General features: G+C 38.8%; 2 protein-coding genes across 3 annotated transcripts; both read right to left on the bottom strand.

Moving 5' to 3' along the window:
• Nucleotides 1-3,904: 3,904 nt before the first annotated feature.
• On the bottom strand, nucleotides 3,905-41,546 carry LOC124158938. 2 transcript variants are annotated; one of them, XM_046534371.1, is made up of 13 exons: nucleotides 39,245-41,546; nucleotides 26,448-26,614; nucleotides 25,332-25,597; nucleotides 21,543-21,799; nucleotides 21,148-21,464; nucleotides 19,556-19,795; nucleotides 16,483-16,831; nucleotides 14,372-14,832; nucleotides 13,162-13,416; nucleotides 10,630-10,860; nucleotides 9,006-9,507; nucleotides 6,790-6,980; nucleotides 3,905-5,174 (listed from the first exon to the last, which is right to left on the bottom strand). In XM_046534371.1, the coding sequence occupies exons 1-13, from the start codon at nucleotides 39,489-39,491 to the stop codon at nucleotides 4,635-4,637; spliced, it is 4,023 nt and encodes a 1,340-aa protein (XP_046390327.1). In that variant the 5' UTR covers nucleotides 39,492-41,546; the 3' UTR covers nucleotides 3,905-4,634. The 2 variants fall into 2 exon arrangements, with proteins under 2 accessions (XP_046390327.1, XP_046390326.1); XM_046534370.1 differs by having other exon boundaries at nucleotides 14,372-14,835.
• A 3,308-nt stretch (nucleotides 41,547-44,854) lies between these two features.
• On the bottom strand, nucleotides 44,855-54,871 carry LOC124158939 (lipopolysaccharide-induced tumor necrosis factor-alpha factor homolog). The gene is made up of 6 exons (XM_046534373.1): nucleotides 54,027-54,871; nucleotides 47,970-48,038; nucleotides 47,826-47,879; nucleotides 47,674-47,733; nucleotides 47,179-47,311; nucleotides 44,855-45,488 (listed from the first exon to the last, which is right to left on the bottom strand). Exons 1-6 carry the CDS (start codon nucleotides 54,190-54,192, stop codon nucleotides 45,386-45,388), a joined length of 585 nt encoding a protein of 194 aa, XP_046390329.1. The 5' UTR covers nucleotides 54,193-54,871; the 3' UTR covers nucleotides 44,855-45,385.
• Between the last annotated feature and the right edge of the window lie 17,218 nt (nucleotides 54,872-72,089).

A 72,089-nucleotide genomic window follows, 5' to 3' on the forward strand; every position in this document is an offset into this window, starting at 1 on the left:
AGGATTCATGGTGAAAAAACGGTAACTAATTAAGAGGAAGCATCACTCCCGCTCGACTGGTGGTATGCTATCGTTTTCCTTTAGCATAACTTGACTAGAACTTCTTACCATTCAGAAATAAAAAAATTAAATTTTTCACAACTAAGACATGTTTATAGGGGTGTACTTTATATACTCTGACGTGTTCACATTTGCAGTTAAATTTTATAGTGAGTTATTCGTCAGGGAAAAATGCCAATCGGCCAATCTTAAGGGGACGCCCAGGAAAGATGACCGGTAGCCAGATTTTGATGCCGTTCTTCCCATAAAAAAATTAGTCAAAATACGGGCAGTTGTTATATGGTGTGAACTATGAATTTCATTTTTAGGTACCTTTCTTAAAATGATATACCGGTAGGTTTTTTTAATTTATTTTGGTTTAATCAAATTATCAAACTGTGGAGTACGAACCACAGGTTTCAATTTTGAATAGATCTGAATCATATATATGCCGTTTTCAAACCGAATCAAGTAGTAATGGTAGAACGAAGCAAAAACAAAGCACTGTTCCACAAATACGTTAATGATGTCTTCTAATTTCAACATCTTAGCGTCATTATTAAGGCAAACAGAAAGATCATATGCAATGATGAAAGATTTGGTGCTTTCCCGGCGAAACTTGCTGATTTCTCGAGAAGACTTCATCGCAGCATATGCAATATCGAGCCTTATATGTACAACAAAGGAAGTAGGGGAGGGGGAACACGGATTGAGGGAAGGGGATTAGTGGGATGGGGTCAAAGCTTAAAAATATATACAAGGCGCGAAATTGCATGCGATTTTTCTTATTGGCTTAATAATGACGCCTAGCTCTTGAAACCAGTCGAAATGATTAAATTACTGTGAAATTGCATCTTATTTTTGCTTTGTTCAGTGATAAATATAACTGCGTTCCACCAAGTAACGCCGTAATCAGAACAATAAAAAGTTATAGTACTATTTCACACGATTTATTCAATACGACCGGTTTCGTCGCAGAGGCGACATCATCAGGTATAGAAATCGTTATATTAACAGTTATTTTGTTGTTATTAACAGAAATCGTGTGAAAAAGTACCACAAATTTTTATTGTTCAGAATGGATTTTCACAAAGTAAAGCCAGAAACAATCGAATTTAACGCCGTAATCAGTTGATTTGCTTCGAATCAATTAGAACTGAAAATATTTATCATTGAATCTATTCGAATTTACAAAAACATACAGGGTGTATCAGGAGGAATCTGAAATACTTAAAGAGGTGGGTCGAGACACAATTTTAAGCATTTTTTGTCCATAAACATGGGATCGCCACTCTTTAGTTACTGAAAATGGAAGAGAGAGGATGCCTAAGTTTGAGGCTCGATGGCCAATTCTTCCGTTTCGAACATTTTAGTATAGAAGCATTCCGATCCAATCATGAATCGATTTTAACTATACCTTACGGAAGTCGATTCAATTCCCAACTTTATCAAAAATTACAATGCAGCTCTACATGCACATATGTACCGTTAAAACACAGTTCCATGCTTCATTTGTGAATGCGTTCCTTATTTCTTCCAGTCATATATTAACCCTTCCCTCCTGTCATGTATTTCAAAATACCTACCCTCGCTACTCAATACCAATTCCAAGTATCTATTATGTCCAGGGACGTGTTTAGATGAAAAGAGGCTCTTGGCTATTCCTCTAGAATCTTTTCTAATAACGAAAAAAGATCGGATGCTTTTCCGGCGTATGCTGGTAGTGAAGGCTATTCGAGTTCTCCACCGGGTAATCTCCTTCATGGCTGCCGACGTTTCGGGGTACGAGTCGTACTCCATCTTCAGGGCTGAGTGTCATTTTCTAATAACGTTAAAATGAGTTACATATTATCGATAACACGAATTTAACGGAACGTCGGGATATCAAAATCAATAGGGATGTGCGTTTGCCTATTCCAATTTACGCCAATCTACACTTCATTTATGCAAGAACAAACCAGAGGTCAATATTTTCCATAGCATGCAGTGAACCTAAGAAGTATACTTTATTGCAATCTATTATTTACGAACGAACCCAATGAGCCAAACCCGTCGATCTTAACCAAGACATTTTTATTCTCGTTTATTAGTAATATGCGTAGAATTTCTCCTTTTTCGGTGCAGTGTTTTTGTATTCAATGTTTTTATAAAAGTGTAATTTTAATTCTGCTGACCATTTGAATGTAGATCCCTTTTATCTCGAGAGACAATGTTGAAGCTTAATTAGCAGTAAGGTAGATTTCCGGCTTCCGTCTGCGTTGCCATTTTGATGGCGGCGTTTCCCCTACTGTGCTGTTTGTGTCCTCAGGCCTGACTTCAGCCTGAACCTACGGCACAGTAGATGAAACGTCGCCGTCAAAATGACAACGCGGACGGAACCCGGAAATCTACCCTACTTCGAACCTGAACGCCTCGAAAACTTACATCAGAAACTGAAGTCTGGTTAGTCTAGAGGAAAATCCGGCCCTCACAATGTCCATCACAAAAGCTTCCTCTCATCGCAAGCCATGTCAAGAACTTCTACGTTCCTTTTCCTTACCGTTCACTCCATCGTCCCTAAAACAACCGAGGGCTAATTCCATCCTCTTCTATTAGGGATGAAGTTTCCGCGCCATTCGTCGCGAATATAAGCCAACCCCTAACTGAGACCAGGGGCGCAGCTAGGAATTAAGGCTGGGGAGGGTTAGGTGAAACTAAACCAGGGTGTGTGGGGGGTATAGTATACCAGGATAAGTGGTAGGTAAGAAATTTATAAATTGCTGAATTTTAAGATAAATGGTTGAAAATGGTGAGTTTTACGGCTTTCTGATAGATATTTTATTAATCCTTACACTATTATATTAGTTATATCAATACAATTAAGTAAAATGGATTAAAATTAAAAATTTCTCTGAGCTCTGGGGGGGGGGGGGGTTATCCCCCAAAACCCCCCCTCGCTGCGCTACAGACTGAGAATAAATCTAAATAGCTATAACTATATAGTTCGAATTTCAACGGATAAATTTAAGCTTTTTCCAGCAAATCTGATATCTTCGCTAGAAATCATAAGAAACATGGCAGAGATAGTAAGAGGAGAGTTCATTGCAAATTAAAAAATAAGAATAAAACATTAAAGTTTTCAGTACATGACAAGGAATTTGAAATTCTATTTTTAAGCCATAATAGAAACGATTATCGATACAAAGATAATAACTACCTTTTGTCTCGAAAAATCGTGAGAAGCTAATTTTTAAAAAAATGTCAATTTAATTTTTGGTGTAGATCAATCAATATAATTACAGATAAATGCTATTTTGATCGTTTGAAAAAAAATCAATTTTATGCAAATGCTTTGCTTCCGTTGGGTCTAGGTGTGTTTTGCAGCTTAACTTTGATTACCAAATACATCCCATTGCTCGGCACTTCTCTCCATGCAAATGAGCACAAACAAGTCAAATTCCAAATAATATAACTTCCAAAACAATTTATAAATTATTTATTAAAAACAAACATGAAATTTCCATAGTCTTACATGCATTCTTTCAATGACTAATCATAAAATCATATACTCATCTGCAACATATTCCTGTTGTTGATATCTATATGGAAAGTTAAAATCTTTGAAGAATACTCGAAAATGTCATTAAATAAATGTCAGAGTGCACCATTTAGAACACATCGCTTCATTTCATTCACTTGAGGTCCACCAAGAGGAAGAGATAAAAATCCCCCTAGGTCTTGGCAGTGGTGTAACCAGGAATATGCTTTGGGGGAGATGAGATGGCCTGGGGCGGGAAAAATTTTGAGAAATGTCATGTCTGAATATGCATTTTACATCATTTTGGCACTAAAAATTTAAATTTAAGCAGATGTGGTAATAATATTTCAAAACTAGGCAATATTTTTAAATAACTTTTTTATCTCTCTGATGCTTTGGGGGGGATCTATCTCCTCATCCCCTCCCATAGTTACTCCACTGGGTCTGGGCACAGGAGGGCCCGCCCATACCCCAGGGATGATAGGGAAGCGTTGAGGAGTCCACATGCGTTCTCTCCGAGCAGGGCCTGGTTCGGCTCTGGGCGGTCCTGTCTACTCCAAAGACACATGTCCCCTCGATAATCCTTGTTATTTGGTTGCGTTGGTTTCACAGGGATTTGACAAAAAGGGCAAACTTCACCAAATAGAACAGATGGAAGTGGCGTGTGTTTTCGTGAAGATCTTATACTTCCAGCTCTGAAATTGGTCTCTTGTCGGCGAAATAGCGCCATCCGCACATCACTTGTCCTTGTTTACATCTTGGTCTGCTCTTTTGAGCTTACTCTCCCGGCATATTTGCCCATGTCTCTGCGTGTGTGTGAGTGTCAAGGCTTGTCGGTTACGAGACTCTTTGGTCCGTGCGGTCACTTGCTCCATCCCCGCAAACCAATACAATAAACCCGGGTCGGTACAAAAGGGACGAGTGTAACACGTTACGGATTTTTGGAGCATTTTTTATATTCTATTCCGTAATCGAGGCCGTAGACCTCAAATCCTTATCTTCTGAGGGCAGATAGAGATGCTGAGAAAAAATGGTTTAGGCGGATGCGGCAAGGGGATTAGCCGAACAATAATTTTTATCACAGTTTGGTCACCTTCTCCATGCTCGACATCCTACTGTTCGCATAAGGTCTGCAATCCGCATCGTCGACTTCCTCCCGTTCACTCACGGGATCACACGCAAGCACGGCAAAATTGCGCACGCCGTGTGCGAGACCAACCTCCCGCGTCCCCTTCACCTGGTGCTGTCCCATCGCACAGCGACAAAGATACCGCAAGCTACCTCTCGTATCCGCCATCCTGCCCGCTATGTCATCCAAATGCTGGTCTTGGATGTCGCTGGTCAGGCCACTGTTTTCCGACCCCCTCAGCGCACCACAGATGGCGCTAGTCACGGTCCCGAAACCATCCGAAACCTTTTCGTTCTCGTTCACATCCACAATTTGCCTCTCGGATTCACTCACTTTCGCCCTGTATTTACCGTACCCGATTCCACTCAAGCTCCCCATTTGTCTTTGAGGACGACAGCGACGACGAGACACTTTTGACACGCGGTGTATCGAGTCCAAAACCTGCTGACGCTCATCCTCGGGCAGCAAGGTGGATATCTCCTGTAATACCTTAAACAGAAAGATGTTTGTTAGCGGTTGTTTGACGAAAAATGGATGTGGCAGGAGAAATCTGTTGGTGGGGACCAGGGGCGCAGCTAGGAATTAAGGCTAGGGGGGGGTTTAAGGCGCAAAACACTGGGGTGTCTTAGGGTGTGGAATACCCCCCAGGGTAAGCGGAAGGTGCGGGGGCCCTCCCCTGGATAATTTTGCAGATAAATGGTTCAAAATGGTGAGTTTTATGGCCTTCTGAGGGATATTTTATTAATATTTACACTATTCTATAAGTAATATTAATCCAATAAAATGAAATGGATTAAACTTAAAAATTTCTCTGTGCTCTGGGGGGGAGTTTATCCCCCGAAAACCCCCCCTCGCTGCACCACTAGTGGGGATAGGGTGACGAAATGAAAAAATTAAGGAGAGGGGAAAGATAGGAGCGATTTACCAAGAAACGCTATATACAGGATGTGTGTTATGGAAGATGTGCGTTGCATGCTAAAGCATGGTAGTACCCAGCGAGGGGCTTGGGGGGGCAGCTTCCCCCCCTAGAAGCAAAATTGCAGAAGTTTTTAACGAAAATCAGAACTAGATTGGAACGAAAGTTTTCAACAAATTCTCTTTTAACCCATGAAAAATGATATTAGAATTAGGCATTTAACTAAAATATTTTATTCAAGCATTTAATTTTATAAATTTAGCGCAGTTATAATTTTCTTAAAATGTTGGTTTAATTCACCTTTTCCGTGCAAAAATGTAAGACTTGAACGACCATGGCTTTCCCCCCCCCCCCCTAAGTTTTAATCCTGGGTACTCCATTGTGCTAAAGAAAAAGATTCTCCGGGAAGAGAAGATGATAGGCATTTCCTATAAGCAAGGATAGGAATGAAAATAAGAAAATGGATAATAATGGGTAATTTTAAGGATTCTAGGATGGGGAAGAGAGAAAATAAGAGATTCGCACGGCATCGCTAAAAAGCCAGTAAGCTCAAAATACATACAGAATGAACACACCAAGATGATGTCAGACCATTAATTCTCAATAACAAAAATAGAGCCCCACTAAATAAATTGAGAGAGGCATATCCAAAAAGTTTCATCAAAAGATGAACCCCAGAAACGACATGATAGAGCATATTAGAGATGGCCAGTATATATGACAAAGCCAGAAAATTTTGGGGGTTATTTAATTTGGGGAATTCACTAGTAGCTTCAAAAATTTTTCCGTGAATGGGGGAAATATACCCCTTGACCTTCTGCTATCTACTCATGGCCTTATCCAATATTACACAAAAGTGTGAGGCATTGGTGAAAGATGGAGAATCAGGATGAAAACTGATTGAAGGCTGCGACTTTTGCAAACGACTTCCTCTAAGTCAAATTAAAATACTATACAAAATTGAAAAGAGAAAAAAGATTACAGGAAACAATAAGAGAGCGTTCCATCAAAGATCCATGAAAAATAGTACCTATACCAAGTGTTCGCAACTGCATTTTCACTAGTAGCCCCCATAAAGTATAAGCACTAGAATAACTTAATGTGCAATGGTGAGAAAAATTGGTCAATGAAAGGTTTCATGCAACCAAAAATTAATGAATAGTCTAAAAAAAATATTCAAATACTTACTGAGAATTTGTGCAGGGCAATCAGTGCAGATACTGGAGTTCCCATTCCTCTGTATTGCCCGGGGCGATGAGACATCGCAACTATTTTACTGATAGGATTGTTATCTCTAAGATAGCAATGCAATGGCCGGCTGACAGTTCTACATTTTGCATTGTGAGACTGACATCTCTGAAGACGTAAAGTCAGGAACTCTGTAGAATAAAAGGACAGAAGTAAATAAATTGATACCACTTCACAACAATCACCTAATTCCGCAAATAAAAGTTTAAAAAATAGCCCTTCAATAGCTTTCCTCATCAGGTAAAGTAAATATGCACATACTTAATATGTAGATGGGAGAGGACTAAAGGAATATTTCAGACAGTGGCGCCGACTCCATGGGGCCTGAGGGGGCCCGAGCCCCCTCAAAGGTTCGTTTGGGGGGGCCGAGCCCCCTCAATAATTCAAGAAAATAATTAAGTTATATTATACTTTGTTAAATCACAAAAATATATCAGTAATTATTTTGCCCATCTTTGACGATAGTTACCTTTTAAAATACATTCAGTAATGAGTTTAAATGAATATTTAATACGGTAGAAGGCAAGTTAGCTGAAAAATAGTGGTGTGAATCATGATAGTGTTTCGGTGCTGCGACACACTTTGAATTTAACCTCTTCCAGACCAGACCAGGAGCAAGACCTCCGATATGGGCCCCCCCAATATTTTTTATAAGTCGGCACCCCTGATTTCAGACTCACACAGGGATGCTGACTTGCAAAAAATATTGGGGGGCCCAAACCGGGGATCTTGCCGCGGGAAATTTTACAAGTACATAGTGAGTTTTAAGTTTTTTAAGCATTTTAAAGAGTCATATGATCAAAATTAGAATCCTGATGACTCTAATCTCGATATCTAGACACTCCTGGGAAAATCCACAAGCCTGACACATTTTTTCCTCACACCCAGAATTTTTGAGGGGGCTGGGGCCCCCTCAGGCCCCATGGAGTCGGCACCACTGGACTCGCACTTGATTATAAACACATAAGGTACTTGCTGCCAATGTAAATATGCCAAGATCATAAATGTGACAAGAGGGCAATGGATAGACACAGTGGCGTAGCTAGGGGGGGGGGGGGTCCATGGGGTCCGACCCTCTCCCTCCCCGAAATATAAAAACACAGTCACTTTGCTTCACAAAAGAAAACAAAATATTGAAAAATAATGAGTTTACAAAAGATTTCTTTAACAAATGAAGCTTTTTCAATAATTAAAAGTGTTAAAATTAGTTTACAACCCTCTACTTAGTACTCAGTTTTTCCCAAATTTTTCCCTCTGGTTTTGGACCCCCCCACCCAAACGAAATTCCTGGCTACGCCGCTGGATAAACAGGAATTTGAGCATCCACATTACCCAATCACCCAGGGATCAGGCACCAAATCCTGAATACCCCATAATGACCCCAGGACAGCACTGAGATATGTAGGAGCACCATAGGCGTATTAAGGGGGGACACGGGGGCACGTAACCCCCGCCCCAGGCGCTTTAAAAATAGGCAAGATTTTTAATGCGGTTATCATTATGTTCATTTTATTCTGTGTATTATGGAGCCTCAATAATTTAATTTAATGTTAATATTTTCCCATCCAAATAAAGAGAATATGTTCTACAGTAATTGTTATATTTTGTTTTTAATCTCAAATATGAAAATTTGTGAGCCCCCCCAGAAAAAAATTCCTGGATCCACCCCTGGGGAGCACTATGGTTATTCCTAGAGACTAGCAGTACTGTGTGATAGCTCCCAACTATTTACTAATGATAAGTCCCTTATGCACCATCAGCATATTTCATGATACTTCAATGAATATTTTTAAACAAAAAAATCCCCTTAATTTTCATCTTATTTTTTACTATGCATCGACGGATTGAAAACCACATTGCTCATTTTTATTGGTCAAACAAATAGAAGAGATAATCATGTTAAAATTGCAAAACTGGGACGAGTAGGAATTTAACACACGCTATGAATATATACTAACAACCTAAGCAGGGACACATACGGATCTCAAATATCGATCACAAGAGCCAGAATGCATTCATAAATTAATTAATTAACAAAAAATACCATAAAGACCAGAAATCCAGACACCCTTTGGTCCCAAGCTTTCCGAATTTAAGATCCTCAACTGTATTAGATATTAATGAAATTGAATATGTATGTACTCTTTAAAACATACCTTTGGCCTTTACTGCATTAGCTCTGCTTGGAAGAGTAGTTCCAACTCTTGTCCTGGGTAGTGACAATGAAGAACCACTGCTTATGTGATCTACGTAATTATTGTAAGAATTTTTGGATTTAGGTCCATTGAAAGACTGTCGAACTGACATTCCTGGTTTTGGAGCTAGCACAAGCTGGAGTAAACCACTAGAGGACATTGTTTTATCTGAATCCAGGATGGATTGAGCCCATTTCCATCCTTTGCTATGGGCATCATATACACCCTCATCAGGAAAGATTTGCCTTTCCTCCACAAGTCTGCACCACATTCCAAATGAATGAAGCTCTTGAGCGATCTCCTCCTCATGCTTCAAGTGTTCCTCCAGGTGGATGCAGTTTTCAAGAGATGAAGCAAACAACTGACTAAGGTATCTTGCCATATATCCACCACCAATGCTTGCATTTTCTTCAAGGCTAAACCATCGCTTGAGGGAGCGAGAATTTTGAGTCCAAGTGGAGTTCTAGAAAACAAATAAATGTTGTTAAACATATAAAACAGATATTATCAAAATAATTACATATTACTTGTCTTTTACATGGTAGTTCCACTTAAAACCCAGAAGATTCCTGGAGTGTGATAGGTTCCAGGGGCGCAGCCAGGAATTAAGGCTGGGGGGGAGGTTTACGTGCAGCTAATATGTACCGGGGTGTGTGGGGGTAGGGAATACCCACCAGGATAAGTGGTAGGTGCGAGATTAATATATTGCGGAATTTTAAGATAAATGGTTCAAAATGGTGAGTGTTACAGCTTTCTGAGGGATATTTTATTAACCCTTACACTAATCTATTAGTAATATCAATCCAATTCAGTAAATTGGATTAAACTTAAAAATTTCTATGAGCTCTGGGAGGGGGCTTTTATCCTCCAAACCCCCCCCCCCCTCACTGAACCACTGATAGGTTCATCATGAAAACCTTTAACATTCCCCAATATCAGGTTATGGATAGGTCAAAAATGTATGTGTAAATTAAAAAAAAATTAAATATGATTCCAAGCATAACAAGAGTTTATACTAATATGACCTCACTCTTACATAATATGTACTATATATATGATACATGCACATTCAAACTAATTAATAATCAGTTACCAAGGAACTAATTTTTTAACAGCTAAAGAACAGGTTGGAATGATAAAAATGATCACACTTAAGTAACGATAGCCTATTATGAAAAGCAGGGGTGCCCATTTCCCCATGGTGATGGCATGCTCCTTCCAAAAGCAACAATCCTGATTGTCTGCTATAACTTTTCAAACACCCCCCAAATTTATCATCCACCCCACAATACTTCTCAATTACCTATTAAGAGTATATAGATTTGTACACGTAGAAAGATAGAACAGTAGGTATAATTATGGGTAAAATTTGAGCAACCAACATGATTGATCGTGATCTTTTGGGTGATTTATTGATGAATGGGATCATATGCGGCTCAATTCTCACTCTCATGGAATTTTTCCTCACTGAAACTTGAGTATTTTTTTATTATTTATAACTAGTATAATTTGAAAACACTTTGAAAAAATCTGATTATTGATCTGCAGTCATTCTCTCAGATAAAAACAAAAAAAAAATACTTACCTCATCAAATCCATATCTGCGTCTCCTTGAGGACTGATGAAATTTTTCTTCCTCTTTTTTTGCTCTAATGAGCCACTTCATGAGATAATACACAAATGTGTTATCATCAGATAAGTCTGCTGAGAAAGTATCTCGATCATGGATCATAGCATTCACTGTTTTATTAATTATCATTCTTTTCCCTGGAAAATCCCAAACTTGCGACCACCTTCTATCAATTCCATCATCTGGCTGAAGATTCAATAGTGAAATAAATATGTCATGAAACAGATAGTTATTTATTAGGCCATTATGTACTAAGAAAAAATATAATATAAAGAAGCACTTATCTTGGGATTGCCTCAAATGGTTCATATTTTCTCTCACAAAATCCACCTTACAAGGCAAAATCAGAGTGAGGGGTTAGAAAGGACATCTATTGCTTACTTGATGAAGGATCTTGCACATGCTTTTTACTTAAAAAATGGATAGATCTAAATGATGATTAAATCCGGGAGAACTGCTGAAGCATGAGAATGGTCTCACTACAAGATCAATCCGAGAATTCAGCTATATCAAAATGAATCCAACTATATTCAGCTATAATATTTACAACTTTCATAAACATGAAGGTTTTGGCTGTTTGCAAACTTAAGCAGACAATTGCTCCCTTGATGAGGTCTTTACAATGACTGAATGGTCTGCTCATTTCCTATAGAGTCTCATTTTGTAACTATAGAAATGGAGTTGCTTAAATAAAGAAATACGTTGGTTGTCTGATACCCTGATTACAATTTTCTTTCCTTTATCTACCAATCTGGATGCCTCTCACTCAGGTTTCCAAGAATCAATGACAGTGGATCCAAAACCCAGATATGTAAACTCACGGAAATGGTTATTAGATTATACATACTGAGTGGATGGCAGCATAAGTCACAACCAAATTCAAGATAGTCATGCATGTGACTAGCCATTGGACGACAAGCATCATCCATTTCAGACATGGAAGATATCTGATGTGACTTTCAAACATAGGCGGATCCAGGGGGGGGGGCACGGGGGCACGTGCCCCCCCCAGACCCTCAAAAATATGCAAGATTTTTAATACGGTCCCATTATCATTGCATTTGTTTTGTATTACGAGGCACAGTGGGCGGAAATCGAAAAAAGCTTGACAAAACCCTAAATTTTCACTATTTTTTTGGTAAACAAAAATGGTACAGTCCGATAGAATAATGTCCAAGGATCAAGGAACGATGGCTATTTAAATAATTGGTTCACCCATTAAATCATTAGAAGCCATTAAAGACTAGAAAAAATATTTAAAAAATTCAATTCTAAATTTCTGCAAAAATCGGGTATTTACTTTCGCTAGTGAGCCGATAATATGGTTTTCCATAAATTTCAACGCATATTTTCTAAAAGAGTAAACCTTCCCTAAGAATTATACGGGATAGTTTATTTATTTTTATCAATTTTTCATATGATAATTAAACATTCAAAAGTGCATTGTTTTTTGATTATTTTTGACATAAAGTGGAAAAAAACTTTATGAGGACGACGAGACTCGATCGTAAAATTCATATGGAAAGAAAGACCTGAATCTTAACTAAATGATCCAAAAGAGAAATCTTGCTCCAACTCGCTACCTTGCTTTTAAAGATGGGATATCTATAAAACGTCAACGCAGCCGCCCAGCCCAGCCGCGGAATATCCTGATTTAGTTTTTGCTCCAGTTTAAAGCAAATAGCAACCTCGCGAAGTATCCTTGTGCCCCACCCAGAACAAAATCCTGGATACGGCCTTGCTTGTGCCCCTCCCAGAAAAAAATCCTGGATCCGCCCCTGCTTTCAAGTACAGTTTTACGCTATGTTAACTCTAAAATACATATAACACTTTAATAAATTCTGATCACAGCAGGGCCTCGAATATAAGCCTTTTGCTTAATAGTTTGTTGAATTATCCAATAGTAACTTTCCAAGCCAATCCCTTAAACATTATTATTTTCACCATTTCTTACTCTCCTCTAATCACCATTTCCAGCCCTTACCTAACTCAAAATAGCCAGTTTTTTTCAATATAATAGGTGCAGAGGACTCATAGAAGGCATGGTATAGGACCAGATAAAAAATTGCAAAGTAAATTATCATAAATTATTCATCAAAATTGACAATCCATTTAGCCATTCCATGTTATTCAGGCCAGATGATAAAAGCTTTATCGTAGTCTTTGATTGTTACCAATAATGTTAGATGTAACATCTTGGAAAATAATTCCTACCTTCTGTATAATATAATAAAAATAAAATTCATCATGCACCTATTATTTCAGAAGTTTGCAGGCAAATAAATCAACGTTTTTAAATTTTGAGAAACAGAGAAGAATCCAATATCAGCCCTCTGACTCTACAAGTGGAAACATAACCAATTTTATCAATAAGAAGATTTTATCTCCTTTTCAGAAAGTTATTTCAGCTGTAAATCAATTAATCAGCTGCAAAACTTAAATGTTTTTCCACTTTTCCATCAGTTTTTCAAAAAATATTGTACTCACTTCTTTTGATTTCCCCATAGAAAACAAATTTCTGTTTCCTTTCCATCGTCTCATCCCACGACGATCATCTCGTAATTTGCCACCATTCTTCTTCCACCATTTATTCCTGGATTGATTTCGGCTGGGTGAGCAAAATGATACAACGTCCAAGTGCATATTCAAGGGATCCAATAGTAAAATGAATGCAAATGCCAGCTCTTCAACAGGCCCTCTCGTTCTTGACACTCCCATGCCTTCAGCAACATTTTGTTGATCCTTATTTATTAAAACAAGCAATAAAATCTTTTTAGATTTATTATGGTAAGTTACGAAATTTTAAAATATTTATGCCCAGTGAGAAATGGGTGGTGGAATCCACGTGGAACCCACGTGGAATCCACGTTGAGTGGTGGATATTTGGTGGTGGTGGATATTGAGTGGTTGGACCCACGTGGAATCCACGTTGATTTCAAGTGGATTTGTGGTGATTAGCATAAAATGATAAACAGAATTTCTAATTTGTGGAACTTAACTCTCTGGTGACATTGCGTCATTTATCATCCTGAAACCACGCCAGTTATGTGAAAATGTATCGCACATTCTATTTTTATATAATTCGTGGAAAGGCAGCCATGAGAGCACATGAAAAATCGTGGACACATATATAGAAGGTTTAGCTATAGAGTGGTTGAGGTTTTAATCGTTTTAGGACAGCACCTACTGCTGTTTTAATTTTTCCACCATATTTCCACGTGGATTCCACGTTGATTCCACGACCAAAAACACGTGGTATCCACGTTACATTTCCACGTGGGTTCCACGTGGATTCCACCACCCATTTCTCACTGGGTGGGTCCTTCCACCTTATTTCAACAAACAATTGACTCTTAGGGTCACAAACTTTCTTTTTGAAATTATATAATCACCACGAACCTCATGACCATTTCGCAAAACATTGTCAAAATGCCAAAAAGGTGTCATATTTATCTACAAAATAAATTACTAAAAATTACCAGATATTCAGAAAAGGTAGTTTATATCAGAGAGGAGTAGTAATATCTATAACTCCAGCTACTGAAAGGAAGAATTATTAAAAAGTTAAGATATAAAAAACCACCATTTGCAATTCATGATGAAGAAAGAGATCTATCGAGATAATCAACTACATCACCCAGTCTTTAAACCATAGCAACTAGCCGGAGAGCAAGATGTCATGAGTACATACACTTACTTGATTTGTAATGTATTTAACCCTTAGCAACTGCCTGATGACTTCCTGTATGTACTTCAGCTGCCTCGTTGAGTATGCTGGTGCAGGTAATGATGATAGATACTGCGATGAGAGTATTGCAGCCGGAGTTGATGAAGGAGTTGGCACTAAGGCTGTAAGACTGCTATCATTCAGTGGAGTTGGCACGAGACTGAGAAGTGCTCCATGCCACTTTTTTGTGAGAGCCACCTCAACTTCAATGTGCCTCTGGTAGTCCTCAGCACCTTCCCCTTCTCTATCCTCCACAAGTGGCTCCCCAAGAGGAGAAGAAATCAGATGAAGGCAACGCACAGCAGATTCTACATGTGCAGCATCACTTAGAAATTCCTCCTCCTCATAGTCATCTTCATCCTCAGAACTCGACGAGATATCTTCAGTTCCAAGGTTTCCTGATAGGATAATAGCATTTTGCCAAAAACTTGCTGCTGCAAAGCAAACAATATCTCAAGTCAATGTCAACAGAAAACATCAAAAACAAGTCATCTCTCTTATCATCCCAACAGTAAACTACTCCCATTGGCTAATATTTTCATTTATCAATGGCTAAGATTTTTATTATATCACATGTACCAAGGATCTACAGGTAATCAATTGATCTAAAAGATAAGTCAAGGGCATATTCAAGAGAGGGAGACAGGGCCCCACCCCTAAAACGAGTAAAATAAAGAAAAAATTAAGAACCGCAGTCCAAATCAGTTAAATGAATCCTGGGCGAGGGATGTAAGAGAATAACAGTACAGCCAACAGGGGTGACTTACAATTAATCTACTTAGAGATGACTTTGTCCCTCCTTTGTTAAAAAATATTTTTCCATTCGATGTGAACTTGCATTATATTTAATTTAAAACGGTGCTATAACTATTGGTGTTTCAGATAACTTTTTGAGATGCATAATTATTTTTCTAACCTCCACATGCAAGTTATACTAAAATCCTCACTCTTATCACACCAGTCAGAAATTATTACATCAGAATTTGACAGTTAAAGACTACAGTAAATAGATATTCATCATCCAGAGTCTTAACCAAAGCCATTCTCTGATAAGACCACTTCCACAGAAGATAATGGAGAATAGCAGGTTTTTTTCATGACCAAGAACTTAAAATCCAAGAAATGATTGCTGCTGAAAAAGCGACTATTTAAAAAATATAACAGGCACTCTTTTCCATCTTTCTACTTATTCAACAATACACCAGCTATAAATGTATTAAATAACCCTGCATATTTCAATAAAAAGTCAATTTAATACTTCAACTCATCAAGATTCTTTTCTATGATATCGTATATCAGATGATAATCTTGGCTGGCTTTTGAGTTCTGTTGCATCTCTGATATGTATCAATGTTTCAGCTTTCCCTACTTTTTCAGAAAAAAAAGTTCCGATGCCAAAATCAAATATTTGACAGAACCTGAAATCCATCAAAGGTAATAAAAACCTCTGAAGATACCTGCGATCAAATTATTCAGTGATTTCCTGTAGTCAGAGCCGGCCTTAGGGCGGGGCGACCGGGGCGACTGCCCCGAGCCCCGCGCTTTGGGGGGCCCCGCGTTCGTGAAAAAAAATTAAAATATACGATAGTTTGAAAACACAATTTCAACTATTACTGTATTGTTAAGTCCGTGCTAGACAAAAAATAATATTATGAAAAAGGAATAATAATGCAGTAATTTAAAGTAAAAAGCGCGCTTTTTATGTTTATTTTACGTTATAATTTTATGAATAAATATAATTATAAATTTAATTTGTATTATACTATTTTGAATTCAACTGCGTGATGGTATCATAACGGCGTAATTACGAAGTCTGAATTTGGGAGGGGAACACATACTTAGCCAGAGAGTGGTAGGGATTCAAAATGCTCGAGTTTGTAGATGGGGTATAGAGTTTAATATTTTAAGTGAAGGGCCCCGCACTGAAGGTTCGCCCCTAGCCCCGCACCTGCTAGCGCCGTCACTGCCTGTAGTTCATTTTCTTCTCCACAAAAATTTGATCTTGTATGTTGGTTTTGCATTTTTGTGTAATACACAAGTCTAGAAATGAAACAATAATATTAAGAAACAGTAAAACTAACCTTTATTCTGCAAAGCTGGGTCAGGTAAAGGTCTTGGTTTTCTTGCTTTAGCTGTCCACCTTTTGCTCCCCCGAAGCTGAGTTACTGCTTTTTCTCGGGGGACAGAATTGAGGAGAACCATATTGCAGCGGGGAAACATGAAATGTCTTTGTCTCTGAGTTCTGAGAGCTCCCACCATGGAATCTAGCACATGGAGAACCTGCATGGACACTGAAGTCCCCGAGGAATTCCAACATCTAAATCCATCACTTCCGTTTCCCACTGGATTTGTAACACCATAATTTGCCTTCTCCAGGTGTAAGAGATGGATGGTGTACAGCAAGTCGAGAGTAACTCTTCTCAGCCGTATCTACAAAAAATAAATGAAATCCACAGTCATCTGAAGACTCTGGTTTTTCTGTTCAAGGAATTATAGAAATTTCAGAAATACAGTTGAGGACCTCAAATCCACAATCCAGATACACGGAAAACCAGAAATCTGGAACGTTTGAAAATTCCGCTGTGTAGTGTTTCGATTAGCCACCTCGTGGCACCACTCTCTGAGCCTTGTTCTGGGACGAGTAGGAAGTTAGCACACGCTATGAGCATATACTAACAACCTCAGCAGGGACACATATGGATCTCAAATATCGATCACAAGAGCCGGAATGCATTCATAAATTAATTAATTAACAAAATATACCATGAAGACCAGAAATTCGGAAACCCTTTGGTCCCAAGCTTTCCAGATTTGAGGTCCTCAACTGTAATAATGAAATAGTACATATGCAAATTAGCTTTTAACCTGCCCTTGATTCAACCCTTTGCACTCCTAAGGAGAGTACATAACTCCATATAAGTGAAATACCCAGATCCACTGCAACATTTACAGTCTCTCATGGCCTAAGTGGTGCAGCACCAAGAGCTCTGGAATCTGGACTGTAAGGTTTACCGATGATTCAGGTATCCCATCATTGCACAATTCATATTTTTTCTCACCACACCCTTTCATTGGGCAATAAGATACTCCCGTTTGACAGTTTAAGTTCAAGTGAGCATCAAGATTTTCAATTTGTACCAAGATAAGCAAAAATTAAGCTTTCAAAACTCAACTCCTCCTTAAATTCAATGGATTACAAGACTACAATGTTTGATTCCAAATAATTCATTAATATTCACCTCCAAGCACTAATACATGCTGTGGCAGTGCTAGGGGTGGGTCAAGATGGGCCCGGCCAACCCAAATTTTTTTTCAGCCCACCCAAATAAGACCGACAAATTTCAGAATCAAAGTCCCAAGTTAAACTTTATTTTATAAAATTAAAATAAATTGTATACCTACAGTTATAGGCATGTGGAAAATCACTGTTAATTTGATAAACATTTTTTTAGACTCAAAATAAAAGTAGGTGGGGAAAAACTTGAGCAGATAGGGCAATACAACAATTTGGGCAGCACATTAGAGGAAAATGGACACAATAGCAAGGACATCAGCAAGCAAATTGCACTTGCAAAGGAGGCGTTCATGAACAGGAAGGACATTCTGAGAGGATTGTTATGTGAGAGTTTAAAGAAAAGGTTAGTGAAGAGTTTGATCAGGAGAGTAGCTCTCTATGGTGCAGAAACGTGGACACTGAGGAAAGAAGACAAGAGAAGATTGGAGGCATTCGAGATGTAGGTATGGAGTAGAATGGAGAAGGTGAAATGGACAGAGAGGAAAAGGAACGACAAAGTGCTGGATATGGTTGGCGGGGAGAGGCAGCTTTTAGATGAGATACAGAGGAGACAGAAGGAATGGATGGGAGGAGTACATATCGGGGAGGGGATGTTGAAAATGAGGTTAGAGGGTAGAATGTTAGGGAAACAGGGAAGGGGAAGGAAAAGAATAGAATTTTTAGATAGAATGAAAGGGAGTAGGCCTTACAGTGAATGAAGAAGGTAGTGCTGGAAGGAAAGGGAGGCTCCGAGATCACTTCTTTAGAACTCCATGGAAACCTACCTTAATCGGTAGAATACTATATAATAATAATTACATAAAATAAAATAAATACAATCGAAGCGGATTTCATGACAATGAAAGCTAACCCATTCTATAATCTGGTCCACCCTTGGCCCACCCATGTGGCACATGCTAGAGTCATCGCTGAATACATGATTAGTATTCAGTAAAATTCTTGCATATTTATTCCTTGTAGCTAAATCCCTGTCAAGGTGGAAATGCTCGTGTGCTCAAATGATCCTAACAGCTGTACTGGCAGGAATAAAAATGAATACTCCCAGCAGGATGACCAATGTCAGACAGGTCATGAAAAGTGTAGCAGCAAGATAGAAGGCAGTCCACATAATGGTGTCACATTAAAAAAAATGTTAAAATGAATGTGGGAATCATTAACAACTGTCATTAAACAATGAGTACAATCAAATGAGCCTCAGAAACTCTTCAAATTGATGCCAGGCCATAAAGCAGGTGTTGTTCAAAGCAGCAAACTCAGCAAAGTTTTCCAGGCATCTATCAAGCAAAACCCTTGTAATGTTAGGGCAATGATGAAGGGGAGGAAGCTATAAAATATGAAAACAAGGCGGTGAATGGGACTATAAACATGTTAGGACTGCATGCGGTGATATGTAAGAATATTGGGAACACTAGAGCGATAGGTACAGGGCATATATATGTATGTAATATGATATATGATATTAAAAAGAACTATAGTCTGGCCTACGAGAGTTGTCCGATGACTTTTAGAAGGGTCTAGTTCAGGGTGGGGGGCAAGGTTGCCAGGTAAGAAAGGGAAACGCCCAACACACATGTAAACAAAAGGGTTCCGATAAGGAAGCAGCCGGAAGGAACGACAAGCGTGAAGGACCCAAAGAAAGAGTCCCCTGCTTTGGTGATAAGAAGAGAGAGCTTGTTTTGGTGGCTCAGGCTTATTTCAGTACTTCATATGCATGTGACAACATTGTACAACTAGGCGAGGGCGTGAGGCATTTAGGGGACAGCGATTGGCTGCAAACCGTGCTGGCGCAAGGTTCTCCTCCCCTCCTTTTGAACTTCCAGCGGACAACTCTCGTCGGCTGGAGTGTGTATACATGATACCTGTTTCTCTCTGGTGCTGGAAACTGCAGCTCCAAGCAGCTTCCTCCCAGGGCCTTGACCTTGTATGCCTTCCAGGAGTGCTTCAGCTGCTGACAGTGACCTCCCAGGACCACTCTGAGTAGGGCACCAATGAGATAAAAGAGCTAATTCCATGGCAGGTGATGACATCAACCAAACAGAGCCCCTTGGTGACTCACAGCGTAAGGTATGGTGTGGTTTCCCAGGTATAAGATAGAAACCCTGTGGTAAATACAATTAACATAGAAATAAAACTCTTTATTACACTTCACCGATAATAACCTCATTTTTAGCAGCAAGAAACAGCTCTTATGTTTCCACAAATAAAAAGTGGGAAATTGCATTCAGGGGTGGATCCAGGATTTCTTTCTGGGGGGGCAGAAGCAAGGCCATATCCAGGATTTTGTTCGTGGGGGGGGGGGGGGGGGGGGGGGCACAAGGATACCTCGTAATACAAAACAAACGCAATAATAATGGGACCGTATTAAATATCTTGCATATTTTTTAAGGGTCTGGGGGGGGCACATAGTCTACCCCCCTAGATCTGCCTATGATTGTATTCTAAGTAGAAATATAAAGGCAGAAAAAATCATAGGCAAGCCACGCAAGGAAAAGAAACTCTTTTCCTTGCGTGTTCTCTTTGTTCTCTAACCCATTGGATTACAGTGACAAAAATAAGCCAGGTTTAATTCCAAGTGAATTTTTCTCCAGCTTCCATTATTAGTTCTATTAATTTATTTATTATTAGAGAATTAAAATATACAAAAACAGAGGTCGCAGAAAGGCAGATGAATATTTCTAGTGACTCTTATTTTGGTCAAGAGAGCATTAGACAACATTGATAAAGTTTCTCAATATTGTTAGTCAAAGAATAATTAAATCTACGAGTAAATACTGAAGTGCACTCTGTGATGCAGTGAGAGGTAGGAGAAGAGGAATTATGAGAATTGCATTCAAAGGTGGAAGAGATGAGTAAACAACCAACTTTCTCCATATCTTGTCATTTATATACTTAAAAATAATAACAAGTATTTCTTAGGCATACATAAGAAAAGATTGTGACAAGTATAATGCCAGAGTACTTAAAAATGAGAACAGACATTGACATGAAGTTGATGGTTTCAGGCGTTACTTTATGGAAGTTGCTCATGATGAATGAAAATTGTACTTTGTTTTTCCACACATATTTATTTACACGTGACCGCGGTTTCATACGCACTGCATCTAGGTCACCAGATGAGGTCGCCAGATGATGACGCAGTGCGTCGAAACCGCGATCGCATGTAAATAAATATGTGTGGGAAAACAAAGTACAATTTTCATTCATCAGACATTGATATTTTTTTAAGTGTGCCCAAACCTCCCATTATGTGCTCCCCTTCGGCAGATTACACTCTGTCTCTGATCATGCTGAAATCTCCTCCAATGCTTCAATGGAGAAACAATCTCATAAAATATACAAAATAATGAATGGATAGAAATTATATAATCATGCGTGACACTCCTCATTTAAAACATGTTATACGTGCTGCAATTTCAGGATGAAAAATTCACATTTAAATTGTCGTACTCACATGTAGGGCCGCCTGATAATAATGAAGAGCATTGATGTGCCCCAAAGGTATTCTGTAAGGAAAGTCTGCCGTTTGAGGCCAACTTTCAAAACCTATCCCCAGTGTTAGACACACAGTAATGGTTTGCCTTTGAGGATTGTTCCTTTTTATTTGAGATGGACTGTCACTCTCCTCATCATTAGGGCCACAGGTTGGCGATTTTGGAGGCAGAATTGAAGGAGATAGTGGTGTTATCAGAAGTTCAACATGAGGACTGCTTCTTGAGATTGTTATATGAAAATCTCTTGGATCAGGAAAACGATTTAGGTTTAATTTTGCTGAAAGAAAAGACAGAGAGTAATTATCATTTAGACTCAAACTAAAACTGACTTGCAAAAAATTTGCTTTCAATATACCTGGACCATAAAAAATTTGATGTGATGGTGGCAATTCCTGAAGTGTATGATGTAATGTCACTGGGTCCAGGATCTTCCCAGGGCTGCCACAGAGCATGGACTCATCAACATCGAGTGGGCACAATGGTGGGGGAGGTGGAGGTGGTGGTGGAGGAGGGAACGCCTCAATAGAGCCAGGAGATGACAACACCGTTGAAGATGCTTCGAGTGAGGCAGCCTTCGACAGGAGATGAACAAAATGCTCTTGGATTCTGTCACTGTATATCAAGAAACAAAGAAGCAAATGAAGTTAAATCAAGCCAACAGATGCTTAATATGTATGTACTCTAGTCTATGGAAAGTAACAATTTTGTTTAGCAGTGGAAATATTTTCTTTGAATAAGAATATGGATTACTTTTTGCAGAACTTTCATGTGAAAAAGGATATAGTTTCAGTATTTCAGGTAAATTTTGGAATGAGACAAATCTTACGTTTTTTTGTGTGAACGTTTAAAAAAAATATTTGATAAGGTTTCTTCAAACTAATTTTCCTGTGGAAACAGTAAAATATTGAACAATCCGAGAGGGTGACATAATTAATCCCCGATTCCCCCACATTCCATTCCCAAAGTAGCGCTATCTTCCCTATCCTCTAATATCCAGCCCCTTCTCATACCTACCACTCCCTCATTAACAATAAACCATCTCAGCGGCCATATTATAGTCCAAAAATTTGCAAAACTGAGGCAAAGTGTTGAGACAAGCGATTTTATAATATGGTTGTGCATCATTTTTCCATGGCTTTGAATGTTTCCTTGGACAAAATTTCTAGCCGGCAATGTCTAATTCTTCAAAAATGAGGCAACTCTAGACAGTTGATGATTACTGAAAAAGCATCAAAAGGGAAGTTGCAGTGAATTTACTGGCGGACTCCAGCACACGAAATAAATTTTGAAAGCATAAATGCAAGAAAAGGTAAATTTTGGAAAGATATACCTTGAAAACACATTTATTTTTTTCTTTCCAGCAGAAATAATGAATGGAGCAGGAAATTATTAACACAGAGATATGGGCCCATCCAGATGTTTTGGAGAGCTCCATGGGTGGTTTGAGATTTTTTCCCTAAGCCTCTTTGGTTGCTTTTTAATTGGCGTGAGTTCTAAGAAAGATTTGAAAATATTTTATGTTTTATTAAAAATAAATATACAATTCAAATTTAAATTATCAAATCTTTTATATCTTTAATGAATAAAAAAGATTTGATTGGAAAAATTTCACCTTAGTGCACGTAATTAGGGATATGAACACAAGTAATTATTTCGCTCAATTAAAGTCATAAATACAGTAGTCGGTGTTTTTCACTTATACGTAAGTAGGACATCCGGTCAGTAGTCGTCAGGAGCTTTCCTCCCGGTATTTTTGCTGTGGTTCGTAATGAAAAATAAAGTCTCCAACATGCATGTGCCTGTCTGCGGCCTGCCGCAAATGGTGGACCATTTCAAAATTTTTAATTCTAACTACACTGCTGGGAAAGAAAAACCATTGCGTCGAAGGAAATGACGTAAATTGAGTTAAAACATCGATTACGGGAGAGAACAAGCGATGATTTGCAGTATTTGACTGTTGAAGGATTAAATTTCTAACACAAGAAATTTTAAGCTAACACGGTTTCTCTCGGGGCATGGTCCAAATTTCGCGCGAAAAGAGCCGAAACGCATTTTCGCGGAAGCATGTAGCTATATTTCGCGAATTTGTCGCGTCATCGAGGTTAACGAAAATACTTCGACCGATCTTGCTCTGCGGCAACGTTTCGTAATGCCTAATAAATAATGGTAAAGGGGAGCGTAGTGGCTTCTTATTGGTCATAAGTTTAATAACCTGGATGCGGTATTGTGATTGGGGAAGTAATCTGAATGTTCCACGAATTTATGGGTCTTATTCCTTGCACGTCAAGGACGAAAACTAGAAATTTAGTGGGTTTAATAAAGAATATGAAGACAGATCGAAGATAGCAGCGACAGAAAATTAACTAGAATTTCATATCCTAGTCTCGTCCCGATTTTTCACAAGAATTCCCTGACTCTTCCGTGACTTTTCCAGGATTTCAAAATTCCCTGACAATTCAAGGTTTTCTCGATTTTCTATTACGACTATCACTCTGGAAATATACATACAATGGACAATCCAATGAAAGTTAGATAATGGAATATCTACTGTATATTCTTTAACTCAGAAACGCAGATGGTAATTAAGGCTAGGGGGGGGGGGGGGTTTAGGTGCAACTAATACTGGGAGGCCTGGTGGGTATGGAATACCCGCTAGGGTAAGCGGGAGGTGCGGGGGCCCTCCCCCAGAAAATTTTTAAGGTAAATGGTTCAAAATGGTGAGTTTACGGCTTTCGAAGGGATATTTTATTAATATTTTCACTATTCTGTGAGTAATATTAATCAAATTAAGTAAAATGCACAAAACTTAAAAATTTCTCTGAGCTCCCCCAAAACCCCCTCGCTAGGCCACTGCTTTAAGCAATAACCCTCAAAACGACTTTAATCTTCCCCTAACCCAGGGAAAGACCAGAAGAAAGCAATCCTAGGGTCAGCAGAGATTTTTCAGAGAAGACTGAACCCTGCTTGAGAGGCTCTTAAAAGTAGCTCTCAATCGAATTGGTCATCTTGGTTCCTAAAAGACCACGTCAAAGCTAATACAAGATTTATTTTTACCCCAATTTCCCCAACCTTCCCTCACGGGGCAAATGTCACTCACCTCCTAATACTATCATAAAAACAGTGAACAAAAATTGTCAATAACAATGCATGAATTGCCATGAGCAAAAATTCCCCTGGAGCGGGAATCGAACCACGGATCTTTGGCTTTCCGGGCTACTGCGCAGACCACTACGTTGTGTCTACCCAGGAAATTCAAATGTCCTTGGCTCGATTCCCCATCCAGGGGATTTTTTTCTCAAGGTAATTCATGTATATTTCACCGCCGTTCATGCGGCAGGCTACGAAATATTACACGTTATAAGCTATTTGATGAAATCCTTTTCTGAGCACTGCCAATTTCATTCCCTCTTATTTCAGTCCTGCAGCTTGTGTATATTTTGTTAGGGTGCTCACATACAACTATATCGTGCCCTATCCAAGATAATACACCCCCTTATTATTCACTCATAAAGAGGGTTAACAAGAAACATTCCATGCAAGGGCGTACCCTGGATCAACACTAGGGGGGGGGGGGCAAGCCGTGACCGTTCAAGAAGTGATATTTTAGCGTGGAAAAAGGGAATGGAACCAAAATTTTAAGACAATTATAACAGCGCTATATCGGGTTTTAAAATTAAATGCTCAAAAAATTCCTTTATTTGCAAGTCTTACACTAATATCATTTTTCGTGGTTTTAAACCCTTTTAGCGCGGCGGGCCGATATATCGACTCTTGTGTGGTCCAATATTTAATTTGCTATAAATTATTATATTAGATTTATATTTCAGTAAACGTAAAAATATTTTGTCAATATTAACCAGTTTAACCTCATCAATTTAAAAAAAACCGCATATGGATATGTAATAAAATAGCTTTGTATTGTTTTTTTTCCTAGTTACTACATTTTATTAAAATACCCTCCGTACTTCTCGCCAATACCCCAGGAAGAAGGATAGCACTAAGTGGGTTAAAGAAAATTTGTTGAAAACTTTCGCTTCAATCGTGATTTTCCTTGAAGACTTATGCGTTCTATTACTTCTAGGGAGGGCAGCTGCCCCCCTTCTCCCCCCTCCTCCGTTGGGCATGCCCATGATTACATGCGTACCTCCTCAGATAGCCATCCTGTCCAATGAATTCAGCCCATGCCTCGACGCCCTCGCCCTGCAGGCGGACCCTCGCGAACCCTTGAGGAGTAGACGGCATCCTCCTGCCACCAGCCCCTTCTTCAGGGGTCACCTCTCCTCCCTCCAGCAGAATACAAGTGGGCCGGTTGTTGTCACTTCCTCCGCAGCCTTGGTCCTCCTCCTCGGGGTAAAGCGACGGAGTCGAGAGGGCATCTAACCGCACAAGATAACGGAGACTTCGACCAGCCTGGAGGAAAAAAAGTGTACCTCAGATTTCATAGAGCGTAGCATTACAATTATATATCTCTTTTGAACCGCTTTCAAAGATTCAGTGGAAAATACAAGGGGCGGCTAAAAATGGTTCTGGTGATATCTTCACGGGATTTCCACCGGATGAGTAGCCTATAGGCCGGCGTTTCGATGGCTGCCTCTGCTACCGTCCTCAGACCATCTGGGTTTACTGGTTTGGATGTCCTGAGGACAATGGCAGAGGTCGCTATCGTGACGTCGGCCAACAAGCAACTCACCCGGTAGAAAACTCGTGAAGATTTCAACAGTATCATACTCCGGGAAAGAACAAAATCAGCTACAGGAATTTTGGTCCATAATGACAGGAAGCTCTTTACCCTTAAATCAATGAGGAAAAGGCTTTCTGCATTTGTAAAGAAGGGGGTAGGTAGCACTTATTAGCACACACACCTTAAAATGATCATGATATGCAAATGATACTTTTGTTTTCATAGTATGGGGGCAAAATAACTCGAGCTAAAATATTTATCCAAAGATTGCTTTTCATATGAGGAGAGAAAAAGACCAGAGATCATGCAGCCTATCCTACCAAGACTTAAGTAAGATATCCGCGCCGGCAATGATTCCTCCGACTTTCAACCGACTAAATAACAAAAACCTTGTAAGTAAATTTCACGTGAATGATTTTAATGTCGACCATTTTTGTCGCCGTGTGACATCCTCAGGTGCAAAACTGGTCGTATTTAAAATCATTTATGTGAAATTTACACGGTTTTTTTATTCAAGATGAAGCAATTTCACCAAGTCACGCCTTAAACTATCAAGTTCTTAAAAATAATTCTACTGACCTTCCTATGTCGACGCCTCTCCGCCATATCAAGAGGTACTAAGAACTTTGATGCAAATCGTGGATCGGACATCCCCGCAGAGCAAACAAGTCGTTGCACTAAGCGCTCGGTTGACGACTCAGCGAGGGCCAGAGCTCCTTCATCAGTTGTCCCATCGCACCAATCCCCTGAAAAAAAGGAGGACCAATGTATGCTTCAGTGAGCGAATTCAGTATCTGGTGATCATGTGGAATGAGCACTACTGATCAAACCAGTCAAGCAATGATAGTGACCCATTCGATCGCAAGAAATCGACCTGTAGTTTTCCACATGATCTATGCGATAAATAATAATATTGTCATGTATCCCTGACTCTTCCCTGATTTTTCCAGGAGATCAAAATTCCCTGACAATTCAAGTTATTCCCGGTTTTCGATGACGATCACCTCCCTAGGAACATACAGTGGGCATTTGACTGAAAGACAGATGATGGAATCTCTATAGCATATCCTTTAATCAAGAACCCTTAAAATGACTAAAATCTGATACACTGATAAATAATAAACTTATACTAAATACACTGAGCTATGCATTACTCTTCAGTTATGAAGATAATTGTTTTCTTGACCTCCTATTTTTTGCGATGCAGTTTTAATGGATTTTAATATTGTTTCTATGAACTTCATTCCAACAACGATTAAGAACTTTTTATTTTCTTAGGAAAGGACATCACTACCTATACTAGAAAATTCCCTGTTTTTCTTGAATCAGCAGATTTTCCTATTGAAAGGTCGCCGTGAAAGAAACGTAAATCCGTAGGAAGTTTTTGGCATGCAGGCAATATGAAGCATTAATATGGACATATACTAGTAGCTATTACAATAAGTACAAATCTGAAATCAATCGGAAAAAACGCGAACTTTCATTTTCATCTCTCATCATATCAGAGCCGTCTTGGCAGTCGTCTCAAAGACATCTCGGCAGCATGACCACTATCGCCACTATCTCTCAAGTTGACAATGCGATACAGAAAGTATTCTCGGAACTCCAGGCAGCTGATAAAATATTTTCACCGCTTAAAGCTTCGCCCATCAACGGATATTAACCCTCATTCTCACGTCAACGCGTCCTCTCTTGAATGCTCAAGGGGAGCTTTCTGAGAACAGAGAGAAAAACGATAACCTACAAATCCCAAGAACTTTTCTTTCAATCGGGCCTTCGTAAAAATTATGGAATGCCTTATCTAGTGAAATTTGTACTTTCAAAAGTAGCCGAATATTTAGGCAAAGACACTTTTAACTGCCTGTTTCTCAAACAAAGTTCTGTTCTTACAATAAAAAATATTCTTTAATCCTATATTATGTGTATTTGCAAAAAACACTATGTATTATCTGTATTAGTAAATATATTTATATGAAATGAATATAATTTTATACACTGTACGAGTACAATTGGCATATTGCTAAAGAATTTTGTTTCTGAAATTATTTATGAATTGTCTTATTGATTTGCTTGTACCGCTTTATCTTTTTTTGTTTTGATTATATTACTTTCTTTTTCTCTCTTTCTATCCCCTCTTAAACTCATATTTTGCGCGCACTCGAGTAGGAATACCTGCGCACTACTGTTTCAATGGAAATTTTCCAAAAAGGGCTTATCACTCCTATGTAAACTGTTGAATTTTGCATTTTATTTTGGTGACTCACTACTTGTTTAACACTTCGAATCTCATCTTGAAGCTTCAAGGAAATTTCATTGTAGAAATTCAATCTTACATTACCCTGTATCTCAAATACAACATTTTACATCTGAAAAATACTGAGATATAGAGGAAAAGAGAATAAGTCAACATTAATATTAATTAAAAGGAAATATTAACAGGTAAAGAGGGATGAATTCTGTTATTTGGGAAGCAAGATTACTAGCGATGGAAGAAGCAAGAAAGAAGTTATCAGCAGAATAGCCCAGGCGAGTAGAGCATTCCAACACAAGGAAGATCTACTTACAGCGGAAAATTTAAACATAGAAGTAAGGAAGCATTCATAAGAACTTACATTATGAGTATGCTTCTCTACGGAAGTGAGGCATGGACAATGACAGCCAAGGAGAAAGAAAAGGTAGAGTCCTACGAAATGTGGTGCTTCAGAAAAATAATAAGGATCAAATGGATCTTCGACCAAGTAAGTAATGAGAAAGTCCTAAGAAGAGTAGGAAAGAAGTCTTGTGAAAACCTTGACAAGAAGACGTATCGACATTATAGGCCACATCTTGAGACATGACGAACTGATGAAGACAATCGTCGAGGGACAAGTGGATGGCAAGAACGGAAAAGGAAAGCCTCGAATAAAATATATGCGACCAAGGGCGTACCCAGGATCATAACTAGGGGGGGAAGCCAAGTTGTGACATTTGAAAAAATAGTTTTATTTCAGTTACATATCTTATACTAATACACATCATTTTTCATGGGTTTAAAGAAAATTTGTTGAATACTTTCATTTCAATTCAGTACTGATTTTGCTTAAAGACTTTTGCAATGTTTGCTTCTGGGGGGGCTGATGCCCCTCCTTCCCCTCGCTGGGTAAGCCCATGTATGCAACAGGTAAAGAAGTATGTGAAAAGGAAGAAATACATAGCTGTGAAAAGATTAGCTGATAGGAAAATTAAGTGATGAGCCGCGTCAAACCAATTATTGATCAGTGATGATGAAAATTTCCATAGCTGCAACTGTAGATGTGAGTCGTGTCCAGTGGGGTAGCCAGGAATTTCGTACGGGAGGGGGGAGAAAAACAAGGTACTAATTGTAAGTACAGGGTTTTAAACTAATTTTAACATATTTCATATTCTAAAAAACTTAATTTGTCAAAGAAATATTTTTTAAATTCATGATATTTTAAGATTTTGATTTCTTTTATGAAGATAAGTATTTAAGTTTACATATTTCGGGGGGTCCGTACACCCCGGATGTACCCCCTCGCTACGCCACTGGTTGTCTCTATACCCATACAGAAGTCAGAGGTAATGAAGAGGTCTTCAAGGGGTCGGAGATGTCACCATACGGTTATTGGTGTTACTTTGGTCTTGATAAAACAAAAATATGTTTGACGATAACGTTGACCAGAATCTGTTTTAAGTGCTAAATTGGCATTTTAAAAACATATTGGTATCAAGTTTTTACCGTGATCACTCATTATTTCAAAATTTATTTCATCAATAACGTAGATTAAGATTGATTTTAATTGATATAAAAGAGGTCAACTCCACAAATTACAGAAAATTGGTAAAGCAATTAACCCTTAGGCTGCGGGAACGTTTTTAATTCATTTTTGACTCACCGCACATGTTTATAGGTCCTAAACGGGCATATATCATTTTCATTTCACTACATTTAGAAGTAGTCTTCGTGGACGTCTTATAGTCTTCTTTAAAACCAATCCTAAACCACATTAATGGTGAAATAAAAATCTATGAAAGTTATCAGTTACAATAGTTAACTTGTTAGTTCAAGTTTATTCTGGTATCATATTTAGCTGATTTCTCACAATTTCTAAATATTTTTACTCCAGAATTATCGCGGTCTTAGATTAGTTTTTAAATGGTCTAAAACATGACATCTTGTTCCGCTATTTATTATGCAGAAAATTAGATAAGCAAAACTATTTGGACGTGTGTTTCTGTCATACAACATCAATAATAATTAAGGCTGACATATCATATTTTTTCCTTGCCCTTGTTTACGATTTTTGATCCTGATATTCTTCCAATTAGGTCATCTTCTTCCTTTGTTCACATCGTATCTATACTTTTACGGGCGTGATAAGCGATGAGACATCGTAAGCGATTAGTAGTATCCGAGACGACGTTAAATAACATCACTTCCGTATCTCCAGCAATCTCTAGCTATCGGCTGCCGAATCTCGAACACGTGACATTTTGAACTCGAGTTAGAACAGATGAATAATAAAATTTCTAATTGAAGAATGGCTAAATTTATCTCATGCTTTAACGTATGATCTCTTTTTGATCAACTAAAAGAAGTAGTTCTTGGATCATGGTGGAGGGAAAAATGTCTTCTTATTATATTTTCTACCGTTTTTTTTGCATCAAAATGCCCTCTCTATGACTTCCTTTCGACCAATCAGAAGAGGTCGTGGTTGGGTCATGGTGGAACGAAGGAAGTGGGTATTATTGACGTAGTATTGAGAGGATTTTTCGCCCATCAAAATTATGTTTTTTTACCGCTTTTTGACTCTGGTGTTCTTGGGTACGATAATAGTATAATTTTGAAAAAGTAGTACGTTACCAACAAGGAGCAGTCAATAGGAAGTAATAATTTCTCTTAACTGAGCGACTTATATGGTAATGAAATTGTAGAGAGACTGCGAGTTTGGATCCAAAATGGGCGCATAAAGCACAATTAAACGCACATTATCGTAATCGTAAGAGAACTTCAACTTAAAATGTACAAGCAATGCATACCTGCAGGATCTGACCACAATGAGACTTACCAGACATGCCATAAAAGCATGGGATTGAGAATTCGAAGCAATACACATGGAGCATCAGCTGAAAACTCCATAGAATGTTTCAAGATACGAACTATATGCGAAGATAGTTTGTCAGGCAGTCAATGGCGTAGCCAGGAATTTCTTTGGGGGGGATTCAAAAGTGGCTAGGGAAGTCCGGGGGAAATTTTTTAAAAAACAGGGTACTAAGAAGAGAGTTTTAAATCAATTTTAACACCTATAAAAATATAAAAAAAACTAATTTTTAAAAGAAATTTATTGTAAATTCATGATTTTTCAATATCTTGTTCTTTGTTATCTAATTTGTTTTGAGTCACTATTTAAAGGGAAAACCTTTTTTTTAGCAAAGGTATGATAATTTATTATTTGTAGACTTCCCTTGCTCCATGTGCAATTTATTTTTTTATATGTCTTAATATTTCGGGGGGTCCGGATCCTTCCCTCCCCCCGAACAAGTCGTTCCGTTTCTTCTTCCTCGAATCGTGATCGCACGCCCCACTAATCATTCATATGCTCATGTTCTCTTTCCTTTACGACGAGGAGCAACCGCGCACAAGCGGCCTGTTAATTACGTCAACATCTTGTTCGCTAAAAGCCATCCCGAAGTTCGCTCTGAGAAGATGGCTTGGTGGTGTAACTGGTAGCACGCCTGACCGGCAATCGGGAGATCCGGGATCGAATCCCGGCTAAGTCAAATATTTTTACAGTCATATATAGTCATGGCGAACTTCATCCTTTGGTGTATTTAACTTTGCACCCGTGCGCGTGACTGCGTACAAAGTCACTTGTTCCTTCAGTGCTTTGAAAATCGTCGCCGCAGACCAGCGGAAAATAAGGGTTTTTCCCCCCGACAGTGGCTTAGTAAGCACGACCCTCGCCACATGTGTCACAGTGTGGACTTGTGACGTCAACATCTTGTTCGGTAAAACCGTAAAACCCATCCCGAAGTTCGCTCTGAGAAGATGGCTTGGTGGTGTAACTGGTAGCATGCCTGACCGGCAATCGGGAGATCCGGGTTCAAATCCCGGCTAAGTCAAATATTTTTTCATGGCGAACTTCATCCTTTGGTGTATTTAGGTTGAATAATTAAAAGAACGAATTCATTCGAATGATGATCTTTATTTGTATTTATGCCTCAAAAATCCCAAGAAAACCATTATTTGGTTGCCATCATTAAAACAGTCTCAGTGGGCCTCGAAGTTATCCAACTGGTCAGGGACTGGATCGCTGCATAATTTTCGGGTAGGGAATATTAAGAAAAATATTCTTCTCCTATTAGGGTATTTATCCTTACATGGGTAAGTAAAGTAGATGCAAAATATTGAGTCTTTACTATGATATTTCACCTTTCTATTGACATATATGTTGCACCGACAGTTTCTCAAATTATTGGTGGAACGTGAAATAAATTCTTCGCAAATTCAATTTCAAAACTAGAAGTAGAAAGCTGTAAATGCCACGGGAATGACAAAATGAAGACTCCTAAATTTTGATTTTTAATTACTAAAACTGAAACAGACACAGACGATAAAATACAATGTGCAAAGATCAATAAGCACGAAAACGTTAGCAACAACGATTTTCTCCGTAGTAGATCCAGTCCAATAAAAAAAACAAATTTATTGAATAAAAACATATTTATATCCCAATGTGGTCAACCCACGGGAAGTCGTTATTAACGGATTTCACGCGTGGATCACAGGCGCTACACACGTTCCGACCAAACCACCCAACTGTCGGGACCAACTACGTTGGCACCGACAGTTAAAGGGTGTGTAGGCATGTCGCCCGAGGAAAACAGTCGGACCCGACCAACCGGTTGGTCCTGTCAGACCATCCGACCGCCCTACCCCGATTTCTGTCGCGTCGCAACGTCTGTACCGTTATCGGCTATTTTTTCTATCGATTTGAGGTTTGATTTTTCGAAGCAACTCCATGAAACACACTTCGCCCATCCTCAAATAATTTCGGAATTCATTTCCATCCAATTCCCGAAGTAAATTCATGTTGGTGAAACTTCAAGCAGCCACTTCTTCGCCCATACTCTTCTCTTTTTTATGTCATCAATGAGAACCTAATTGGCTTAAGCCAAACTCATTTTTTGATTTTTCGAAAATTGCGGAGCCAGCAAAAGCCGAAAACAACTTCACTCCACGCGATCACGTTGTGCACTGAGGAATATTAGGTAAGTTGATCGGGTCGGGTGGTTTGGTTTGGACGTCTGTAGAGCTGGCCCCGACAGGGATGGTCGGGGAGTTTGGTCGTGTCGGGTGGTCGGGTCGGAGCGTGTGTAGCGCCACACAGGAGCGTTTACTGCACGCGGCGACAGATACCAAACACTTGGTCACTCCCTACTTTGCTCACAGTCACGCTCGCCAAGAAGTCACGAATGATAAACTCAGCAGAATTAGATCCCGCTGATGGCAACAATTCTCTTGACTCATGAAATTCTCCCCAACGTAAAACAAAGCGTAGGAGGAGGGAGTTGTGAGGATTCCTTTGTTTTGATAAGGAGTGTCTTATGCCGTAGCGTCCCTTCGCGCTTCTTTATAACGCAACTGGGATGCAATTGCCCACATTTTCCCATCAAGCTCTTCAAAAGGTTCTGTCGAGCCTTTTCTATTCAAAACAATAATTTTTGAAAGTTATCGCGACAGATATTTTTAATTACTGCATAAATTAGCCAAATCCTGACAAATCAAAGGTAGTCTATACTCCATCCATATCATTCACCACATATAACTTTCTATTAACACGTTTTCAAGTGGTTTTGGTCCAAGCAGCGCCACTGAAATTCAATCAAAGCATTTTAACTTTAGAATAAAATGTAGCGAGCAGCCTTGGTTTAATTATATACATCGAGGATGAAATTCACCATGAAATAATTCATTTTACATATCCGGGATTCGAACCCGGTCAGGTATGCAGCCATTTTCACCACCAACCCATTTTTCTTCCAAAACGAATCTCAAACTGCGTATAGATTTATTTGTTTCATGCACCGCTTGGCATACCTGATCGGCAATCGAGAGATCCGGGTTCGAATCCCAGTAAAGCCACTCTTTTCATGGTGAATTTCATGATGGTGAATATTCACCCGCGCGCGTGACTGCGTACAAATATGCATGTTAGATGCAGCGCTGGGTTTAATTGTTGTATTGCCTCTGAGATTACGACGCACATCAAACTTTGCCTGAAAGACATTTTAATTCTATTTCTAATCTACATTTATATACGGACAGATACCCATTTCCATCAAGCCAATACACATTTCCCGATTTCAGAACCAATTTATAAAATATAAATAGCATGATATAAAATAAATAACACAAGGAGTAGTCCAATTTTTCACATATGACTACGTACCATTTAAAGTTTTTATTTTTAAATTATCATGAAAATTACAATTATTGCGTAACTTTAAAAAAAAAGTTGCTGCCATGCTTGCTACCGTTATAGTAAATGTATATACAGAGATAATTAACATAACACAGTGAAAAAATACTCTATGATTGAAACGGATCTATGGTGTGATTACGTTTTTAAGGCTGTTTAAAGTGAATGGTTGTAAACTAATTCTTAGACCGATGGGCTATTTAACAGTTAGCTCAGAGTTCAAAACTGGATATCGCCTCTGTTCACCAACCAAAATAAATAGTCAGGGAAAAATTTTCCAACTTTAGAATTATTGTGGGAAATAGAAAACGTTAGCGAATAAATTATTTATGAATATATTTTCTAAAAAATTCCTGATACTTCTCTTTCTTCAAGAGTATTATAATCAATGGATATAAATTTCAAATCTAAATGAATAGCATGCAAATAAACTATATTGTTGTTGCCAGCTAAGGTCCATGTATCAAAGGTATAATTACCTTGTAGTCAATCAGACCCATCACATCATTACCTAATATCAGATTTCGCCATTTAAATCTCGGTTCAATGAGCAGCAGCCCAAAATCGCTCCAAATAATATTACAGACGAGGATCCTCAAATCTGCCTCTTCAGTGCATTCTCACCGATCGCTCACTTTAATGTGTTCACTCAAGTCGCCACTCGCGTCGTTGATTGACAAAGTGATCAGAGATTCACGGGGAAATAAGGAATAATTAGGTGTGCTAACCGAAATTTATATAGATATGATGATGTGATCTATCGAATTCATTCCTTTTCAAGGCCATTCCTCGCAATTACAAGCATTGTACTGTAAAATCATCATAATTAGTCAACGATCATAAGATTGGTTTGAGGCAGCTCTCCATTTCTCTCTCCTTTCCGCTAACCTTTTCATAGCTACATATTTCTTCTCTTCCACATCCTTTATAACCTGTTCTATGTAACTCATTCGGGGCCGTCCCTTGCCCTTTTTCCCTTCCACTTGTCCTTCAACGATTGTCTTCATCAGCAAGGGCGTACCCAGGATCATATAAAGGGGGGGGGGGGAGCAAGCCATGGTTGAGGGGGTGGGCAAACCAAGTTGTGACATTAGTTTATGAGATTATTTCCTTGAAAAAATAGTTTTATTTTAGTTACATATCTTATATCAATACATATCATTTTTCGTGGGTTTATAGAATTTTTTAAAATGCTTTCGTTCCAATTCAATACTGATTTTGCTTAAAGACGTTTGCAATTTTTGTTTCTAGGGGGGGGGGCAGCTGCCCCCCCTGCCCCTCGCTGGGTACGCCCATGTTCATTAGGCCATCGTGCCTCAAAATGAAATGAAATTCATCAATATGAAAGTAAATGATTGAGGCTCCGTAATAGACAAAACAAAACGAACGTAATGATAACCGTATCCAAAATCTTGTCTATTATTTAACCCGTTAAGGCCTATCGGTACCATATGGTACCAGCTGGTAGTGCAATATTAAATGTATCTTTTTTATTTTTTGTATGTACTTAGTTAGGGATTTTGAGAGCTTTAAACAGATGAGCATATTTATAATTACGTTTTTCAGAAAGATTTGCCTTTATAGGCAAGATTTGACATTTATTAGTAATTTTGGATGAAAGTGAATCTTTATTTCTGCGAAAAATAGAAAATATTTAACGTTTTTGGCATTAATGTGTGCAATTCGAAATGTTTATTTAATGTCAATCTTTTGATCCCTTTTGGCCAAGCGGTACCAGTCTATATCTTCAAGACTATTAGTGCTAAAAGTATAAAATTTGCACCAAATTAATCAGGTTCTAATTGATTTTAAAATTTAATATGACGAAAAAGTTCGGATGAAATTTTTAATACAGGTGTTACCGTGTTAAGCGTCTGGAGGGGCACGTGCCCCTTCGCCAAATCCGCCTATCGCTCCTATACATGCTTACTCCGACGCTCAGATGGTATTAGGCGGGTGACGTTGTCTCCACCCTCACGTACCACGCTGCTGCCACAAGGCATCGCCTCAGCGGCCGAAAAAGCCCTTGTTCCTCATTTCCGCTTCGGTGCGATAATGACCTCAGGGAAAATGCAGCGGCTATCGCTCACACTAGTTACGCTCGGCTGAAGCCATTCCCCAATACGGCACGCCGAGACACAAGAGTATGCAAATTGATTTTCACAGGGGGACGTCTAGGCGGAGGGGTGTTTGCACCCCACGAAATCCGGAAATAGGGGAAACAAAAATTGGAGGGAAACACTCAAATCCCCCCACCGTGTTCCGTTCGATGTCAAAGATAAGATATGGTACCATTAAAAATAAGCTTCTGGCAGCTGAGACGTAGCGACGCTACGGGTGATAGAGCTAAAGCAATGCTTGCGTGCGGGCTTCTTTCTGACCGAAACAATACGAAGAAATCACAACCTGGGACACCCTGTACAGAAGCTTGCTGAGAACCAGTTCTTTGTTTTCTTTAACGTGATTGAGAGTGAATATTATCCCCATCCACTTCAATTCATCTGCTAAAAATCGACCTCATATCCTCTATTTTTTATTCTGTGGCTCTTTTTAAATGGAATGGTAGGTAATGAAATGATATCGATGGCTAAGTTCTAACAACACGTATCTCAAAAATAGCAACTTTTTGGTGGAGCAAAAAAAACGTTTAATATTTTTGATTGAGCACTGAAATTAAAAATAAAAAGTTCAAAAAACTGATAAAGAAGCATTCATTTACAAACAAAGAGTTTTTATTTGCTTGTATTATATTTTTTTTAAATGTTATAACACTTTGTTTAAGATACCTGTCTCAAACCGGCCGAACTGGAGATACGTGTTGTTAGAACTTAGCCATTGATATGTAGTTTGTAACCAACGTAATACAACAAAAAAGTAATTATTACTACATATTGTAAAATATCTAGTTAAATACATCGAGATAGACACAGCTATCGCTACTAATTGCGTCATTTGTCATGAAATATGAGTTATTTATGTACATTATGAATGTATTAATATTGTTAAACTTTCAAAATATTTATATTGTTCGCCTAAATAGTGCTAAAATTAAGAAAATCTGATGACGTCATTCCGCGGTTTGGCATCGGAAGTTCATGACGAGTAAGACAAGTCATTTCAGTCCTGGGAGTTAAAATGAGACGAGAATTGATGTTCATCCAACTGGCATTGCTCGTTGGATTTCTACTAGGCAATGAAAACGTTTAAACATAAGGCAGAATGTGACGATACACAAGGACCCGGTTCCTATTCAACACGTGAGACGTAGTCATCGTTATTTTCTTACGGGTGACTTATGCGAATTGTCATCGCCGTAACCACTGCAGTTGGAGATTTTCACATGCACTGCCAAGCGTTATTTCAGTTCCAGCTTGAATAACAGGATTACAGATATTATTTCCTCAAATCTCTGCAATGCCTTGCCGACATTGATCCCGTAACACGGGAAATAAGAGCCATTTTATAAAGACGAATTATTATTATTATTAAGATTAAAACATTTAGTTACAAGGCGACCATGAAGTCGGGTGGTAACATAGATTTAGGAAGTGCATTAAGACACAATAATATACATAACCCAAAATACAAAACAAAATACTAAGTAGAAAAAATTTTTAAAAAGCCCTCAAAATACCATTTTTCACACTCACAATAGGTACATGTCCTCAATAAAAATAGTAATTTGACGGTGAATGAATGGTATTATAATATTGGTGTGGTATAATGTCGAAAAATGGCGGACCCTGGCAAAACCTGACATAAAGTAGACAATATCTTTACTTTGAGAAATATTAGTTCTCCTATTTTTTATAAGAGCATTTACTAGAGATGGTTTAAGAGTATAAAACAAAATCTTTGAGAAAAGTTTGCGGCTGAGAAATGAACGCAATTTTTCGATCGAAATTCACGCCCCGTGCAGCGTGTGTCCAGTGGCAGCGATAGGTTTTCAGCGACAAAAAGAGTGATCGCTAGACCTATCATTTTCTTAATCAAACGTTCATTCCTACCGTCCCATTTTCCATCGCTCATTCCGTCACTTTCCGTCTTTGCAACTTTAATTCAAATAAATGCCAAGCGTGCTTTGCAATCGCTGTTAACAGCCTTGTGTTCTGTTCGGCTGAAGGACAGTGCCAGCGATGGCTTCAACGACGGAAAAAAGCACGGTCCGAGTGATGGAAAACCCATCCCTCGAGCCATCGCGGAAAATGATCGCGAAGAACGGTCATTTTTCCGCCATCCCTGAAGCGATCGCTGAAGTTGTCCCTCTAGTGGGATGGAAAAAATGATCGTATGATTCAGGCTTACGGGCCCGTATGACACCTTCCAATTTATTGACCAATAAATCGGCGTGCAATATTGTTAAAAATATTGGGCCTTACATACAGTACGACACGTACCAATATTGGCCGAAATAGTGTTCTAATGTCCCGCTAGAGAACGCCATTATATTTCGAAGATTTTACGTTGTATGAGCATTCGTGTGATTTGTACGCTTCAATCAATAGAGAAACAATTTCTTTCGTCCACATTTTAGAAACCTAAAGCGAATTTTTGGAAAAAAAACAATTTTTTTACAGCCAAACCTGATGTTTTGCTAAGAACTTCTTGTTTTGGACTTCTGATTGGAGATTGGCCGCGAGAAAATAGAACCTGTTTTAAATTCCAAATTGTGCAAGAAATTGTGTCCAATATTGTGAAAATGATGTTGGACTAGAAATTGGTGTGTCAGTTGGACCACAATCCAATATCCAATGGATTGGCCAACAAATTGGGAAGTGTCACACAGGCTTAAGCCTACTGTTAACATCGCTCTGAGACTTTCAATCGTTTCAGAGGAAAGCAGGCCCAGCCAGATTGAAGTCCGGATCGAAAGAAAACAAGCATAACGACACCAACCGTTCGGCCCATCTCCTTCGTACGCCGCCGACGCCAATTTGGTCAGCTTGAAGTCCAGGCGCTCCATTTGCCTGCGCGTGAACTTGAGTCCCGTGTTGGGCAGGTGGAAATCCTTGGCACCCCGCCGCCGCCTCTCCCAGCGTCCTTCTTCGCTCCAACCCGCGGACACCCCGCCCAGACGCGGGCGACGCCGGCTACCACCGTGCGCCCGCCCACCGTCAACTGCGCGACTGTGTCCGCAACCCATCACTGTGAACACAACTCCTTCAGAACCCACTGATATTAGTCATTGACGCCATCAGAATCCTTTTGCCTCGCAATAACGATACACTGTCATAGAAGAAGTTTTGTCGTAAAGCAAGATTTAGGGAGACGACTATTGAGAAATCACTGCAACCTTTCACTCCAAAATACGACTACGAGACGTTCAGATAACTATGAATCCAAAGCAAAAAGTAATTAGATGTTCCAATATTCATCTCGCGAAATAGCATGCAGTAAACCTCAACCTCATTTTCTGCCTGAGAATTTCGGATCGTAGTGTTCTCCATTCAAGCCATAAACTGACGATCACAATCCCTTCCTCTCACCACTTAGAGAGAGAGGATGTAAAATGAATTTGTCCCGAGCAATACCTTATCCCCCTGATTTAGCGCTAGTTTAACCAAAATAAGAAAACTCTGCAGGAGAACAAATATTGCTGCAAGTCACACCACGGTACCGGGGAAACTCAAAAGCACCGGACTGGGGAACAGTGAAGAAGAGCTGGGCCAAAGGCCTCTCTCGAAAAACTACCACCGACACTAAAAAACTGGAATAAAGTTGACGGGTGCGCTACAAAAACCACAGTTCACTCGCCGAGCCCGTACACAATTGTAATGGTCAAAAGGTTGGGCGCGCGGTCGCAAGGCGCGGACCGGAACAGCTTCCGGTGCCCAACAATTGATACAGATCCGATTGCGACAGTCACGTGACGCTGTCACACCGGAGCCCAGTCACCACTTAAATCACGGGGGAGGGATTAACGTGCACCTGGCCGGTCACGTTGAGCTGTTTGATGACCAGATGAGCGCAGAGTTTCGCCGCGATAAAAGTATGTCCCCTCATTCAGGAAGCCAAACCTCTCAGTACATAGTTCGTAACCGAATAGTAGTGACGAAAGTAATACCTTGGTAAAACCATCAACATGTTTCCGTTCTATAGAATATCCCAGGATTGTCCACAACACATTTCTGATATGCAAATCTTCTAGATATTGAGATGCTTGCTGAGTCGCGGTCGTAATGTGATTCGTCCTCTGATTGTAGAGTGACGTGAAGAAAGACCGCAAGCTGTGTTTCACAATATCTACCCTAAGCCGTGTTAACTACCATGTAAGAACGCCCTGACGCCGAGAACTTCGAACGCACGTGAGAACGCATGTAAGAACGCACTTCGACCTGAAGATGCCTGCTGGAATGCAGGAGAAACTGTTGTCTCCAACACAACCACGACGCGATGAAATGCAGCCTACATTACCAGCACACCGCGGAAGCCTTCGCACCAACTACCATGTAAGAAATTTCGACTGTCAAGGAAAGCCAAAATATTCCTAGCGACAGTGGATTCGATGATATTGCCAATAATCGATGTTAACGATATTGGTATATAATTTCCTAGGTCATGTATGTTTCCCTCGATGAATATTGGTGTGCCGTTAGCTATTTTCCAGCACCTTTCCCTCAGGCAACAACTTATGGAATATTATAGATTTATAGCTATAAGTGGTGCAATGTCCGTCGAAAATAAGATGGTAAAGAAAATAGCAACGGGTTATGCTTGAAAGACCTAAGCCGCAAGTACACGAGCTACGCAAGAAGAAAAAATCAAATATCGATGGTGAATCACATTTGGAAAATTTAGAACTAATTTATCATTTTTGTGAGCATCGAAAATATTAAAGAAATAGAATATTATACTGTAAGTAAAAAAAACTATTAACTTGCCAAAAATCAATTACTTAAATATAAATTCGTTCCTTATTATTGTAATCTGTCCGATTAACTTAAATCGTCTATGCAAGACCCACACCCTCTGACTTAAAGAGTCTTTTCCATTGGGTCCCTTCCATACAGAAATGCCACCCATAGCTACTTCGCAATGAAATGAACAACGCTCCACATCAAAAGCGACGAAAGGTCCGAAAACAGAAGACCAAAAATTTCCAGACTTAAAGCTACCCCACATTCGTTCGGTATGCCATTTGGAGGAGGCGACCGACAGTCAGAGATATGAAGTGAAACACTTTGCACTTTCCACATAAAAATTTATTAAACTACAGTCGACATGTTTCGCTTTTTAGTGTGTCGCCTGCAGTGCAGCGAAACATGTCGACACTTTGCACATAAAAATTTATTAAACTAAAGTCGACATGTTTCGCTTTTTAGTGTGTCACCTGCAGTGCAGCGAAACATGTCGACTGTAGTTTAATAAATTTTTATGTGCAAAGTGCTTCAATTCATATCTCCTAATGGATCTCCACAAAGTATCATCCATCCAATTGACCGACAGTCATTTGAGCCGTAACTAAGGGTAAAGAAGGAAGGGTGGAGAGAAACCCATCGTCAGAATTTGCCAGCTCTTAACGAAAGGCGCCACGGGGGACTTGGCTTAACGTCCCATCCGACAGACTTGGTTGTACTTGAAGAGTCTTCCAGACAATACTCAAACAGGGATCAGTTAACCCATGAGAGGGCGCGTGGCGAAATGTAACATAAGAAGGCGCGTGGGGTGTCCTCGACGCCCCTAAGAACATTTTTTTTCTCCTTCCTTAGAATGATTTAGTTATGCTGTGTTCTTTTTTAAATAGGTCCACGTAATTTAATTGATGCTAATAATTATTCTTATTTTAAATAAAGAAGAACCATGGAGTGATATACACCCCGCGCGCCATTTACCAGGTTAAGGGGGCAAGGGCGGATCCAGGATTTTGGGGGGGGGGGGAATGCGATCTTAGTAATCTGTAATACTAGTGTTAATTAATATTAAATGAAAATAATTAAATAAACTGTTTTTCTAATATAAATCCAACGCAATGAAGCATAGATAAACGTATTTACACTGAAAATACGCATTTTGAACAAACTCACGTGAGATTAGAGGGAGGGATTCGAGTCAAATCTCACGATATCTCACTAAGGGGAGAGGGATGGCACAAAAATCATCAAAATCATCTCACGTGTTTAATGGACGCTCCCTAACCTCGGAATACTGTCTCCCGCCGCCGGGATTTCAATCCGGGCCAACAGGGTGTGACGCCAACACTAGCAACCACACGGACCAAACCCCCGCCCAAAATTTCGCGTATGGCCTATTATCAAGGAGGATGGTACAAGAAGAGGAGTATCTTAAATTTTAAAGACAATTCCTAAACATGCTCTTTCACTTGCATTTTACTTCATTCGCTTACGGCCAAAAATAGAATTACATGCGTATATTTTTTGGTAATTGTATTTACCAACCCAAATTTTTATACAGGCTCTTTCGGCGATGATTGTCCTAGAATAGAAAAAACGCTGATTTATGCAAGAATATATAAGCCGTTTTGACAAAAAAACTAATATAAGGTGCATAAAAGCGAAGCAATCATGATTTTTAAAAACTCAGGTCTCTCGATGAACTACTTTTTAAGTTATTAGCAATAACTTCTACAATCGGAGTCAAATAATGCAGATTAAATGAAAATTCCGCAACGGTTAGCTCAAACAGCAGAAATGACTAATACCAAAAAATATAATAATTGATTAATGAAGTCTGTTGGCCATAACTCACTGTTTTACTTCGATTGATACTTTCGGATAGTTACCATGCAGAAATTCTCAGCTTAACCCAGAACCAGATGATAATGCAATATTCTAACATTTTTTATTGAAACTGTATCTCGATTTTATTTATAATTTAAAATTATATATGTAGATTAGTTAAAAATGGATGCCATAATCCGATGGCGGTGCTGCGACCATTAAAAAGGAGGGTGATAGAAAAGTATTACAACAAATTCGTTTACATCAAAATTTATTGAAAAATTGCCGCAAGATAAAAAAGCCGCATTTTTAATAAAAATTCATTTTTATATTATATTATAATTTTTAATAGTTTACGTGAAAAGTGTTTGTTCTGAATCGATCAGTCACAGGTCCGACACTTCAAAATACGAGACGTGAGCAAATTCCATACCCGCACGTTGGAACTCTGAGCATCCACACATCATAACACCCTCACTAAGCGCACACAACAATGTATCCCAAAAGAGGGGCGGAAGGACTTCCTGAGCCAAACAAATGATGCACTTCCGACGGCAATTGTCACGTGATGCCGTCACGGTTGAGCATCAGTCTCCTAACAATCCCGCGGCTGAATAACAGTCCAGGGACCCCTGCTGCATCCACCAATGTGAGTTGCTTTTCGTGCGAGACACATTGATTGGTGGTTCCAAACTTGGGTCGTGCATTTAACCATGATCACTTTCCAAATAATGAGGAAATCGTACACGTCGAAGGTCCTAGAAGTTGTAATGAATTAATGATAATGAACCTATCCATACAATGCCCCTTCGACTTTCCACGGAAAAGTTGAAAAAATGAAGAATATTTTACCGACAACCTCTACTATGAATTCGCAGCCTAGTGGTTAGATATTAAAAATAACCCAATTTATTCTCTCGTGAAAATAACCTCTATTAAAGAAATTTCGGAAAATGGGTAATAAAAATAATAGCAACATCAATATGAGATCTGTTGAGATTTTTTTAGGTATAGCTTAAGGTAGACAACATATATAATCGTAAAATTTACACATAAATGCTCATAATTTTAGTCAATCATCAACAACAATATTTTTGACACCGAAACCGGAAAATATTCCCGTTTTACCGGACCTTATGCACGACTCACCAATTCAGTTTGATGCGCATAAATTGGGAAAATTAGAACGGTCGAAGGAGATCGACATTTCACATAACAGAAAACCAGAAAGTGATTAATATTAAAAGATAGGAAAATCTGAGATGGTGTACAAGAAGCCTACCAAATGTGAGTTGGACACTTTTTGGTGCAGAGGAGTGACTATCCCATAAATATCACAACCGTTTTCTTACATGTATACCTACAGCAATAGCTTATCTTCATAGTGCGCGTGTTTGCCGTAAGCAATACACCTATCCAGAAGATAAGGTCGGGAGATTCAGTAAGGGGGCTGAGGCGGGAGATCAGTGAGGGAGACTAAGGAGACAGCCCGTGATGATTGCGAGTAGTAAAATTTGTTCTTCATAAATGAAATAAGCAGTAAGGCCAAGCAAGGTAGTAGCCAGAAAATTTTGGGGGATAGGTTCAAAATGTATCTCCAAAAATGTCTTGTGGGGACTTTGACGCCTAAGTGAAAGCAGATTGACGTGAACACTACTAGTAACAGCTAAGTACTACAAGGATAAATGAACCGACTACTTACCACACATTTAGGATTAAGAAAAAAAAACACCTACCACAAGCGGCGGCCCGAATATTTCATTAAAAAAATTCGTGACTTAAAGCCGGACGCCAAACACATTTCACAGTCCTCAAAATGAAAATGAAATTACAATGCATTTCAAAATTTATTTTACCAAACTATAATCAACAACTTCAACAATTATTTAGGAGATACATTCACTATTACACGCCTCCCACGAAATAAATTTACTCATGTAGCGACTAAATTCACCACAGAAATGATCAACGTACTCTGCTTTCACTGCACACAATACAAATTAGTGAATTCAGGCATAGCAGTAGTTTATTATCTCGCGGGTTTGATGATCACCTTGGCCGTTAAACTTGTTGACCCAACAACAAAAAATTAACCAACTCAACTGAAGATTGATCAACAATCGCGACCATTTTTTAAAGCCAAACACTTACGAAATATTTATTACATAATTGTTGCCCATTAAAACTGAGGCTCGGAAACATTAGAATGAACGGTCTTTACAAGTTACGCATGTTTATACGAGTGATCACACCATCATCTGTTTCAGATGCATGAACAATTAGGAGCCGAGCCATCAATTTCACCCACATTCACTCAGTTTTTGCATCATAGATGGTGGTAAAGAAGGTTCTCATTTGTTTAAGGGTTGTAGGACCCTAAATACGAACTGCAGTTCGGGCAAAAATGATCCACTCTCCTGCACGAACTCAAGCAGTACGGAATGCAGGAGAAAAGTCCGCACCTGAAAAAAATTACAGGCGATTAATTTCTAAACCCGGGTGGCATGCAATTTTTTAAATCCCTGACCCATCACCAATTATTGGAAAATTTTATTTCTTCTTAATAATATTTCTATGAAACAGAGAAAATATTATAAGCTGAATCCAATACATTAAAAACTATATGTGCATTCTGATGAAAAATATAATTAACCGTCATTCGTTAAAATATCATCCAAATTACATATACTTTTTCATTTTTATTCTCCATTATGCAGTGTTGGGCCACAAGACGTTTACGACGAAAATCTATCAAAAATATAGAGGAAGTCATGAAGATAAAAATGTTATTCATTGAAAATAATTTTACAATCGCCTAAAAATTATTTTTCAAGGCTTTTTCACTCATTCATCTCTCTCACTTATTTCCACCGAATAAGCGCCCAAAAAAGAAAAATATACCCTAAGTTTAAAATTAATTTGTAACTCCATTCTTAAAAGTAGGTAAATTTACCGGAAAATTAAAACTAAATATTTTTGTGTGAACATTCCCCCCATAGATACGCCACTGCTGACAAGCACATGACGGAAATTAAAAATTACGGACTAAAAAGCCGTATTTAGGTAAACCAAAATTTACCAATCATCTGCAAGATCTAAAGAATGTAAAAAAATCGGAAAAAATATTCATTGTATTATTATATTAGGAGTATTTGTTTGTGTACAAAAACAAAGCAAGTCAAAATGTAAAATCCCAACCCTTTGAGGGGAGATGCTCCAGAAAAACCGACGCCCGTGCTTGAAAGATTAGTCAGTTAGCGAGAGTACTGCAGGTTATAGTGGATGTGTTAGAGAAGCGATACGAGGAGTATGGTACGAGGATTAATCACAAGAAGAACATAGTCATGTGGTTTTGTAAAACATCTCAAGCAGGAAAGCATAGGAATGTGAGGCTCAAGGTAAAAGTAGGTGGGGAAAAACTTGAGCAGGTAGAGAATTCAAACTTTTGGGCAGCACGCTAGAGGAAAGGGATACAGCAGTAAGGACATCAGGAAGAGAATTGTGTTAGCGGAGAAGGCGTTCATGAACAGGAAGGAATTTATGAGAGGATTGTTATGTAAGAATTTAAAGAAAAGGTTGGAGAAGAGCCTGATCTGCAGGGGAGAGCTTTTAGTGCGGAACCATGGACACTTAGGAAGGAGGACGAGAGAAGGCGTTTGAGATGTGGCTGTGTAGAAGAATGGAGGAAGTTAAGAGAACAGAGAGGAGGAGGAACGCGAAGTGCTGGACATGGTGGTTGAGGAGAGGCAGCTTTTAGATGAGATATAAAGAAGACAAGAGGTATGGATAGAGGGAGTACTTAGCGGAGACGGGTTTTTGAAAACTGTCTTGAAGGGTAAAATGCTAGGTAAACGAGGAAGAGGAAAGAAGAGAATAGGATTTTTAGATAGATGGAAAGGGAGTAGACCTTACAGGAATTGAATACGGCAGTTCTTGAAGGAAAGGGAGGCACCCAGAATACTTCTTTAATATTCCATGGATAACTATCTTAATCTGTAGAGTTCTGTAATAATAATATCGACTATTTAGCACTTGTACTCCGTTGATAAAGGAAATGATCCGACGACGACTTTTTTCTCTAGTTAATTCCACTACAGTAATACACCAATTCTTTTGCATAACCTAAAACGCTTTCATGAAGAGGGAACTTACGAAAAGAAGAACAGGAGACAGCATGCAAAGTGTGCTGACGAATGTGCAGTCGTATTAATTTTAGTGCTTATGAAAGCTTGGCAATGATGGCAACGCATCTGCATAGTGTGTGGCCCCACTGGAATTACTCCCGCTGAAAAATAAGAACGGAATTCAAATGTTAGCATAATTTTAATAGCTATAGTTCTATTAAAATTTTCATGTTAAATTTACAGAATGAATTTTTTTTCTCGCTTTGCAATTATTCCTAATATTCAACACTATGTTGTTAAGGATGAATAAGAAATAAAAATAAGAATGAAATTCACATTTTAGCAGAATATCATCAGCTCTCGTTACATTAAAAATTACAAGTTAGAATGAAATAGTGAAACGCTCTTCTCACACTACAATCATTAGTTATATTCAACACTATTTTGTTAAGGAAAGTATTCGAGGAAAGTCGCCTCGATTTGTAGCTTCTAAAAAATGTAGAAACGAGACCACGACTCCTACCGGGCATGTTGACGGCAGTCATATTGGTCACGGCTGGTCCTGGATTAACTGCTTGGGGACCTAAGAATAATTAAAGAAATCATTGAAAGTAATTCATTCAAGGGAATTCAAACGGGGAAAGAATGGAAAGCATGCTAATGTATTCTATTAACCTGGCATAACGAAATTGACCGCAGTGGTAGTACTTGCCGTAGGAGGTCCGTTAACTATTGAAAGAATGAAAAAAGGATGAGTGGCGATCACAATGAACGTCAAATACATTTAAACAGAACGGCATGAATGTATTCAGAACTTACCAGGCACAGAAATATTACGTCCAGCTCCATTATTTGGCACGTTGGGCCCGGAATACAAATCTTGAGGAGCTGAAATGCAACCAATTTAAATTATTACCAAGTCGTTAGAGGAAAACATGTACTAATATCTAACAAATTGACACCAAAACTGTTAATACGTCACATCACTCTAGGGAGTACTGTTCACTTTGAATCTGAGTGGCTGAATGGATTTTAAAATTTATATACACAATAGAAATTTTTACGAATCTATTATTGCACATACCATAAGATATGGGAACGGAGGGAGCAAAATGGAGAAGTTGATATAAACGGAGAGGACAAAGTACGCGGAAATGGTGGTAAGGATAGTAAGGTACAAGAGCATTTAACAAGGGAAGATTAAGGGCCACGTGATGATTAAAGATAAGCATGAAACAAAACCTGCCGCCAGCGGCAGATTTGATTTCAGATACTACATATACGAATCCGATTTTCATGATTTGTTTCCAATAATCGAACTTCAACACGATTTAATTGGAAAATTTCCTTCCTTCACTTTTTTTTAGACGTTTCAAACTCCAAAATGACTTTCCCATCAAAAACGGTCAAATTGAAAATTCCTATACTCCTACTACGGAAAATTCACTGGCAATGCGGCAACCGTTTGAGTTAAAAACCCATCGTGAGTGTGGAAATCGAAGATGCTCCAGTAAGCACCATAATAAAACCTGACAGTGTGTGACAGATACCGTGACGCGCGGAGACGGTTTAATGTAGGGGAAAACCATGAATTCCTTATAGGAGACCACTCTAATAATATAAATAGTACAATTTTCTTTCCCAAGGGAATTAGTCTTTTTAATAAAATTTTAATACAATTAAAAAATAATACCCGCCTATTTCACTTAATTTAAGTACACATTGCCAAATCATACACCAGTCTTAGATTCTATTTATATCACATGATTTGAAATAAATTTTTGGGTAGTGGTGCAAAATGACTTAGCCGTAGACGCGCCCTGGTTCTTACTTCTGCTACTACCTTAATAAAACTGAATTAAATAAAACAATATAACAAATTTTGGATTACTATTAATTGAGCTTGTAAAAGCCATGTGGTGGTTAGGCTACCTCCGAGTAGATAGACAAAGTTACTTTATAGAAGAACGTTATGAAACATTGTGCAGCTGAATTAGGAGCATGGAACTGAATTGTTACAATCCATGATTAAAACTTCGGATGCATGCAACATTCAACGGGATTCATCTTCATTCTGTTTAGCTATCTTCAATTTATCATTAAAAATTTTAAGTATAAAAGTACCAAGTTTACATAATAAATGTCTCAGGTGTAGAATAACGCCGAAAAGTTTACCAGAAAGAAACTTATATTTAGGATTTTAGGAATTCTGCTGACAACGGCATAATTTTTTTCAGGGTGACGAGAAAAATCAAGAACCTCACTAAACTACTTTAAAGTCCTGTCTATGTTCTACATCTACATAATACCCTGTGAGCCACCTCTACGGTGTTTGGCAGGGGGTAGCTAATCAACATTATGCAGAATGCAAGAGGACCGCCACATGCACACCGCACGGTCATAGAAATATTATGCATGTGAGCAGAATATACATGCATATTCATACAAAGACAAAACTTGCCAGTAATTCCTAGAGCAAATCCATGAAAAGTTGGAGCTATGAAAAAAAACGTGCAATGATAATAATAATAATATGTATTTTAATCCAAGAGACATTTAAAATGCATAGCACAAGTCAGTACATTTAAAAGATATAATAAATTGGGATCACAGCATAAATTCATTCACGGAGTAAAACAATTTGTTTTGCAAAAACACTCAATTTTTTTGCAAAGTCCTATAACAATCAATCCTTTCCAATTCTGAAGGCAATTTATTAAACAGTCTAAGACCAGTTGATCTAGGTTCAAGAGCAGCACCCTTGGTCCTTACAAAACACCTATGGAAGTAATCATGGTTTCTTGTGCCATAATTGTGGATATAAGAATTTTTCACCAGCACGTCGCTAATCTGCTTCACATACTTAACGGAGTAAAAATGAACAAGGAAGGAAGGGGAAGAATTCTCAACCTTTCAAACAATGGACGACGATGAGCACGGCACCCTTCATTAAGCCTGAATCACACGATCATTTTCTTTCGTCGCGAAAAGTGATCACTTTAGCGATCGCTTTTTGCGACGGGAAAAGTGATCGCTCTAGTGATCATTTTTCTGAATCACACGCTCCCTCCCTTCCGCCGTCGCCTTTCTCATCACTTTCGATATCACAGCTCGTTGTCATAGGACCCACATAACGAAAATATATACTTAGCGTGTTTGTTTATCTATGACGTTCCCACGATTGCACAAACGTTGCGCTACAATCGCTCCATACGGGAATGCGTTCCGATTGGCTGATATGGGGATTTAGTGACGGCTTTAGCGATGGAAAAAGCGACCGGACGAATGATGAAAAATAGTGATGGGAATCCTCATCGCGATCGTGATCGCGAAAAACAATTGACGGTGACGATCATTTGCGAGTGATCACTCTAGTGATAGCGATAGTGATCACTAGGAAATGACGGATAAAATGATCGTGAGAATCAGGCTTTAGATATTAAACGAAATATTTTCTTCCGTATTTTGAATATTTTTATGGCAGGCGGGGATGAGCCCCAGAACAAAAAATATTTAGTAGAAGCCTTGAGTAAAATTCCTCATAGTACAGTGCCAAAAGTACCTCACCCGACACCACAATGAGTCGTCCTAGCGAGTGACGCCATTAATTATATTTATTGAGACACCGTAGCTATCCTTAATAGTACGAGGGAAGAATAACATTTTAACTCTCTCTGTTTTGAAATGTATTTCTTTTATTTTCTTCTCACGATCACGCCTACCATAGTGCGACGGTAAACGAAGGATATGTTTCACGCTGTCTGAGAAAATATCTTCTTCGAATTTACCACGTAAATTTCGCCTACACTTCGATCTACACTCCTGCAAAGATTCCCATCCTAACTCGCGTAATATATTGGAAACGCTGCACTTATTGTCGTAACAACTCATCACGAATCTGGCCACCCTGTACTCGATTGATTTCAGCTATCAGTTCCACTTCTTAAGAGTCCCACACGCTAGCAGCATATTCTAAGTTAGGCCTCACTACAGGCAGATAGCTAATCTCTTTCACTTTTTTAGGGCATTTACCGACAATCATTTTTTTTTAAACTCAGTTAACGGTTAGCTTTCGCGTATGTGTTTACCCCACGAAAGATCCCCAGTAATGGTGACCCCTAAGCATTTTACGAATACGGCATTTGATTGCTGAATCCCGTTTGCGAAGTAGCTCCTCTTCGAAGAAATATCCTTTTCCTAACCTAACCTAAGCTGCGTCGAGAAGAAGGGTCTACTTCGAAAATGAAAGGAAGACTTTGTTGACTTCCACTGATTTATTTCGTCGGTACGACATGTTTCGATCCATAGATGTCATTATCAAGTACTCTATATTTGAAAATTCGCCTCTGTGGATCGAAACGTGTCGTACCGACGAAATAAATCAGTGGAAGTCAACGATGTCTTCTTTTCATTTTCGAATATCAACTTCCACATAGTTGAGCCTGATACCATTGGACGACGGGTCTACTTATTCCATAAGGTGGATTTTGAAGGGTTAAAGCAGTACTTGTCGAACTCATTCACTGATTTCAAAAACGCCAACCTCAACCTGGGCGAAAACGACTCATGGAACAAGCTTATTAGCATTACGCCGTGTGTAGCATTTTAAAAGGAAAAACAAACAATTTTTTGTTACCACTAGATGTTGCATAACTAATTGACATAACTCTATCGTTTTTAGACTATTTTTTCTTGGAACCACTCGTAGATATCAAAACTTACTATTACAAATTACTCTTACTTCTGTGACATAATTTTTCAGAGTGGAGCGCGATTCTTGACTCATTATAGCGCAAGCAGTCAACCAGACACCGGCTATTGTACGGCGGACGGAGGGTACGCGGCGGGTGTTGGGCTCTCGAGTGGTGCCTTATCTGTTACCCGCCATCTGTGTTTGGACAGTCTAATTTTACCATTGCGCTTTGCGGTATTATAGAATGGGCTTGATGAATCCATGAACGTTACGAGAGCACATCTTATATTTCAACCACCGTTGCAGGCATTTATACGAGTTGCTGAGTTGATTCGACCAACTATAATTTATAAAATAGTTTACGCATCTCTCAACATTATGGCAAGGAAAATTATATTTGTCAAATGAAAGTATTCATTTATCTTTATTCAGCTACACTTCTATATCTACTACATAATGCTATAAATTAATCCTCGAGTGTCATTGCGTTTCATTTTTGCACAATATGCTCGCAATCATATGCATATCATCTTATAATGCCCTTCTCCTGGAAGGTATAGGGGCAAAAATGCATTGTAATAGGTAAGTGGTTACCTCTAAAGAACCTCAAAATTGAAAATCTACAATTAGCGCAAAATTCAATATATCTTTTTAGACTTAAAATCTTGGTACCAATTAATATTTGTTGAATGTGACGAAAACGAATGAACCCCTTACTATCGTTGGGAAGCCAAAGAATGCGAACAGAGTAAGCAGCTGTTGTACCGAACTACCCAGTAGAGGTGCACTGCGTTAAATTTTTTCTGCGAGAGGCTCAAGGCCGTGGAGTTACCGCCAGGAATGAATTGGGATAATAAGCGACGGATAAAAATCGGAACAATTAGTTTCTTCTTTTCAAACTATTAGTAATGAAAATTACGTTATTAATCGTGGTAGATTACTCGGATATTTCAGCGGGTCAGGTTCTCCAACTCCATATCGGCCGACGTTTCGATGTACGAGTCGTCCTTCATCATCAGGGCATGAGCTGCCTGATGACAGATTGCTGTGGAACGCGGAGGAATTCCCGAGTAACCTTCCACGATTCTATACGCCGGGAAAGCCTCCGATCTTTCTTTACCTTATTAATCCCATTCAATGAAGGCTATATCCCATCATGAGGTTTTATTTCCGGAAAAACGGTCATACTCCATCTAAACTTTCACCCTTGTGTTGATGCTTACATTTTGTTTGCATAGTACTTCCGTAAAAGTTTTGAAAAAAAAACTCTTGAAAATGGCATGTAAATTCTGAAACTCAAGTCAAGAAAACAACTTAAAAATAAAAAGGTATACATTACCCATTCATTCAGCCATCACAGAAGGAAAATATTTCAATTTTGTGTAACAATCGGACAAAAAATGATTGAATAATTACTTGCAACAATTTCCTCATATAATAACAGAAAAAGAGAAATTGTTAGCTTATCTCCTCCTCGCAAAAATCCGGAAGGATGCGAGGTGAAAACAGAGTTCAAGCTAGTTAGTAAACGCGTCAATACAAACGTATTATCGAAAATTTCCAGGCAAGATATCCATTCAAGTGACAAGAAGCACTTTTGGACTTTTTATATCACCCGTTTTGAACAAATGGATAAGTAATCAACCAGAATCCATTTGTATGAACGTTAAAGAAGTCATTTCGTAAATATTTGTTTCATTTTTTCGTTATTTCTACTCGTAATTTTCCATCATTATTCTATAAATTAAAATATCGCCCTAAAGGCTTAGCTATCTCTATCATCTTTCTTAGAAATAATTTCCTTGAAACAGTTATTTTGGCTATGGTCGGGTTATATCGAATGCTTAATTATCCACCGATCTTCACCAAATTTAGGATTTATGACTTATTTAACATTATAAACAATCTTAGTCATGGAATAAACCGCTAGCACAACTATTTAAATACTCACTTTTGAAATTCACTTAAGTTTACTTTGTGAGATTAAAAAATTTAATTGTGAGTTTTTAAAACTCACTCAGTTTTAAAAACTCACAATTGCCGATAGAAGCAATACCATACAATTCATCTCTGAGATCCATACATCACGCCGCGCGAGAGGGCTTGACGGTGCACGGGCTGAAGAACTCAAGAAAAGCAATGCCTACATTAAATATTTCGCACCATGATTTATTTATACGTACCCGAAGGTGGAGAGAAAGTTTTAGGCACCTGACGTCCATACCCAGGATGCTGGTTGGGCGGTTGTTGGCCAGAGTTAGAGCCCCACATCTCGGATTCGTCGTACGGAGGTGGAGACACGCCAGGCAGAAAGTGGCCCGACTTCAGCAGCGGCTTCGGGGAAGCCATATCTCGTAGATTGAATGCACGATACACTATCTCTCCAGGGATTCTGTGTACGATTTTCCTGTTCCCAAACGGCACACTAATCACAGGTATCGAAGCGTCCACTTCCAAAGCTAATTTAGCGCTCACAAAGCGTAAGACTTATGGTATTGAACCGTCAGTCGAGCTGTCTTAAAATCCGTTCGGCACCTCTCAAGTCGTCTGTCGCTCTACCGCACTCCTTACCCGTCAGCTATAGTCTGGCACGGTCGAAGACTCTCCAGCGTCCACCGCCCCTCTTCCGCCCTGCTAAGCCAACAAACCGTACTCGTCTTCGTCAGCAAGTACGGAGGAAAACGCCAGACTCGATAAAATGGAAACCATTTGTAATCATTAGACAGAATGAGTGCGATAGATTATCATGGTTACCTAACACATGTTGATTTTTTTCAAACCCATTTGAATTATATTAACACGGAAGTCCTGAATCCGCAGAAAGTCCACAGAAGAAGAGACCCAAATAAAACCGATTGAAGACACTTCTAAATTACATTCACAACAATAGGATACTTTAACATGAAGAAACTCTATTTCCAGCCCCTACAGTCTTCCCTCATCGAGATAACTTAGTCATCAATAAAAGCAACAATATTAAAATTATCAATAATAACTACAATATTTTCCACCTTAACACTGGCAGCTATTGTAAAACGTTTGGGCGATTTCACTAAACTCAATCTTTTAAACGCACCCTAAATATAATCTTTTTTCGCCACATAAACAATGAACATTTAGGGCCGTATTCTTAGTGGACCCTACATATCCGTCCCTACATAACAAAAGGCCCCTACATGCGTTTCTCAGTCGACCCTGCATAAGTGGTGGGGGGTAATTCCGTCGTCAAGTTCTCTGAGATGACGTAGATGACGGCGCAGTGCTAATTTTACACTCTGGTGGTGTAATGGAACTAACTGTGAAACTAAGAAAAGACGACCGAAAATTTATGACCGAGCATATTGTTTTTGTAGGGCGTAGGACTGATTCAGCTACCCTACATCAAGTAGGGCCCGTTTAGTTCCAAAAACGGCCATATGTAGGGCTTGATGTGGCGTATGTAGGGCGAGATCGGTTTATGTAGGGGCTGATGACGTATCCAGGGTCGGTTGGCCCTACATGGTCGACTAAGAATACGGCCCTTAGTATAAGGACAAAATCTTTCCACGATTGCAGCAGGGATTACAGAAATTACCACTTGGACTTAGAGACGGGAAGAAAGGGGTCTTCTACCGGAGCGGGATAAAGATTTAAATGATGACGGATTGAGCCATTTTCCGGATCAGGGACTGAAAGTGACGGAAAAATACCGAATAGTTGGTTACTCCATTCAAGCAAAGGACTTGTTTTGTGCCACCCTAAATGATGAAAAAGTTTGGTTTACATCTCTGTATACTATTAACTTGGAGTAAGGCCGAAGGAAGAAACTTGTTCATTTCAAAGAGTTCACTAAAGATATCATGTATTATTATACTTATTAATATTTATTGTATTATAGTACAATATTGTGCTCCCGCAAAATGTTTTCCCAGGTGGACCGATACCGCGCGCCGTGACCCCTGCCTACTACGGCCTTCTATTGAATGGTTGCCCTCTTGTCTTGAATGTTTTCATGCAAAATTATGGCTGGCAAAAATGTGCAACAGGATTAAATATTCAAATTTCGATGAATTTATGTACAGAGGTGGAAAAAATAAACGCAAAGCTCATTTGCGTCTAAATGCGGCCAGCTCAGGAAACTACTTAAAGACTAAATTATTCCAAACCTTTGTCCACTAAAATCAGTAATTTTAAAACTACATACTCGCACTTGTACCGAGGCATTTCTATCACTCGCGACGCCTAATTTTAGGGAAAGCCTAACATTCTATAAGCTCAATCATTCGCTCAATGTTTCTGATGAAATACGAGCTTTGCGTTTATTTTCTCCGCCACTGTACAGTGAAACATTAATCAACATTAATCGTAACAATTCATATTTAGAGAGTCTATTCGAATAGACAATTCTTATTCTCTATGCATAGCACTGCACATTGGATATATTTTTTAAATTTATTTTTTAGACGTAATATACAATCTAAGCTTATCTATTGTATATTACGAAATTATATTGTATTATTATTGTATATAACATAAGAATTCATTTTTAAATTGCATACCCTTTCAGATATGAACTGTTTTGAACTTCATCGGTAGACCATTAGGTTAAAACTAATATTTCTGTTATTTATAGGGCCAATCATGTCTGTAAGGAGACAGAAAGTGAAAAAGTTTTCTTCGATAGAAATTCGTAACCAGTTAGTGGAGGTACCTATATGGTGAGAATTGTATGGGAATCAAAAACGTGCGGAAATGGTGTCGGGAATTTTCTGATGGACGGGGAAACGTCCATGATGAGCAGGCGTCGGGGAGGCAGAGTTTACCGGAATCAACTGCGCACAGTGGTCGGAAATCGAAAAACGCCGGACAAAAGTCCGAAATGGCTTTTTTTGAGGTAGACAATTGAAATTTGGCTCAAATACGGGGAAATAGTTGCTGATTTTGAAATAGCATGTCAATTTTATTAAGTCTCAGCCGTTACGGAGTTACAGAGGATTAAACATGACGAAATTTCGAAAAACACGCCATTTATCATTTTTCTTCGAAAAAGTAAAAAGTTACGCAGATGGTAGAGCAGTGGATGGATTTTCATGAAATTTTTAACATGTTCATCTGTCATTATTGTTTCTTTCCTGTACTTTGCATAAGTTTAAAACATTTTTGTTGATATTTGTGAGCTGTAATGTATCAAAATGGTGGAAGCTTTTTCAAGCAAATTTTCACTTAAAGCAGTCATTATCTTTTTTATAAGAAATATGTATGTCGACATATTTCGTAATAATAATAAGGAAACATATATAAACGTTTGCCTGCAAAAGGTTTGGGAAAAAGTTTGCGGCCCTGAGAGAAAATTCGAATTTTCGACCGCGCGTCGCGGTCCGGCTCCACGCGGCGGACCCCGCTAATATCGATTGCGTGTGATGGTTGAAGTTGTTTGCACCTAAATTCCTCAAATTTGCCTTTTTCAAGCAAACAACACTTTTGTGGATTTCCTAAGGTTCTATATCGAAGATATTTTGAAAGCAGTATTGGTCATTAGGTCATAAAATGGCGGACATTTTGTTAGGCAAAAGTTAAAATAAAGTAGTCATTATCTCTGGTTTTAGAAAAATGTATATCATGATTTTTTGTCAGGGTATTAATTAAACATATTTTTAAAGTATTCTGCAAAAATCTGCGGAAAAAGTTTGCGACCCTGAGAAAAAATTCCAATTTTCGATCGCGTTTCGCGGCCCGGCTCGGCACAGCACGGCCTCGAAACTCCGACTCCCCGCACTGACGAATTTCTGAGGACCTTAATGTCCTGTATTCGCCTTACTCAAGACATCCATGCTGTCAATGATAACCAAATGTCATATATTTATTATCATTGAGGGATACTATACCCAGCGCATGTGTTTGTAGACTGTGATGCCTAACTGTGATGAATATGCTTTTCTTCGGTTACTCTACGGAATTTTCCGAGTAATTATGAACTCCTTCAATTCCTGAGTGCACATGAGGGTGTTTTGTTCCTCCTACACTCTTAAGTAGAAGGGTGTTGGGTTGGCTGTTTTCCCTTTCCACTCTCTTTGCATTTTCAAACTGCAAGCCGCCAAATTCCTCCACCTTCACAGCACCATGCGACTCGGTCCCTGAGGGAGTTTTTATGACACCGCGCACCCTTTAACAGTTATGATGGGTTTTCCCTGGGTGGACCTTCCCTATCCTTTAAAGGAAATGCATGTTGAGCAGTAGTTTTATCTTGGCATTTGTGGTCAAGTGATGTGGTGAAGTGAATTGGGAGAAATCTGTTCTGAAAAAATATTTTTTTACTCGCGATATTGAATGTGAGTGATAGGAATCCTTACCGAGTTTTTTTTCTAAGGTTTATATCGGTGTTTTTTTCCTCAGCAATCCAGGTAATCAATTCGAGGTAAGATATATTTCCATGTGTTTTTGCCTGGTGTTAGTCATTCGTGCTTTTTCGTCTCAGTTTTCTTACGTCCCTTGAACTATTTTTTACAAACTTTCTTCGATACCGATTTTTCGCCCCTATTTTCTGGTGTTATGTAGCATCGTTGTTGAACAATTTGTGGAATGGGTAGATTCATTCTATTACATTAATTTTCAGACCTTAGACCAGTTTTTCAGTCCTGATTGGATATGTCTTCCAATTTTATCACACGGCTTGATCTCCATAATACATTGATGGGCATAAAGTTCAAATCACCAACCGAAAAAATGGAATATTTGGTGGATTTTCTTGTGCGAAGATGTGATTTAGGTCAATTTGATGACGCTATTAGAAGTCTTCGTGAATTTGTCAGAATAAGCTTTTCGTTGCCGTACTTGCAAAGGTGGAATAGAAGTTCTCGGAATAAAAAGAATTTTTAAAGCGAAATAACGCATGGCTCATGGAGTCGATGAACTTTCCTGACACAGTGCGTCAGTATTTGACTAGCACTTCTGCTGAGACTAGTAAGTACCATCCGGTGAAAACCTTTCTTTTTCATTGAACGACATAATATTTTTATTCTTGGGTTATTTACTTTTAAATAATTACTTCCTAGGTTCACTGGGAAGGCCGGAAATAGGTTTTAGTATTTCCTCGGAGAGATCAAAATGACGTAAGGTCCAAATTATTAAAATGTCTTCCTCTGCTGCGGAGCTCGCATTGGCAACCTCTCTGAGTTTAAGGGAGGAAGGAGATACTGCGGCCGCCGAACTAATTTCCGAGGTAACGACAACCACTCCTAGTAGGGCGAGAAGAGTTTTGTCTAAATGGAGAAAAAGGGATAATCCCCAGAGGGAAATGACCCCTGAAGAAGCTGTGTCTCTCGTTATTACAACTGAGCTAACGAAGAGTCAGTACAATACAGTGAGACGCTCGGCTCAAAATTATGGACACAAGCTTTATCCAAGCTACGATAGAGTCCTAAACGCGAAAAGTATGGCATACCCCGAAGGAATCAGGGTAACTGAAAACATGTGCGAAGTGAGTCTTCAAACTCTCTTAAATCACACAGCTTCGCGAATTCTGTCATACATTTCAACTGCTGAAACCTCATATGATGAAATAGATTGCACACTAGTGTGCAAATATGGATTTCATGGCAGTTCGGGCCATGCCCAATATAAGCAATTGTGGGAACTGTCTGACTCATCAGATGAGTATTTATTTCCCTGGTGCCACTTAGGTTACTAAATGACAATACAGGTATGAAATTTACGTGTCTATTTTATCTGTAATTTATCTAATTGGAATCATTACGGGAATTTTTAGTACTTTTAATATTCCAGGTGAGACATTATGGGCGAATCCTCGGCCATCTTATACGAGATTTTGCCGGCCTATTCGCCTTAGTGGCTAAAAGAGACTAGAGAAGTTGCGAAAGCAGAGAGAGATTACATAAAAGAACAGATTGATGGAATGGATAAATTGAATTTTAGGGGTTATTCAGTAGCATTCAATTTGCTATTAACAATGATAAACGGAAAAGTAAGGCCAATTCCAATCTCAAATGCAGTAAAATAATATATGGCTTAAATTATTAACCTTAAAACATATTCTATTAGGTTTGCAATGCATTGAATGAATGTGCAAGCATGAGATGTTGCATCTGCGGAGCAAACTCTTCCGAAATGAATGACATCAATGCGATGAAAAGGCGACCGACTGATGAAGACAAGTACTCATTAGGTTTGTCAACTCTGCATTGTTACATCAGATTTTTTGAATGCATCCTACATATAGCCTTTCGTATGGATTTTATACAATGGCAGGTTGGAATGCATAAACATTACTCCTGATAAAACATAGTATTGGAATTTTTCATAAAATTCGTCGTGCGTCGTGTCAATCGTCAGTGCGGGGAGTCGGAGTTTCGAGGCCGCGCTGAGCCGAGCCGGGCCGCGAAACGCGATCGAAAATTGAAAATTTTTCTCAGGGTCGCAAACTTTTTCCGCAGATTTTTGCAGAATACTTTAAAAATATGTTTACTTAATACCCTGACAAAAAATTAAAATATACATTTTTCTAAAACCAGAGATAATGACTACTTTATTTTAACTTTTGCCTAACAAAATGTCCGCCATTTTATGACCTAATGACCAATACTGCTTTCAAAATATCTTCGATATAGAACCTTAGGAAATCCACAAAAGTGTTGTTTGCTTGAAAAAGGCAAATTTGAGGAATTTAGGTGCAAACAACTTCAACCATCACACGCAATCGATATTAGCGGGGTCCGCCGCGTGGAGCCGGACCGCGACGCGCGGTCGAAATTTCGAATTTTCTCTCAGGGCCGCAAACTTTTTCCCAAACCTTTTGCAGGCAAACGTTTATATATGTTTCCTTATTATTATTACGAAATATGTCGACATACATATTTCTTATAAAAAAGATAATGACTGCTTTAAGTGAAAATTTGCTTGAAAAAGCTTCCACCATTTTGATACATTACAGCTCACAAATATCAACAAAAATGTTTTAAACTTATGCAAAGTACAGGAAAGAAACTATAATGACAGATGAACATGTTAAAAATTTCATGAAAATCCATCCACTGCTCTACCATCTGCGTAACTTTTTACTTTTTCGAAGAAAAATGATAAATGGCGTGTTTTTCGAAATTTCGTCATGTTTAATCCTCTGTAACTCCGTAACGGCTGAGACTTAATAAAATTGACATGCTATTTCAAAATCAGCAACTATTTCCCCGTATTTGTGCCAAATTTCAATTGTCTACCTCAAAAAAAAGCCATTTCGGACTTTTGTCCGGCGTTTTTTCGATTTCCGACCACTGTGCTGCGGCTCGAATTGACGAGATGGTGCACAATAATCGAAAAATAACCTTATGAGATAAAGGAAGGTCTTATTGTTAATGAAGAATGGCAACTTCCCGATGCAGAATACTGTGTCGGAGGTCCTGCGTTACAACATGGTGTCTGCCAGGTGGGTCCCTAAGCAGCTCACCGATGAACACAAGAAAAAGTGCGTCCAAATGTGTCACATCAAATGATCGCCATACTAAATAAATTTGGCTGGGATATCATCGATCACACTCCTTACAGCCCAAAAGTTGCCCCGAGCGACTGACACCTTTTTTCCGCTTCCAAAAAACTCCTTGGGGGACAGAGATTCAAGCCAGAGGAGGAAATGCAAGACGCAGTCGACAGTTGGCTGCGAGACGAGGCGGGAGAGTGGTGCGACGCCGGTATTAAAAAGCTAGTTAAAAGGATGCAAAAAGTATTTGATCATCAAGGCGTCAATGTAGAAAAATAGCAAAATGCTCAGCCTTTCCAATGATGTAGGTACGCAAAGTCGAGACTAAATTTATTTTCCATTAAAAAAAAAATAGGAGACCCAACTTTTCAATACCCCCTGATCGTACCGTGAAAACCTCCCCAGAGCTTCCTTCCCCACCCTTTCTCCATCTTCAACATCCGGGACACTATTCTTTTCACAACAGGGTGGTTTCCTATTTTTCTTTTAATTGCCTAAAGCGAAAGATCATTACTCCTGGGGTACGTATTTCACACTTTTAGATTTTTAAATGATGATATCTATTTTTCGCGATTAAATGAAAAGTGAAAGTTATCAAGCGCGCGAAAACGCGACGCGTTATACAGCTATGTATGAATGCTGGGAAAAGCCCGTGCGACGTCATTCTGATTCCAGCTGCCGCCGTGTTAGGCCACCTTGGTGCGAGGTTATGTGCGCCGATACGATGCAGGCTGCCGATACGCCGATAGCGCTTGGCTTAAATAAGGATTATTAATGCCCTATCAAACGAAGGAAACTTTCCGATCTTAGGCAGTTTCAATAGGTGATTATTAAGAATTTTTTCCCTGAGCTCTGTGCCTCATGCATGCATTGATAATTTCATAAGATGTAAAACTCCTATCTACTCGTATAGAAACTAGGTCCCTGTGACGTCACGTGGAGTGGCATCGCATGGGCGCCAATATTGCCTTTTTCAAATGAGGATAAAATTGACCCTTCTGATTCGTCTAAACCGGTATTTCTAAAACCAAATAATTTGTATATTATGAATACAGTGATGTTGGGTAACTAATCGCAATCAATTCCTTTCGTTTTCTTTGATGAAGGAAACTACCCTATTGGCTAGAAACTCATTCACGATTACCTACGAACCACTAAAGCCCGTATGACACTTGCCAATTTATTGGCCAATCCATTGGATATTGGATTGTGTACCCACTGACACACGCCAATTTCCAGCCCAATCTCAGTTTCACAATATTGGGCACAATTTCTTGGCCAATCTACAATTTAGAACAGGTTCCATTTTCTCGAGGCCAATCTCCAATCAGAACTCAGTCTTGTCGACTCCTAGTGGCCAAAACTAGAAGCTCTTTGCAAAACATTTCACCTCGGAATTTTAATATCATATATAAAAACTTTACAAGCATAGCAACCCATGAAATAGCTCAAATAATTAATGTGTACTTTGAGAGAATATAAATTCACAAACATCAACTGTCTAAAGTGGGTAATTCGGAAATAACATTTCGGATATGTAATGAATAAAAACGTCGTGTTTCTCCTCGATAGCGTCTATATTTTGTTTATTTTACAATTATTAAACTATTTTTCATGATTTGAGCGCTAAAGTTTCGGGTGAAAGTCCCAATTGATGACACAATCTCTGTTTATTCGATGAACATATTCCAGCCAAAACGAGCCGCTACGTTATCTTGGCTCACCTATGAGATCACCATATTGCCTATCTCTCATCATTCAAGGAACTCACCCGAATGAAATTTCGAGCAATTCGAGAATATCTTTGCAGCCCCTCGAAATAGTTATTAAATTTACAATTATTATGCCACCTCCCATTCTGTAGCTCGCGTCTTGAGATGCTCTTTTGTCATTTTGTGTTATGTGGCGTTCTCTAGTGGGGTATTAGAACACTATAACGGCCAATATTGGTGTAAATATTGGTACGTGTCATACGATGCGTAAAGCCCAATATTTTTACCAATATTGGGCCAATTTATTGGCCAATATATTGGCCAATAAATTGGCAAGTGTCATACGGGCTTAAGGGTGGGTTTCCCTTTCCAAAGCCATACGGGGAAATCAACCATTATCACCTTATACCGAAAATGCAGCTTGTCCTTGCTGCTAATACTCGCCTTTGTGTCATAATCCCTTAAACCAATCTCAGTGTCAGTCATTAGTGTTTTCATGGGCTTGCAGTGTTACCTTTTAACCCTAATTAACGAGGGAAAAGGGAAACTGCCCCTATGTTACTGGGTGCGGAAAACCTTGTCCAAGTAAAATATATCTAAGTCAAGTCGAGAGTACACACTTATTATGTTTCAACAGCTGCTTACAGCGACATATTACCTGCTAATGTAGCCAAAGCATGTCCATAGCGAAGTAGTAAAAGAATATTGTAAAATGATTTTTAAATATGGCTCCAAGATGACTAAATTCATGTTTTTTAACATTTTAAAATATTGTTTTAGGTATTACTCTAAAAGTTCAGCATCATGTCTCAATTTGTTGATAGCATATATATCGGTTGTGTAGGAAAAAATTACTCGTTTTTTTTGCACGAATTTTTTTATCTCATATAAAATAATAATATGCGAACATTTCCAAATGGTTTTGAAATAAATGGATATTTATTTCATATTAATTAAGTACAAAAAATAAATTAACTGTGGTAAGTTAAAAATTTAATTCCAAAAATGTGTGTGATCGAATTTGATCATTTTCTTCAGAAAACAATTTTTTGACGTCAATTTTTATTTAAAAACGTTATTTTCCTTTAGAAAAAAGTTTATTGCATTTGATATAGTTGATTTACGATATATACGTCGATTTTCACAACAAAAAATATACCTTTCAATGTTATGCCTTCCCGCAGCCACAGACAATGATTTATTTCAATTGATCATTTGTACTGTAATTTAGGTACAGTCACTTTCAAAAGTTTTAGGACAAAGTTTGTGGCGCCACTTCTGCTTCTCGAGAAAATTTAGTTTCCCTTACTCCATTTGTTTTCCTTGCTCACGCACTGCAAATATTTCGCTTCCATGTGAAGATATATGAACAAAGAGGGAGAAGTTACTTGCTAAATTTATCGTTTTGTTTCGATCTTTGATGGATTTAATGATTAATTTCGTGTGCATACTCTGTGTCCTTGCTCCGGTTTTCACTGCTGGTCTGATATTATGTATTACAAAAACGTCAACGTCAGAAGTCGTGGTGGCGTAGTGGAGTTAATGCGACGTCGTCATAGTAAAGGTTGTTGGATCGATTCCCCTGCTCGGAATTAAGATCTCAACTTTTTTTTTCCTTGGTAACTCCTTTTGTATTTAATAATGGGTTTCAAATAATTTAAATTCGCTGTAACCGTTGCATATTTTTTTAAATGGTAATATACAAGTTTAGAATTGGGCAAGGGCTGACGTATCATTTTTATGGATTGCTAGTACACATTTTGAACGTTAGGGATTTGCAAAAGGGGTAACCGTAACCCGAGGGTAAGGGGCGCATTCAAACCCAGCGTTGGTATTAACTTAGTGATTTTAGATTGGCGATGAAGGGTCATACATAGCAGTTGATTATTGCATTAATTGGTTTAGAAAGCTGTTGATTATTATTATTTTCTGCAATGAGCTCCATACTTTTTCACCCGTCCCTTGAGACGGATGTTATGTGTGTCATTATATGACGTCCAACTTGACTTACATACAGCAAATAACCTTTATAATCATCACATGCTACTTCATTTGGGTTTTGCGTTGAATGCGTTTTCTAGTTTTCAATCAATGCAAAAATCCAACTAATTTGTCAGAACGGATTCTTCCAAGTTGTCGGCGAGCTGATAATGGGAACCTGTTGATGTTATACCCTATTGCGAATGCACGATCTAGAATTTTATCCAATGAATTAGAAGAAGGCCTAAACCGTCCTAAGAAATAAAAAATATCTTAAGAGACCTCTACCCCATCATCAGCGCAAACCAAAGTACTTCCAATCTCCTCCCTTCCCGCCCTTCTATCACCTACAGAAAGGCACCCAACGAGCGCAAATATTCCGATCCACCCGCCCCTCTCTCCCCCGCACTGCCCCCCTATCTTCTTCCTCCTCAACATGCATCCGCCCAAGATGCAAGTACTGCTTCTTGTTTCGCTCCACCTCCCCACCAGTCATCAACAAATCTTCCTCTTCTCCTTTTTCCTTTAAATACTTCATTTAATTCCATTTACCGACTATCCTAAAATTTCTGCCCTGCCTACAACATTGGAGAATTCGTTGAACCAGTACTCCAACACAAAATTGTTCCTTCGAGCAGTGCTTTTCCCTTTCCTAAATCGAAACACTACCAGACAATTCCCCCAGCACACCTGGGTGGAAACAGCGTTCAAACCGCCAGGGCTGATCGTCGCTCAGTAGCCACCAGCCAATCCCTCCCCATTTCCCCCTCACCTCCACCTACCCCTTCAACCTCCCCCCCCCCTAAACTCCACAGAAGACATCAGCAATCCTGTCTCACTCATTGAGAATGGTGGGTAACCGCATAGAAACGTCTGAAAAACATTTTGTGGGTGTCCCTTTTTCAGTGTTTCTATGTTATTTATTTATTTTATCTAAGTATATTTATATTCATAAAAAAGTCGTAAATCGTGTTAGTTACACTATTTATAACTCGGGAACGGCTACATATATATTGAACGATTTTCTAGATGAATGGATTTTGGATTCGTATCAACCTCGAATAGCAGAAGTAGCATTTAAAAATAATATCAGTTCATGGAAGAAATTAATATGGATGCTAGGGGACATTTTTTGGAGTTGGCAACACTTCAACAGCTCAAGTTCAAGTCGGTCATTCTACTTACTAAATGATCTGTTTTGTTTTTACCAATTTAATGACTGAGCCTCATAAAAATTTTTGACTATAGGTAAAGGCCGTGTTCTTGTCGACGAATCGAGCGGATTTATTTCATATCCTCGGCATTTTTGCAATTTCGTTTCATCGAAAGATGAACTCCTCAACAAAGTGCTCTCGAACATGACTGATGAGCACAATAATCACAAATTTTAGAGCGAGCGAGCGATTTCGGCGGCTCAGGACGAAGATGTGGATTACTTCTTCGAAACTTCGAAATTTGCAAATAATTGGTAATCTGCATTTACTCAAATCTATTGACTGTGTTACAAAAATAGATGAAGTCACCAACTATCCATCTGCATTTTTAAACTTCTTAGATGTGACTACTGGCTTACCACCGCACAATATACAGCTGAAGGTTGACTCGGTGGTCATGAACCTTTGAAACCTAAAATATGCAATGGAACATGTTAGGTGATAAAAAACCGATAATCAATGTGATTCACGCGGTTATATTCAAAGGAAAATTCAAAGATGAGGATATTCTCATTCCAAGGATTCCCATGATCCCATCTGATATGCCCTATGAGTTCAAATAAATTCAAATTACGGCTTCGTGTTTCATTCGCGATGATGATTAGCTAACTACTATGCCAACCGTTGAGTGTTTGTAGTCTGAATTTAGGAAATCCATGTTTTTCTCATGAACAATTATATGTGTCATGTTCAGTGTTGGTAAACTATCCGCTTCATTTGTTCGTGCGTCTAATAACAAAGCAAAAACTGTTGTATATCAGAAGGTGCTAGTGCAGAATAAACCCAAATGTGTAGTGTGCACTCGGGTTCGTTTACATACGGGGCACGTTTACGGAGTGCACTTTTACCAAACCGAGTTATAAATGCCTCGCCACAATTTGGACTTTATTAACTGCTTTATAAAAACTTAATGTCTAAATTTGATAAGTTAAAACATAAAAATTAGAAAATTCACAGAAAGAAATTCTGCGTAACATGCCCTGGTCAACCCTATGTAGATAGAGAAAATGCCTTTCTGACAAGCAATTGTAATACTAATTGTTGTAGTTTTATTGAATTTTTTCCTCACGGTATAATAATAAGTCAAAAACGATTCAAATCGGTTCCGCCGCTCATTATTTATAAATGCTGTAACCAAAATGTTAATTGTGAAATATGATTTTATACTTTCCCGGCGAATAATGTGGGTAAACTCTTCTCGGGATTCCCACCGGGTTAATGTTTGTATTACGGCCAACGTTTCAAGTACCGTCTCGGCACTCATCACCAGGGCTGATTGTTGATTTATTTCAAATAAATGTTCATTGATTGCTAGGCGGTGCGAAGTTCGCCGGGTCAGCTTGCAGAAAAAACAAATTAAGCCCTTTATAAATTGTGAGTATCTACTGAAAAATAATTATGACAGTAAATACGCTGAAATCAAAAATTTTCAAAAGAAAAATATTAGCTTCGGTGGGAATGCGAACCTAAGACTCCAGAACAGCAAACTAACGCTCTAACCACTTATCCATGCCACGAATTACTAATTAGTGGGAATGAAAGATATCCATAGTTTTGAAGTGGTAATCATGGGAACAGGACCTGAGAACCGTGAACCATGGACCAGCGAACTAAAGAAAAGCACGTGGTTCAGAAACAACTTCATCGTTAACTCAGAACCAGTCTTGAACTTCTGGGCTATGGAAGAGCAGAGGAGCACGCGGTTGAGTCCACCCTTACGCGGACAGATAATTGTCATGGTGGAGGGCGGTAAAACAGTTGCCCAAGTAGCTGGCCAGCTCAATTTGTCCCGGAATACCGTGTATTAGGCGTTTTAGGGAAAGCGACGAATCCCTGAAGGACGGGCGAAGAAGTGGCAGACCTCGGGCCACCAACGATTTGGAGGACAACAGGATTCGCCATTTGATTGAGGATAAACCTCTCAGTATTGGCGGAGCAGCTGCGATTTCCAGGGAGGCGGAATTTGGTTGCAGCTACGCAACAATTAGAAGGCGGGTGATTGCGCATGGCATACAACACCACAAACCTGCCCTAAAGCCTTTCTTAACTGAGCAGCAGAAGCATTCGAGGTTGCTTTTTGGCAGAAATAATTTAGTAAACGACCAGGTTTTTTGGGACTTAACTATTTTCGCGGACGAAAAAACTTTTCGCAGCAATCAGGAAGGAAGAATAGAACTGTGGAGGGCAAGGAATACACGGTATGAAAGCATTTCTTTCATTTCTTAAATTGCTAATATTTATTTATATTGTTTTGTCAATCATGATGGAATTGAATAATACAACATGAACATATTACGTTCATAGATACGATCAGCGGCACATCCTTACAAGGAATAACTCAGGACGCCTCAGCAAAAGTTATTGGGGTGCAATGACGGCTGCAGGGCCTGGGCCTATAGTTTTCACGACTCCAAGACTGAATGCAGAGGAGTACGTGGGTATCCTGACGAACCATCTTCTGCCGTATATTGAAACGGTCGTTCCGCCTGGCGAGGAAGTGACTTTCGTCCAGGACAATTGCCCAATCCATAGGGCAAATATCGTTTCTAATTTTTTTGAAGAGCATCCACGGATTCATGTTTTGCCATGGCCATCTAATTCCCCAGACTTGAATCCCATAGAAAACCTTTGGAGTGTAGTGGTGAGAGAATGGGACATTGGGAATGAGCGCAATCTGGATGCGCTAGATGGTCATGTGCGCCAAATATGGCAATCGATTGGACGCCGTCCTCAAGTGTGCGCGAATTTAGTTCGTTCTATGAGCTCCAGACTGGAGGCGGTCATAGAAAATAATGGCGGTATTACTCGCTATTAATTAGATAAAACCAACGCTTACGCTTCCGAAGAATAATTTGCAAGCTTTGCCATTTTTGTATCATGTTTTGATTTTTTTACTTATATTGGTCGATAAAAGATTTTACGAAAATTTAAAATTATTTTATATGGGTATGTAATGAAAAAAACACGGCAATTAAGTTAACAATTTTAAGGTTTCCCATATGTTTTGGGTTCGCAAGTAATTATTTTTGATTATTTATTGAATTATTATTTTCACTTTAAGTCATTTTCATTTGATCATTCGGGGAGAGATGATTGATATCCACAAATTTAACTAACCTGGGATTCATTTTATAATTTGTCATGGTAATAGAATTTACTTCATTCCTTCAGTTTTCATTTTTCAATATTTAAAGGTTTATTTGTTAAACGATTCTCAGTTAAGTTATAAAAACTTGAAATTATTTAAGAGTTGTAGTGGGTTATTGAGCTCTAATACCATCTAGCACTATATGCCTGCTACGGTAAGAGTATAGCATGAGTGGGTAATTTCACGGAGACCGATTTTCGTTTTGACAGTGCATAGGTAATTCTCTCCGAGGGTTTTTTTCAAAAATCTGGTGGTGGTAGACATTTTTCTGTTGAATGTCGTTCCCATCCTGTGTGGTGTGTGGGTAACACTGCAAGCACAAAATATCTATCCGTCGCATGTGACGTTCAGACCCTTGGCGCCTTTCGTTAAGAACAAGAGAAAGCCGATTCCAGCTTTCTCTACTCCCTATCTTTTTTAACGTGCTCTGAACGCGCTAGTGAAGTTATTTCTCGTTCGCCTTAACACAGTACTTGAAAGAGGATTCAAATATTGGCGAATTCCTTATTTCCGCCATCTTTAATAATGATATATATGCAGGGGTGCCGACTCATAAAAAAATATTGGGGAAGCCCATACCGGGGGTCTTGCCCAGGGATTTTTATAAATAGTGCGTTTAAAAGTTTAATTTCGAAGCTCTATTTCGAATCCCTAGACTGAGGTTTGTGGTGATGAACACCGTGCTTTATCACCCGTCTCGTGACGTGAAGAGACGTGTGATGAAATATGGTGCTCATTGCAGAAAATAATAATAATCAACAGCTTTCTAAACCAATTAATGCAATAATCAACTGCTATGTATGACCCTTCATCGCCAATCTAAAATCACTAAGTTAATACCAACGCTGGGTTTGAATGCGCCCCTTACCCTCGGGTTACGGTTACCCCTTTTGCAAATCCCTAACGTTCAAAATGTGTACTAGCAATCCATAAAAATGATACGTCAGCCCTTGCCCAATTCTAAACTTGTATATTACCATTTAAAAAAATATGCAACGGTTACAGCGAATTTAAATTATTTGAAACCCATTATTAAATACAAAAGGAGTTACCAAGGAAAAAAAAAGTTGAGATCTTAATTCCGAGCAGGGGAATCGATCCAACAACCTTTACTATGACGACGTCGCATTAACTCCACTACGCCACCACGACTTCTGACATTGACGTTTTTGTAATACATAATATCAGACCAGCAGTGAAAACCGGAGCAAGGACACAGAGTATGCACACGAAATTAATCATTAAATCCATCAAAGATCGAAACAAAACGATAAATTTAGCACGTAACTTCTCCCTCTTTGTTCATATATCTTCACATGGAAGCGAAATATTTGCAGTGCGTGAGCAAGGAAAACAAATGGAGTAAGGGAAACTAAATTTTCTCGAGAAGCAGAAGTGGCGCCACAAACTTTGTCCTAAAACTTTTGAAAGTGACTGTACATATATAACGGACGATTTTGGCAATTTTTTTCCCTATTCCGATCCATTTTCCGAAAGTGTGTTTGAATTTCGCGGTTTTCGGGGCTTGTAGAAATCCTCGGACAGGCTGTTTTATAGCAGTTTTCCATCGCATTTCCAAAAATAGAAAATGAAGGATTTCCGGAACAAAGACATTCCACAGAGAAATGGATACCAAACGATCCAACAACCACAATGGCGTAGCCACGGGAGAGGGATGGTTTTCCGGATTACAACCCCCCCTCCCCCATTGAGCCCTTAAAAAATGCTACAAAAACGAGAAAGATGGCCTCAATAAATAACTTTTAATAAATACTCGTACAAAATTACTGCTTTTGAGTCCAAAAAATATTTTCAACATCAAAAATCTCTAAGTTTCCCGGGAGAGGACCCCCCATTGGCCCTGGAGTGTTTCCCATACCCCCCAGAAATACCCATTTTAAAATCCTTCGCATCCACGAAACACCCGGTAACACACCCATTGTATACATCATTTCATACCAAAAGCTATTAACCCCAAACAATAACTAAAAGTAACAAATTTTGACCTCCGCAACATTTGGCACCTGTCACACAGGTGTTTGAGATCGTTACAGATACTCTTTGCTTTCTTATGATTTGCTTTCTTGCTTTGATATGTTGATTCCAAGCGTGCCACCGATTTTACAATGTCTATTGCTACAGATTGTAGGTTGAAACAAATTTGAACTTTGCATCATGATTTAATCATTTCAAAACAAGGCTGAAATATATGCAGCATATTTTAAAACAATTTCAAAATAATAATTTATAGCTGCTTCAAGAGTTACATTTGGCACTCATCTTAAAATCAATTTGAAACAACAAATAAAGAATTAAAAATGCCTAAAAGGAAGAGCTCACATGTTTTCAAGATAGTTTTAAAAAATTTCCAAATTATTCTTACAATATTTGTTAAATATATTTCTCATAATATTTCAACTGTATTTTTGTTTTCAATCCTTACATGGAGCCTTAAATTTTTTGAGTATATTAAGAGGAGGTCCGTGGGCAGATTCAGGAGTGGGGGAACATACCCCTCTCTACCCCCCCCCCCCCCTCAGCGCTTAAAAAATGGACAACTTTTTTAATATGGTTATCATTATGTTCGTTTCTTGTATCACAGGGCCGCAATTATTTAATTTCATATTGATACCTTTCATATTAAAATAAAGAGAATATTTTGTGCAGTAATTGCTGCACATATCTTGTTTTTAATATCAAGTATGAGAAAATCATTTTCCTGTCAG

Source organism: Ischnura elegans, chromosome 5 (genome assembly GCF_921293095.1).
Source record: "Ischnura elegans chromosome 5, ioIscEleg1.1, whole genome shotgun sequence".
Taxonomy (NCBI): Eukaryota; Metazoa; Arthropoda; class Insecta; order Odonata; family Coenagrionidae; genus Ischnura; species Ischnura elegans.

What these genes read in the sequence shown, in the direction of transcription:
- LOC124158938 (XM_046534370.1), bottom strand. Translation starts at nt 39,491, where the DNA reads ATGGGTTGCGGACACAGTCGCGCAGTTGACGGTGGGCGGGCGCACGGT. An exon ending in CCAGCACCAGAGAGAAACAG is followed by an intron (nt 16,832 to 19,555) that starts GTATCATGTATA and finishes TATTTTTTGTAG; the next exon opens with ATACGGCTGAGAAGAGTTAC. An exon ending in TAATGCAGTAAAGGCCAAAG is followed by an intron (nt 6,981 to 9,005) that starts GTATGTTTTAAA and finishes TTTATTCTACAG; the next exon opens with AGTTCCTGACTTTACGTCTT.
- LOC124158939 (XM_046534373.1), bottom strand. Translation starts at nt 54,192, where the DNA reads ATGGCTTCCCCGAAGCCGCTGCTGAAGTCGGGCCACTTTCTGCCTGGC. An exon ending in ACGTAATATTTCTGTGCCTG is followed by an intron (nt 47,880 to 47,969) that starts GTAAGTTCTGAA and finishes TTCTTTCAATAG; the next exon opens with TTAACGGACCTCCTACGGCA. An exon ending in GGTCAATTTCGTTATGCCAG is followed by an intron (nt 47,734 to 47,825) that starts GTTAATAGAATA and finishes AATTATTCTTAG; the next exon opens with GTCCCCAAGCAGTTAATCCA.